Consider the following 72,089-nt stretch of genomic DNA (forward strand, 5'->3'; position numbering starts at 1 on the left):
TTGTGGAAAATTGGAAAGCGTTCGAATACCTCGTGCTATGTCAAGACACAAAGTAGTGACATGAACACCTAGAACTCGTTACCCTTAGCATTCTATGTCTAGAATGACTCTCGTGGATGCCAATGAACACGGATGTTCACAGAGATTTGGAGTAAGGGGTGAGGGTACGTATTAGGAAGCTCTTTTGATCGAACACCTAATCCCTCCCGCCTCGATAGCGGCCTCTACTAATGATTAGGGAAATTATCTATACTTGATATATTGTCGATTATATGCATGCAATGCAACATCCAAGTTTTGATCCTAACATGTGAGAATTAGACTAAGTCGGTGAACAATTAATTTAACAAACAATTGATGTCAAAGTAGGGATTTAGGTTCAATTACATGTGAAAACATACAAGTGATACAATAAAAGAAATATAATAATAAAAATTACAATAATTACATTTGGTCTAGTGATTTATGTCGAAAATACTTCTAAAACGGATAATTTAAGAAAAAGAATAAAGGAATGAATTAACGAACAAATCATTAGGCGATAATACGGTTAATAGTTAATTATACGTAAACTAATTAATCAGGTCAAGGCAGAACGGAAGTTCAGAGACAGAAGTTAACCTGGAACAGGCGCAGCAGGACTGCGCCCTTTAGAAGAAGCGCAGCAGTTGCTGCGTCTGTTCCAAGGGTGAGTTCTGGCCGTGAAGCCGGAACTGCAAATCGTTAACATTAATTGGTGAATTTAAGGATTGATAATGATATTTAACCCGGATGAAAGTGATTTAATTCATTAATTACATATGAATGAGTCATAAAAAAAACATTGATGAAACGAATGCAAACGAATTAATTACACGAATGAAAGATTGATTAATGACATAGGTGAACTAAATAGGTTAAAACATGACAAATTAATGACGAACATGACAATAGACAGATGGAAATATGTCAAAGATCGAATTCCCGAAACTCAATATGAAAGAATCGAATTTCTACAACCCGGATTGACTTTAATGACGAAAACACGCAAATATGAATTATAAGGGATTTAAGGTCGGATTTAATGACTAATTACATGCTAATGAATGATAAACAGCGTACATGTGAGATTATTATGCTATTGTATCAAAGAATTGACGAAAACAAACGAAAACAAATAAAAGCTAACGAATTTACAAAGGACGAAGGAAGAAGAAAGGAAGCAGGATCTGCGGCAGCCTCACAAAGAGGCGCAGCAGAGACTGCGCTCCTTCGAAGAGGCGCAGCAGTTGCTGCGTCCTTTCTCGATGGTTATCTTCTGGTAATCTGTAAAAGGGTTTTAAATGAGGTTTTAGAAATCGGTTTTAATAAGTATTTTCGACATAAATCTTACATTAGTGATACAAAAAGTAAAGAACAATAAATAAAAGAGAGATTTACACCCTCAGACATACATGTTTGACGAAACGAGATGAACTAAGTTTATGATTAGTGATGCTCGACTCGAATGTAACAAAAGTGCCCTCGTAGGAGAAAAATGATTAAGATTAATTAAGTTGATTAGTTGTGGAGTTGGTCAAATTGGTCGGTCATGCAAAACGAGGCTGGTACTCAGAAGGATCCGAGCTTACGTGTCGAATGTTCAAGCACGTAGACACCAAAAAGTAAGAACGTGGTCTAGAATGCAAAAAGAGAAGAGAAGGGCGGACACTCGCGTGAGAAATATGAGGAGCGAAGGCTCTTATTTATACTAATCACGTGAAGGAATAGGGTTTTCGGAGAAACTTTGGAAGTGAATCTCGAAAAGATATAAAAAAGATACGAAAAAATACGCAGAAAAAGACCTTGGAAGAGGCGCAGCAGTCACTGCGTCTCTTGGAAGAGGCGCAGCACCTGCTACGTCTGTTCCCAGGTGGTTTCCTCCTGTGGAAGAAAGATTTCCGTGTTTAATTTATGGAATAACGGATAATCTTATTTTTCCTTAATATTTTGTGTGAATATTACGGGAAATTGTTTACCAAAGATTAAAAGATTGTGAAATATTTATAAAAATATGGAATAGAAATATCCGGAACATTCCAGAACATTCTCACTCGGGATTTAGCGGTTATCAGAAAATGAAGACGGTTTTAGGCCCGGACTTCAAATGTAATCTAATTACTGTCAAAACGACCGTATCGGCGCGTAGATGACAACTAAGAGGTCGACATCAGTGTTTGAGCAATCACTTGGCGATAAACTTACGAACTGTCACAAATCGTTCCGCGTACCAAACATGCGGCCCAATCATCACCGGGTGGCTTGCGGGAGGTGCAGAAATGAGGTATCTACAAATAATAGCACCTATGAATCCCTTCTTCATTAGAGGTAGGTTCGGATCACAGAGGTACACTCTTTTTACGTTGGGTAATAAAAGTTATTACGCGTGAAAATTGGTTGGACTCAACGGGATAAATATGGGTTGAATCGGTCCACCGTGCCCATATTTATTCTGGGGCTAAAAGATAGATTTTAAGAAAATCCGTCAACCAAGAGTTCTAGTAGTAGAATCAGTCAAAATGTTGACTCACCAAATTTATATAAATATGGGTTGAATCGGTCCACCGTGCCCGTGTTTATATAAAATTGGATCTTGGAATCATTTATATAATTCAGTGGGAGATCATTATATAAATGGGAACTTGTTAAAATAGTTTCACAAGTTAAAAAAAAATTTTTAGACGATAAATGTTAATCTTTCCTTTATTTCCTTTGTAGTAATCACGATGACTTCTACTAGTGAAACCGTCACCATAGCTAGAGATTCATGGCTACGTTCTTTTATGGACAAATATGTATTAAAAGCCGACAGTAGTAATTTTAAAGATTGGGAGGAACAACTTCGATTAGCTGCCGCAGGTGATGACAAATTACGCTACCTTGTCGATCCCTCTCCCCCTTCGCCTAGTACTAGGGCCACTGCCTATGTAAGGGAGGCTTTTTCAAATTATCAAAAGGAATCCGCTGCAATTAAAAATGTGTTGATTTTTTCAATGGATCCTGCTTTACAAAGGCAACGTGTCAAGTTTCGCGATGCACATGAAGTATTCTCGAGGCTTTCTACTATGTTTTCTCAAGCCCCGAGGATAATTCAGTATGACACCGCAGTTCGTTTCTTTGAGGCTAAACTCAAATTTGGTCAACCTATAAGTTCACACGTACTTAAAATGATTGAGTACGTGGAAACTTTAGAGGGGTTGGGATGTAAAATCCCCGATGAACTAGTGGTGGACCGAGTGCTCCACTCTCTCTCTCACGTCAGAGGATTTACCCAATTTAGGGTAAATTATAATATGACAAACATGAGAAAGAGTTTACATGAGCTCCATTCTTTGCTTGCGCAAGCAGAGATGGACATGGGATTGAGTGGGAGTACAAGAAAAGATGTGCTTGCGATTAACGTGAAGGGGAAGAAGCAGTTTAAGAGGAACGCAGGTGTTAGAACACATTGGATTGATGATGCCAAGTCCCTTTGTTATTTGATTGTTTGCTCTTAGTTGAAATAATTAGTGATTGAAGCAATCAAATGGACTTTCAACAATGATTCAATATGATCAAGCTAATCAAGGAAGTCAAGACAACGATATTTTCCAAGCCTTAGTCGACATATGTAAGAGTAAGTGTAACATTCTCATTTAAGTCAAGTAATGGCAAAACCATGCAACAGTACGCTGTACTGTGGTTTCTGGTACTATCATACGGAGGAGGAATTTCAACCAAATGTTTTTAAGTGTCAAAACTTTGCAAATTTTAAACCTTAAACATTTGAATTTTCAAAAGCTTGAAAATAATCTGAAATTTTGGAGTCACAAGCCCACTTGTCTAAGCCTCTAGATTTGTGCAAACACTTTTTACTAAAATGGCAAAGAAGACTTGTCAAACTTCTAAAGTAAGAAAAGCTTTTTGCCATTTTGGTAAATTGTCACATGTTGAGTGTAGAAGCTTAAGTTTTCTGATTTCTTAAGCCCCAAGCCTATAGCCTAACACTTACCATCACTCAAAGCTATCATTTTAATATTGGATTAAATCTTTCTAAGTTGTACTTACCTAAGACTAAATCCACTATAAATAGAGTGTCTTAGTCACATTTATTTCTCAAGACTTCCAAAGCATTTATTGTAAAAACCTTGCAAATCATTTGTGCATTTAAAGCTTTGTTCTTCAAGTGTTTGCAAAACATTTTTCTGATTTTAAGTCTTCAAAATTATTTTCGAAAAAGCTGTAAAACCTCCAAGTATCAGTTCGCTGTACTGTGACATAATGAGTTTGTTCCATGATTCTCGTGTTAGATCTTCATTGTAATCTCCATGTTCATTTAAGTGAACCCTTGAGATTCAAGATTCTGTAACACCTTGAGATAGAACCCATAAACTCTTGAAGCGGAGTAGCTTTAAGTTTGAGTGCAACCGGAGTAGGTTGGCGAGTTATTTTCATTGTAAGGGGTTTAGTAAGTTTGAGTAAATTTCTAAACAAGCAATAAAATAACGGTTGGACGTAGGCCTCGGAGTAGAGGCTGAACCAATTTTTAAAATGTCGTTTGTTTGTTCATTTACTTTTACGTTCATCCACTTTGCTATTTCTCGCATGTACCTAATCAAGCTCTGTGTCACAGTCACCTATACTGTTACATAGAACTGCTGTACCTTCTTGTGAACTTACATTCAATTAAGTTTCTCAAGTCTTGTACTTCTTTATTCTTAGCTTAAAGTAACTAATTAACTAAGTTAAGGATAAATTTTTTAAAAGGTACACCTAATTCACCCCCTCCCACTCTTAGGTGTTAATCGTTCTTAACTCTTCAATTGGTATCAGAGCCTCGTGCTCTTGATATTGGTTAAATCCAAAGAGTTGATCCTATAGTTATGGACGATTCAAAACACATTAAGTATCCCATTTTCAAGGGAGAAAACTATGCCTAGTGGAAACATCGCATGGAGCACTATGTCAAAAGTGCGGACTATGAATGTTGGTTAATCATTCAAAAGGGTCCCCTCAAAATCGAAGTGACTAATGCTGATGGCACTAGCTCCTTGAAAAGTGAGGATAAGTATGTTGAGGCCGACTATAAGAAAATCGAGAAAAACTCTAAGGCCATGTCCATTCTTCAATATGGGATCGGTGACCAAGAGATTAATCGTATATCTGGATGTGGTTCGGCCAAAGAGATTTGGGACACCCTAAGCCTTGCTTATGAGGGAACGTCACAAGTCAAGAAATACCGTATTGATCTTCTCATGCAACAATATGAGATGTTCTATATGGAACGAGATGAGTCAATTAATAGTTTGTCTTCACGTTTTTCTAGTATTGTCAATGACCTTAAGAGTTTAGGTAGGAGTTTTCAATCCGAGGATTTAGTCCGTAAAATCCTTCGTAGCCTAACTGAAAAGTGGCAACCGAAGGTTACGGCTATTGAGGAAGCTAAGGACCTTTCATTGCTCACCCTTGATGAACTTATGGGCTCACTTATGGCTCATGAGTTAACTCTCATGAAGCGTTCTAGTGAAAGCTCTAAAGGGAAAGGACTCGCTCTTAATGCTCTCTCAAGTGATGAGGAGGATGAAGATGATGAGTTTGCAATGTTCACTAAAAACGTTGTTGGCATGATCAATGGTCGAAACTCTCACAGGTATAGCAACAACTCTAGTAAACGCCGTTTTCCTAAGAGAAGATCTAACTCCACTATTGGTTGCTTTAAGTGTGGCGACAAAGGTCACCAAATCAAGGAATGCCCAAAGTGGAACGATATCAAATCTAAGGAAAAACGTGACTTTGCAAAACGTGATTACAAAAACAAAGTAATGACTGCTATTTGGGGCATGTCTGATTCTGAAGAGGACGATGTCCTTGAGGATGAATTAGACGGCAAACTTAGCATCTCGTCCAGTTCCTCAAAAATTGCTTCCAAATCATCAAAGAAAGAAGACATCAAGTGTCTTATGGCTCACTCCGCAGATTCAGACTCTGATTCAGACCATGAGGTAATTAAGCTCAAGAAAAAGGTTCGATCTTTCTCTAAAGACAAAGTTTGTCTCCTCCTAGATCAATTTATAGATAAATGTCGTGTCCAAACTAATAAGTTGGAAGCTATGCAAATCGAAATTGAGGACATAGCTGAGGAAAATGTAGTCCTAAAAGAAAGTCTAAATGAGAATGATCAACCTAGTTCCATGTTGAGTCTTGAGAAAGAAATAAAAAAGCTTCGAAAACAAAATTTGTTTCTAGCCAACAAAATTGATGAAACCGGTGCAACAGATCCCTGCACTGTTGCATCCAGTTCTAACAAAGGAAATGTGTCATCATTAACTCAAGAACGTGACCAACTTTTGATTGACTTAGCTACTCGTAACAACGAAAAGGACAATGTTGTTAAAATTGCTGAAATGTTAAATGATGAGTCTAGTCATGTCAAAAGTGCCTTAGAACGAGCTCAAAAATCAAATGATGACCTTCTTGCTCAAATTGAGATGTTAAAAAGAGCTGAACAGACTCATGCCATAGAGGTCTCTACTGTGGCATCTGAGTCGAGAAAAGAAGTAGATACTCTCACGAAATTAGTGTCTTCTTTAACTAAGGAACGTGACACTCTTCTAGCTGACCTCAAATTATGTCAAAGGGATAATAAATAATTGGAACAAATTGGGATGTTACTTAGTCACGAAGCAAGACTTGCAAAACAAGCTTTCGACAATTTAGGTAAATTGAATCTTAATCATCTTGCTAAAATCGAAACATTGACTAAAGAGCTAGATGAGGCTAAGATGTTCTACTTAAAATGGGAAGGAAGTCAGAATGTTTTGGAGTTTCTCTTGAAACAATCACAAGAATATGAAAAATTTGCAAAGAATGCTGGACTTGGTTTCAAATGCAACAAAGAGCACACACTTTGTTGCACTCGAAACCAGGATCCAAGTCAAACTGACTTCCGAAGAAGAAAGTATGCTGGTCTTCCTGAGTACATCATTTGTAACTACTGTGGCAAAACAGGTCATGAGTTTAATGGTTGTGACAAAAGAGTCCGTGACTTAGAAAGAAACACTAAAAATGCTAAACAAGTGTGGATAAAGAAAGAGGAAGTAAAAAAGGTCGTTGTCAAGAAGGAGCCCAAACTTGTTTGGGTTTCTAAACTAAATGTTTGATTTCTTATAGGCATTAGTGAGGGGCAGCAGCAATTGGTACTTAAACAGTGGATGCTCTCGTCACATGACGGGAGATGAAAACCAATTCCTCTCGCTAGAAGCCTACGATGGTGGCATGGGGACTTTTGGCGACAACAAGAAAGGTGAAATCATTGGTATTGGAAAAGTTGGTAAGTCAAAGTCATTATGCATGGACAAAGTGTTGCTTGTTAAAGGTTTGAAACACAATCTCTTAAGCATTTCACAACTATGTGATCGAGGTAATATTGTTGAATTTCTTGCTAGTGAATGTAGAATCATCAATGGAAAAACTAGAGAACTCATACTTGAAGGTAAACGTGTCAAAGATGTCTACATGACTAACTTATATTCATTGTCGGGTCAATCATTATCATGCATGAGTGTTCAAAAGAACGACCCTTGACTTTGGCACAAACGACTTGGTCATGTAAATGCTAAGACACTTAACACCCTCAAGAGACTTGATCTAGTTGACGGCATTCCTAACATTAAGTTTGAATTTAAATCACTTTGCGATGATTGTGTTAAAGGAAAACAAGTTAAATGCTCATTTAAATCCAAAAAGGTTGTTAGCACTTCCTTACCTCTTGAACTCATTCATATTGATTTATGTGGTCCCATGCGAGTTGTGAGTAGAGGTGGAAGTCGTTTTATTTGTGTCATTGTGGATGACTTCACAAGATTTGTTTGGCTTCTTTTCTTAAGTTCTAAGGATCAAACATTTGATGAGTTCTTAATTTGGGTCAAAAAGGTTCAAAACAAATTTGGTTATAAACTTGTCTCATTGAGATCCGACCATGGAACCGAGTTTGAAAACTCGTCATTTGACTCTTATTGTAATGAGAATGGTGTTAGTCATAACTTCTCGGCCGCAAGAACCCCACAACAAAATGGGGTTGTGGAACGAATGAATTGAACTCTTGAAAATATGGCTAGAACCATGCTCATTAGCTCTAAAGTTCCTAAGAATTTTTGGGCCGAAGCCGTAAACACATCTTGTTATATTTACAACCGTGTCATGATTAGAAAAATCATTGAGAAAACTCCCTATGAACTATTACGAGGAAGAAAACCTAACCTTTCACATTTAAAATGCTTTGGTAGTAAATGCTTTGTGCACAATAATGGAAAAGACAACCTTGGCAAATTTGATGCTCGTAGTGATGAAGGAGTTTTTGTTGGTTATTTCGATCATAGTAAAGCCTATAAGGTTTATAACAAAAGGACTATGAAAATGGAAGAAAGCGTTCATGTAATATTTGATGAATCTAGTCTTTTTGTGTCAAACACACAGGTTGATGATGAGGATGATGAATATGATGACGATTTTGAGATTGGTTTGATACGACATGATATGGATCAAGTGGTAGAAGAGGCTGAGCAACAGTTGGAGCCACTGTTGCATGAGGAGGATGTCCAAAACTCAGGGGGAAGTAATCGTCCTCCTACACAAGATGATGCTACCTCATCCAGGGGAAACAAGGATGGTGAAGAACAGCCCAATCTAAACATAAATGAACCACAATCACCTCCTTCAAACAATCTTCATGCAACAGTCCCCCTGATCTTTGCAGTGCATTTAACAAACCGAATCCTCTAACTCACTTATCCCCAAGAAATGGAAACACCAAAGCTCACATCCTTTATCAAACTTAACCAGTGACCTAACCTCTAGAATAAAAACCAGATCATCGCTTCAAAATTTCTGTGCACACAATGCTTTCATCTCAAAAATCGAACCAGACCATGTCACAAAGAGCCTTGATCGATGAATCTTTGGGTGATTGCAATGCAAGAGGAATTGGAGCAATTCGAAAGAAACAAGGTATAACATCTTGTCCCTAGGCCCTCCCAACGTACATTAATTGGTACACGGTGGGTCTTTCGCAATAAGTTAGATGATGTTGGAGAAATCGTAAGGAATAAAGCTAGACTAGTGGTGCAAGGTTTTAACCAACAAGAAGGAATTGATTACGATGAAACCTTTGCACCGATAGCTAGGCTTGAAGCCATACGAATGCTTGTAGCTTTTACGTCTTTTCAAGGTATAAAGCTTTTTCAAATGGATGTCAAAACCGCATTTTTAAATGGATACCTTGATGAAGAAATGTTTGTTGAACAACCTCCGGGCTTTATAAACAACGAGTTTCCTAACCACGTTTTAAAACTAGATAAAGCACTCTATGGTTTAAAACAGGCTCCTAGGGCTTGGTATGATAGGCTTTCAAAGTTTCTATTGGAAAATGGTTTCATACGTGGGTCCGTGGATAAAACATTGTTTATCAAGTCACAAGGAGATGAACTGTTGCTTGTGCAAGTATATGTCGATGACATTATTTTTGGAGCAACTAACAATGTTCTTTATAAGTACTTTTCTGATTTGATGACTTCGGAATTTGAAATGAGTATGATGGGAGAACTTGGATTCTTTCTTGGTCTTCAAATCAAACAATGTGAAAATGGAACGATGATTCACCAACAAAAGTACTTAAAAGAAATGCTAAGTAAGTTTGGGTTGACTAATTCTAATCCTATGCCTACACCAATGGTGTCTAAAGTCAAGCTTGACAAAGACGAAAACGGTAAGAGCATTAGTGAAAAGGTATATCGAGGTATGATTGGTTCCTTACTTTACTTAACCGCTAGTCGACCCGACATACAATTTAGTGTGTGTGCTTGTGCCCGTTTCCAAGCAAATCCTAAAGAATCTCATTTCAAAGCCGTCAAACGGATTTTTAGGTATTTGATTGGAACACAAGGGCTATATCTTTGGTACCCAACTCACTACGAACTTGATCTTGTAGGTTTTTCGGATGCGGACTATGCCGGTGATACATTGGATAGGAAAAGCACTTCGGGCATTGCTACTTTCCTAGGACCGTGTCTCATTTCATGGGCTTCTAAGAAGCAAAACACCGTTGCATTGTCCACGGCCGAAAGTGAATATGTGAGTGCCGCTCTATGTTGTGCACAAATTCTTTGGGTACGTCAACAATTGCATGATTATGGCCTTACTTTCGAGACTACCCCTATTTTTTGTGACAACACTAGTGCAATTAATATATCAAAGAATCCTATACAACACTCACGAACTAAACACATCGACATACGACATCATTTTCTACGTGATCAAGTTGAGAAAGGTCATATTTGTCTAAGCTTTTGTAAAACGGAAAATCAAATTGCGGACATTCTTACAAAACCGTTAAAAAGAGAACAATTCGAAAGACTTCGGTCGGAAATTGGTTTATTAGGTGACATACCGCTAAATTAAATTACTTTTTCCAATGATTGATTAGAGGGAGGATTTACATGTAATTATATTTTAGTTAATATGGTTTAATGCATGCAAATGTCGAACAAAATAAAATTAACAATTGTCTATGTGCACTTGAGTTATTTTTGCATTGAGCTTCCCAAATCACTTTATGTCCCATCATACCTAAAGCCTACACCCTAGCCTCACTCTCTCAACACTCAACCGTCCTCTCACCTTGATTAATCACACCAACCCCTCATTTATTTCCATGTTTCCACTAACACTCCCTATTACCCACTAAACAAAAAACCACCCCTCACCTTTTTTTCGGATTCCCAAAATCGTCAACACCCTTTCCCTTTTCCACTCTCTTAAAATGCCTCCAAAGTTTTCAAAAGAAGTTCTTCAACTCAGAAATACTTTCAATCCAAAATATATTGCCAAGAAGAAAATGGCTCCTAAAACCACTGCCAAACCAAATGAGATCATCTCTGCCACTGCCAAGCCAACCGTTGCACGAAAAAAGACAACCGCCAAAAGGGGCGGCGGTCGTGGCAGAGGTGGTAGAAGTAGGAATCCTCCTATATCTCTACAATTAGATGCTGCGGTGGACTATGACACCGATGAGGAAGACTCCGGTTCTAAGGGAACCAAAAAGGATGAAGACATTCGAAAATCAAGTGATGTTGTCAAAACAAATGAAAAAGGGGATCACTCAAGTGAGATGAAAGAGGGGGAACTTGAAAGAGAGAAATCAAAAGAGGGTAAAGAAAACAAAGAAAAATCAGAGGGAGACAATGAAAAATCAAAAGAAAGTGAGGAAAAATTAGAGGGAGACAATGAAAAATCAAAAGAAAGTGAGGAAAAATTAGAGGGAGACAACGAAAAATCAAAGGAAAGTGAGGAAAAATCAAAAGAAAATGAAGGGGACTCAAAAGAAGAGGAAAAGAAGGAGAATAGTGAAAATGAAAATGATGCTACTGAAAAGAATGATGATGATGTGCTGTTGAAAGATTTGGTGAGTGAAAATTTAGAGAAGGATGAGATGAGTAAAATTGATGCAACTGTGGGTTCCACTGTTGAAGAAGAAATCGGTCCCAATGCTGAAAAAATTAATGAAGTGGTAGTTGATGTTGAGGATCATGGTGATGCCAATGAGATGTTTGATGATGGGTTTGATCCATTATTTTCGAAACCGGCATCAAGAACCCGGTCCAAGCGGAAGATGCTTGAGATCTTCGGTGATGATGATGATGATGTGACACCGGAAGCATCCCCTCCAAAACCCAAAGTCACTCAAAGGAAAAGAGGATCCGGATCAAAAACCAAAGCACCCAAACGGGCTCGTTATCATCGGGATTTGCCAAGTATAGATGAGAATGAGATCATTGAGGAGAAGGTTCCACTCAACATATGCATGGACCTTGTTATTGCTCCTTATGCCGAATCATTCAAGAATGACATCCTCAACCATCTTAGTTCTCTCGATCTTCCGGAGGAGATCTTCAAGATATGCCACGGTATGGTGATTTGTTGCTTCCACAGTGGAAGGCGTTATAAGAAATCTTGGTATGACACCTCTCTTGCTTTTAAATACTTCAAAGAGGCTATGTATGCACAGGGTTGGGTGAATTTGTTGGACAAATATAGTCCCATGTACCTGTCCGAAATCATCCAATTCTATGCAACTGTCAAGGTAGATGTTGAATCTGGAACTCTCTCTGCCTTTATAAATCAGAAACCCTTTGTCCTTACAATCAACCAACTTGCTGCCCATCTGGACATATGTGATGTCGGGCTTACCTCCTTTCCCAAACGTGATTGGGGTGAAGTTGACGAGGTTACCTCTACCCAGGTCATGAAGGTTCTTCGACCTCATGATGACGATGGCCCAACCAACATATATGCCTTTGAATTAACCGCACCTATCCGGTTCATCTTTAACCTTGTTTTTCGTAACCTAGTCCCTTCCAACAATAGCCGTGGGAGATGTTCTCTCCTTGATATGATCCTTATTCATCACATTGTCAAGCACAAACCCATTAACCTTCCTCGCCTTATGTTTCACCGAATTCTTGAGATGTCCACTGAGTTCCAAAGCGGCAACTTTGACAAAAATGCCGTGGTCCCTTATGGTATGTGGCTCTCAATCATCTTTATAAGGGAGGGGTTAGTGTTGAAAGGAAGCCCTGCAATTGAAAAATTGAGTGATGAAATGACACCGGGCCTTCTTTCTCGGATGAGCTTGGAGATTAAGGATGGGAAATTGGAAAGGAAAAATCAGTCGGGTTCTACAGCAGGTTCTACTGTTGAATTGGGTGTGGTGCTCGCAAAGTTGGATGAACTTCTTGGAATTGTCAATCGGTTGGTCAAAGAACAGGGCAAGCTAAGGGATGAGGTGGGTGATCTTCGCACTATGAATGAATATCTACTTGAACGTCTTCAAATCACCAAGTCGAATGCCTCCTAAGCTCATGCCTCCTTAACCCGTCTCTCTTTATGAACTTTGGCTCTTTGCTGTTTTTTAAAGACACTCTCTTGCACTTTCCGATGTTTGTTTTTTATCTTGCTTGAACTATTTGTGTGTGTTTAAATCGTGTTGCTTGACTTTTGGACATGTTTTATCCTCCTTTAACGATGTCAAGAGGGGGAAGTAGTCTAATTATGCTATGTGTGATCTTCTAACTCTTAGGCTAACGTCCACCTTAATTATGTCTTAGCTCTCATGATTAGATGTTTTACTTTGGCCAAGCATGTTGCACCTTTCGACTACCTTGATCATGTTTATTAATTATGTTTATGTTGAATTGACCAAAGACCGACTAACCATGGGCTAAGGGGGAATATCACACATGTTTGGACTTGTCATCATCAAAGGGGGAATTTGTTAGAACACATTGGATTGATGATGCTAAGTCCCTTTGTTATTTGATTGTTTGCTCTTAGTTGAAATAATTAGTGATTGAAGCAATCAAATGGACTTTCAACAATGATTCAAGATGATCAAGCTAATCAAGGAAGTCAAGACAACGATATTTTCCAAGCCTTAGTCGACATATGTAAGAGTAAGTATAACATTCTCATTTAAGTCAAGTAATGGCAAAACCATGCAACAGTACGCTGTACTGTGGTTTCTGGTACTATCATACGGAGGAGGAATTTCAACCAAATGTTTTTAAGTGTCAAAACTTTGCAAACTTTAAACCTTAAACATTTGAATTTTCAAAAGCTTGAAAATAATCTGAAATTTTGGAGTCACAAGCCCACTTGTCTAAGCCTCTAGATTTGTGCAAACACCTTTTACTAAAATGGCAAAGAAGACTTGTCAAACTTCTAAAGTAAGAAAAGCTTTTTGCCATTTTGGTAAATTGTCACATGTTGAGTGTAGAAGCTTAAGTTTTCTGATTTCTTAAGCCCCAAGCCTATAGTCTAACACTTACCATCACTCAAAGCTATCATTTTAATATTGGATTTAATCTTTCTAAGTTGTACTTACCTAAGACTAAATCCACTATAAATAGAGTGTCTTAGTCACATTTATTTCTCAAGACTTCCAAAGCATTTATTGTAAAAACCTTGCAAATCATTTGTGCATTTAAAGCTTTGTTCTTCAAGTGTTTGCAAAACATTTTTCTGATTTTAAGTCTTCAAAATTATTTTCGAAAAAGCTGTAAAACCTCCAAGTATCAGTTCGTTGTATTGTGACATAATGAGTTTGTTCCATGATTCTCGTGTTAGATCTTCATTGTAATCTCCATGTTCATTTAAGTGAACCCTTGAGATTCAAGATTCTGTAACACCTTGAGATAGAACCCATAAACTCTTGAAGCGGAGTAGCTTTAAGTTTGAGTGAAACCGGAGTAGGTTGGCGAGTTATTTTCATTGTAAGGGGTTTAGTAAGTTTGAGTAAATTTCTAAACAAGCAATAAAATAACGGTTGGACGTAGGCCTCGGAGTAGAGGCTGAACCAATTTTTCAAATGTCGTTTGTTTGTTCATTTACTTTTACGTTCTTCCACTTTGCTATTTCTCGCATGTACCTAATCAAGCTCTGTGTCACAGTCACCTATACTGTGACATAGAACTGATGTACCTTCTTGTGAACTTACATTCAATTAAGTTTCTCAAGTCTTGTACTTCTTTATTCTTAGCTTAAAGTAACTAATTAACTAAGTTAAGGATAAAATTTTTAAAAGGTACCCTAATTCACCCCCTCCCCCTCTTAGGTGTTAATCGTTCTTTACTCTTCAGTAGGTAAGAAGCCCGTTCAGGTGGAGGGCAAAGGTAAAGCAATTGCGAATTGCTCTACCAAGCCTAAACCTATAAAGGGTAATCCTCTTAAAGATACTTGTAATTATTGTAATAACAAGGGACATTGGAGACGTAATTGTACAAAGTACCTGGATGACATAAAAGCTAGCATTGTGAAGCCGACATGTAATTTCTCAACCGAATGTTTTATGATAGACATAAATTATGCTTCAAATACAACTTGGGTATTATATACTGGTTGTGGTTCTCACTTGTGTAATCATTTGCAGGGCCTAAAATGCATAAGAAAGCTAAACAAGGGTGATGTCGATCTCCGAATGGGAAACGGGTCTAAAGTAGCTGCCGTCTCAGTAGGAACTTATGTACTTAGTTTAGCTTCGGGGTTGGAGTTGCATCTTAATAATTGTTATTTTGTACCAACGCTATCTAGAAATATAATATCCGTATCTGTGTTAGACACAGAAGGGTTGTATATAGTCAAGCTATTTCAATCAATGGTATTTATATTCTAGACACTTGCAACGATGTTTATCATTTAGATAATAAAAGACTCAAAACAGGTGATCCCGATCAATCTTATTTATGGTATTTTCGATTAGGACACATTAACGAGAAACACATTAAAAGACTAGTGTCGACTGGTATAATTAAACCTTTTGATTTCGAATCATTTGGTACATGCGTATCTTGTCTTTTTGGTAAGATGACTCGTTCACCTTTTCTAGGAAAAGGATCTCGAGCTAGTGAGTTATTGGATTTAATACATACTGATGTATGTGGTCCAATGTCAGTCACTGCTAGAGGTAATTATGACTATTTCATTACTTTTACCGATGTCATGAGTAGATATGGGTATATCTACTTAATGAGGTATAAAAGTGAAGCTTTTGATAAGTTCAAAGAGTTTCAGAATGAAGTAGAAAACCAATTAAATAACAAGATTAAAGTATTACAACCAGATCGTGGTGGGGAGTATTTAAGCCATGACTTTAGAGATCACCTTAAAGACTGTGGTATTGTATCTCAGTTAACTCTTCCTGGCACACCACAATTAAATGGCGTGGCTGAAAGAAGGAATCAAACTTTATTAGATATGGTTCGATCGATGATGAGTCAAACAGAGTTACCTAAGTCATTCTGGGGTTTTGCCATTTTATCTGCTGTACAATCACTTAATAAAAGTCTCACTAAAGCAACTGACAAAACTCCATATGAGATATGGAAAGAAAAAGTCCCGAATCTGCGATACATGAAAGTATGGGGTTGTGATGCTTATGTTAAGAGCAAGTTTGACGATAAGCTTGCACCTCGTTCTGAAAAATGTTTTTTTGTAGGCTACCCTAAGGAAACTTGTGGATATTACTTCTACAATAGTAACGAGAATAAAGTGTTTGTTGCTCATGAAGTTGTATTTCTAGAAAAAGAGTTTATTTCTAGAAGACAGAGTGGGATAAAATTTGAACTTGACGAAGTTCAAGAGCCACAAACTGATGTGACAGTACGGGAAGATGTTCCTTCTACGTTTGAATCAGTTATTGTTCCTTCTGAACCTAGGAGGTCAGAAAGGGTTAGTCGTCAGCCTGATAGATACCTTGGTGTTATCGAGGAAGATGGTGACTATGAGGTTTTACTTTTGGAAAGTGATGAACCCAAGACATACAAAGCAGCTATTACGAGTTCTGACTCCAAGCTATGGCTCGAGGCCACGCAATCCGAAATGGATTCCATGTACGATAATCAGGTATGGGACTTGGTTGACTTACCTAAAGATGTTCGACCTCTTCAGTGTAAATGGATATTCAAGATTAAAATCGGCATGGATGGACATAAGGATGTCTACAAAGCTAGACTGGTTGCAAAAGGTTTCACTCAAGTTCATGGTTTACACTATGATGAAACTTTTACACCAGTTGCTATGCTTAGATCTGTTCAGATAATGTTAGCGATTGCTGCATTTCATGATTATGAGATATGGCAAATGGATGTCAAAACCGCTTTCCTGAACGGGTTTCTGGAAGAGGAAGTGTTCATGACACAACCTGAGGGTTTTGTGGATCCAAAAAATCCTAACAAAGTATGCAAACTTAAGAGATCCATTTATGGTCTTAAGCAAGCGTCAAGGAGTTGGAATCATCGTTTTGATCATGTTATTAAACAGAATGGTTTTTCTCGAAGTGTTGAGGAACCATGTTTATACATGAAGTTTAGTGGGAGTAGAGTTTTTTTCTTACTTCTTTATGTGGACGACATATTACTCATTGGGAATGATGTTGATATGCTTGCTTATGTTAAGAAGTGGTTGGGAAATCACTTCCAAATGAATGATTTGGGAGAAGCTCAGCGCATATTGGGTATCCGGATCTATAGGGATAGATCCAAAAGGATATTAGCATTGAGTCAAGAAGCCTATATCGATAAGATTCTTGACCGATTCAATATGAAAAACTCCAAGAGAGGTTTTCTACCAATGGGCAGTGGGATCACTTTGAGTAAGTCACAGTGGCCTACTGAGCCTAAGGATATTGAACGCATGAAAGTGATTCCCTATGCTTCCGCTGTTGGATCGATCATGTATGCTATGATGTTTTCTCGTCCTGACGTCTCGTATGCTTTGAGTATGACGAGTCGTTTTCAGAAAACTCCAGGTGAGAGTCACTGGATAGCCGTCAAGAATATTATAAAGTACTTGAGAAGGACTAAAGATTCATTCTTAGTGTTCGGAGGAGAATCTGAATTACGTATAAGAGGTTATACAGATGCCAGTTTCCAAACCGATAGGGATGATTTGAAATCCCAGGCTGGTTTTGTCTTTTTGTTGAATGGAGGGGCAGTTTGCTGGAGAAGTTTCAAGGAGTCCGTGACTGCTGATTCTACAACGGAAGCTGAGTACATTGCAGCCTCTGAAGCTGCAAAGGAAGCTGTTTGGATTAGGCAATTTTTAGAGGGACTGAAGGTAGTTCCTACCACCGAGGATCCTATCACTTTGCATTGTGATAACAGTGGGGCAAATTTTCAAGCAAAAGAGCCCAAGTCTAGTAACAAATCTAGACATGTACTTAGGAAATTTCATGTAATTAGAGATTTAATCGAAAGGAAAGAAATTACAGTTTGTAAGGTTGGGACAACTGACAACATCGCCGATCCTTTAACCAAGCCTTTGTCTCAAGCTAAACATGATAGTCATGTAGTTTCGATGGGGTTGAGACGAATGCCAGAACTGTTGTAAATTATATGATATGTAATAATCAAAATATTGTATTTATTATTTCATATAAGATAAGTTGCATTTATCGTTATATTCAGTTTTATGTTTGAATTTATATACTTTGTTTTCTCCAAATAGGTTGTAAAGACAATGTCGAACCCTATTAAGTGAATTCGATTAACATTGTATTTTGTCCCTAGCTACTTAATGACGTGGCGTCTCGGAGTGACTAGATTGAAAGGCGATAGATGACAGGTTCGACTGTCATATGGTCATAGTGATGACTGGTCGATTACATAGGCATATTGTGAGAGAATTTGTTGGACAATGACCATTTATAGAGTCCTTTTGTTGCTAGGTCGTGGCAAGGATTTCTATTTATTCCTTTGAGTCAATTCTTTAGACCGGTGACTATTTGTCTGAGTTGTTACGGTTTTCCGATGGCTTTGGTTTTTGTTCTAGGTCGCACCGTAAAAGGAGGCCGATGAGCATTTACTGGGTCATTGTGATCTGTATCGAATGAAGAAAATAAGTCAACGGGATTGTCCTTTTAAGTCATATTTTATCTCAAGGCCACTCGAGGAGAGATGGCTGTGAATGCGTGGCCACGCTCGGATGCGATCTATAGTAGATTATCCGGTCAGACAGTCATTCTCCTGATCGAGGAAAGCACTTTATGATATGATCATGTGTAAGAACGACCTAAAAGACATCTTGCATTGAGTGGGAGATATTATTGGACAAGAGAATTGGTAACGCACACTTGTGTCAGACAAGTAGGAGATTGTTGGAGTAGTGTCCTCCACAATGAGTGCGTTTACATATTAAATCTCGCAAAAGGAATATCAGGGATTTATTTATTTATTTGTCAGCTGGTCATCGTTAATCGGTAATGATTGGCTGACTAGAGTTTGACATTCCTGTCGTGTGACGGCGGTGATCAGCTGGTCCCTTTAGGTCACACCTATAGGATGACGCCCAAATAGAATAAATTAATTATTTGTATGAGATACAAGATAATTAATTCCTTGTATTATTTGACTTTTAGTTAGTCACATAAATGTATTATTTGATGACGGGTTACGAACTCGGGACAAGGAGATTTATTATTTAGTTATGTGATGTTTAAATAATAAATGATTAGAATTTATTAATTAATAGTTAATTAATTAATTTTATATGATATGTGTATATGTTTTGAGGTGAAATTAATTAGCTAATTAATTTTACAAGAGGTTGTAAAATTAGCTAAGTGGGATAATATTGACACATTGAATGTTGATAAAATAGTCTTATGACCACTTAATAGTTAAGTAGTCATTGGTAGTTATTTTGTATTATTTAAGTGTTAAATAATAAAATTAATATTTAATTATTTAAGATAATTAAATATAAGACTTATAAGCATTTGTGGGGCAAATGTCAAAAATCGAAATGGACCCAAAATGGTCCATATGGACTGATTTTTTAGGCCATTACAAGTGTTCATTTGGTGGCATTTTCCACTCATAATTGCCCCCCCCCCAAATTGCCTATAAATACCACCAAACTCCACCATTTTTTGTTGTTGGAAAAATTGGAAGAAAAATTGGTCTTTTCTTGTTGTTTTGGAAGGCTCACTTGGAGTTTTTAAAGACCATTTTTCTTCTTATTTTGTTCATCTTAAAACATTTAAAACACATATAAAATAAACTAATAATATTATCAAAGTAATAATATAATTAGTACATCAAAAATACAAATAAACAAGGTTACTACTACATTTACCTAGTTAGTATTTTAGTAGTATTTTGGGTTAATCTTGTGTGCCACCTTAGGAAATTACCTACTTTGGTAATTAAGGTGTTGGAGGATCATCTTTATTGCATTAACTCAAGAACAACTTCAAGGAAGGAGTCCTTGAGTTGTGCCCATTTTGCCCTATAACAATGTAAGGAATTTTTGTCTTAAGATGATTTTATACCATCTATTTAATACTTTTCTTTGCATGCATGTAGATTTAGACCACAAAAATTAACTTGTAATTTTGATATCATAGGATGAGTATTAATTTGGTTTAAATAAATAACATTGACATCAAGGAAGTACGAAAGATTACCAAGGTCTTTTAGAGAGAACCTTCTTGATAAGGACTTGATAAAAGATGTAACACTGGAGGTACAAGAACCTGTCACAATGATATCGTCAACATACCCAAGGACAAACAAATTGTAAGTGCCATTATATATGAATAGAGAAACATCAGAAACGGAATTTGTAAACCCCAACACTAAGGAGATAGGACCGAAGCTCGGTGTACCAAGCCCTCGGGGCTTGTTTGAGACCATAAATGGCCTTGCGAAGGCAACATACATGTGTTGGTTTGGTGGGATCCACAAAGCCCGGAGGTTGAGCCATGTAGACCATATCGGTTAGTGTGCCTTGAAGAAAGGCATCATTAATATCAAGTTGGCGGAGGGGCCATTTGTTGCTCATGGCAAGACTAAGAAGCAGACGGACTGTGGCAGGTTTAATAATAGGACTAAAGTTTTCCGTATAGTCGATGCCAGACCTTTGATGAAATCCTTTCGTAATTAGATCGACTTTTTGCTTATGGATGGTTCCATCGGGGTTGTATTGGGTGCGAAAGACCCATTTACAACCCATGATATTATGGGAGGGATTAGAACCGACGAGTTCCTAGGTTCCATTTTCTTGAAGGGCTGAGAATTGGGTCTCCATGGCAGCACGCCAGACGGGATCAACAAGGGCTTGTTTAATTGTTTTGGGTTCGGTGGTTTGAAGCTGGGCATTAAGGTTGAGTTTGTAGATTGGTTTAAAGATGTTTTGGGAAGCATGAGTACCATGGGTGGAGAAGATAGTGAGGTGTAGTGGAGGGGGCAGGCGTGGTGACGGTTGCAGGACTACGTGGGGTGACATGAGGTGTGTCGGGATTGGGGCTCAAGTTTGTTGTGTTGGAGAGCAGAGGAATGGTAATCTGACACCATTCATCAGAGGTAGGAAGAGGTGAGTTGGTTGAGGAGGTGCTAGTGGCGAAAGGATACATTTTGTCCACAAAGCGAACGTGACGTGAGCTATACACACATTTGGTGTCGGGGTCTAGGCAGAGGTAGGAGTGTTGGAAAGGCAAGTAACTAATGAAGCCACAAGCGATGGACCGAGCTTCAAGTTTGTGACGTGGGTATGGGCGTAGCCACGGGTAACATATGCTACCAAAATTGTGAAAGTTTGTGTATTTGGGACGACGTTGGAAAAGACGAGAGTGGGGATTCATTTTGTAAGGTGGATGTGGGCATACGATTGATTAAGTAGACGACTGTTTGAAAGGCATAAGACCAATACGCGAGAGGCATAGAGGCGTGGGCAAGGAGAGCAAGGCCGGTGTCTACAATATGTCGATGTCGTTTTTCCGCAAATCCATTGTGCTCGGAGGTGTGTGGCGGCGATGTTAGATGCTGAATTTCAAATTTCGCAAAGTCAGGTTTGATTTTTTCAAATTCTTCGCCATTGTCAAAGTAAAACATTTAAATAGGGCGCGAGAATTGTTTCTCAACGAGTGATTTAAATGTTAAAAAGGTAAAGTGTGTGTCGAACTTCTTTTCAAGAGGAAATAACCACGTGAATTTAGTATAATGATCCGAAAAAAATCACATAATATTTGAATTGATTAACCGAGAAGATAGGTGAGGACCATAAGTCACTGAAAATTATTTCAAGTGGAAATTGAGATTGAAGAGACGACACATCAGACGACAATTTGTGACTCTTATAGGTACGGCAAGCATTGCAAGTATTATTCAAAAGAATTGTCTTAACATCAAAACTGGAAACAATGGTTAAAACGAAAATTGCAGGTGGCCAAAACGGTGATGAAGGTCAGCATCTAAAAGAGAGGTCGTGTGACCTTGAGGCGAGGACGACATCGGCTAGTAGTACACTCCATCCTTTGCTGTTCCCTTGTAAAGAATTGCACCGGTGTTAAGGTCCTTGACAAAGAAAGAATAAGAGGTAAAGTTAATGGACACATTATTATCGATACAAAATTTAGACACGAAAATTATATTTTAATGCATTAAAGGAACATGAAAAACATTGGTTAATTTGAAGGAAGAGGAGAGTAAAGTAGAAACAGTGTTGAGAATAGGAAGACTGGAGCCATTGCCTATGACTATTTCATCAGTACCGTCGTATGAGTGGTGCAACGGGAGATTATCAAGATCCGAGGTGACGTGGTGCGATGCACCACTGTCCAAGAGCCATGGGGAGTGTTGGATCATATAGTTATATGTTTTGTTTTGATAATGACAAGTGTGATTTATCATATATATACTCTTGCGCGTAATCATTTGTTAGATTTAATAAAGGTTACCATAGCAAACAATGTTATAGCACCCATGGCTATAACATTGAAGATTTGTGAAGCATCATTGTAATGTTATAGCTGCTTGAGCTATAACATTAAATATTCCTAAAGCATCATTGTGACTACTTCATTCACAAGTATGATGATCACTCAAGCCAAAGACATGATCAAGTCTATAAGAAGCTCCAGATGAAGAGTTTATGATCAAGATGAAGAGATGATCCTACCACTGAAGATCTCCAGGAAGATTAGCTAGTATAGGACATCATCTAATGAAGGTATCTTTGGAAGTAATATTGGAAAGGTAAAGTTAAGCTATTTCACCTATAACTTTATTTACCAAACTTAATGTTCTAGTCATTTATGTTAGGCTTTTTTGATAACTTATACCTTAAATAATTCACTTTTTCAAATCTTATACCAAAAATAATTTTAATTAAAATCTTATACCTAAAATGACTTTTTTCTTCCAAACTTGATACAAAATCTCAAAAATAGCCTTGAATTGACGATCTTGTCCTTACTGATTAAACATCATCATCATCCTTCCCCCAGCAATTAACCCACACATCCACGATTACCACTACTAAAATCCATCAAATTAGTAAGGGCAAAATTGCCAATTTAAAAAAAATAGACATAAAGAAAGCTTTTGATCGCAATGGAGCTTTGTTGCTGACATGTTACAAGAGATTGGGTTTCCTCAGCAGTTCATCAACTGGGTTCTTGGTTGTATCACTGGTACTTGGTATTCTTTGAAGCTTAATGGTGGTCTCTTTGGTTTTTTCTCTGGTAAAGGTTGGATTAGATAAGGGGACCCTCTTTCCCCATATCTCTTTGTACTCAGCATGGAGATCTTGAATGTCCAGATCTTTAAGACTTCTTTGCCAGGAGCCTTTGGTCTTTTTCCACCCTAAATGTAGCAAATTCAACTTTACTCATCTAATCTTTGAAGATGACTTGATGATGTTTGTTCGAAGGGATGTTCCTTCTGTGATAGCAGTTCAACATGCTTTGACTAAATTTGCTTCAGTTTCTGGTCTCAGTGCTAATGTGGAGAAGACTAATACTCCCTCTAACTTTTATTATATGACGTTTTACTAAAAAGCACACTTATTAAGGAAATTACTAACTAATTATAATGACATTAATTAAGGGGTGTGTTATGCTTTAGAAATACTACAAAAAGTCCCACTGCCTCTTCGACATCTTCATCTCCATCAAGAAATAATTTTTTTGTAAATCTTTCTTTGCTTTGGAATTGAAAACGTCATGTGAAGACTTTGAATTTAATAGCAAATTAACTGAGAAGTCCAAAACGTCATCTAATAGAAAAATTTTATGAAAGGCTTAAACGTCATATAATAAAAGTTGGAGGGAGTATATATTTTGGGGGAGTTGCTTAGGAGGCCAGATCTGCAATTTTGGATGCTACTGGTTTTTCTGAAGGAGGTTTTCCTTTTCGATATCTGGGATTGCCCCTTGGATCTTCTAGATATTCAGTCAGTATGTTTGATTCTTTGGTCATTAAAATTCAGAATAAGTTGCAGCATTGGTCAACTAAGTCCCTTACTTATGCTGGTAAGGCTCAGTTGCTTTATGCTGTCATTTTTTGTCTAGAGAATTTTTGGTGTTCTAGTATGTTGCTTACTCAAAAGGTACTCAAACAGATAAACCAGTTAAGTAGGAACTTTTTCTGGGGAATAAAGGAAGGGGAGAGGAAACTGCAATTCAAAAGCTGGAAACACATTTGTGCTCCTTGGAGTAGAGGGGGATTTAATATTAAGAATGTGCAAACTTGGAATATAGCCTTGATGATTCACTGGATTTGGAAGTTCTCTACTGATTCTACAGGATTGTGGGTTAGGTGGCACAAAGAGTATGTCTTGAAAAATGAGACAATCTGGTCTCTTGCTTCTAAAGATCAGTTTTCTTCTAGTCTTAAGGGAGTTTTGGCTGCTAGGAATGTTCTGCTTGCCAAAGCAGGTTCACACTAGGTAGCAATTGAACTGTTTGATTCCTGGGTGAAAGGTGGTAAGCTTCAAACTAGTAATATCTATGAGTATTTGCTTGAGGCTCCAGTTCCAAGACACAGGGTTATAGCCATTCTTGCTGCTCAAGGGAAGTTGGCAACAGTTGATAACTTGCAGCCATGGGGCTTCCATTTGGTGAATAGATGCAGTCTTTGTAAGCAAGCTTTGGAAAGTCACCAACATTTATTCTTCAGATGCTTGTTTTCTCAGGCTGTCTGAGTAGCTTTGCAGCATTGACAACATTTTTCAGTCAGGAGCTTTGATTTGATCGAGAGAATACAATAGAGTTATGCTTCTAGCAGTCAGGTTGGTTGGGCTGCTACCTGGTTTAGAATGACTCTAGCTGCATCCATTTATAGCATATGGATAGAAACGAATGGGAGACTCTTTAGGAACCAGGAGCATACTGTTCAGGCTGGGGTAAATCGTGTTAAATACCTTGTATTGGTGAGACTGTATATGAATCCTCGTTTTTCTGCGTTTGTAGATAGGCTTTGTTCATAGGTTGCTCTTGGTTGGAGCATGGAGTACTTGAGTCTTAGACTTGAGTTGTTTGCTAGAGTGATTTTATTGAAAAATTGTAATTTCTTTTCTCTTTGGAAATGAAATGATAAACTTTTGCAAAAAAAAAAAATCGCCAATTTAGGGATTTTTTTAAAGATTTGGTATCAAGTTTGGAAGAAAATGTTATTTTAGATATAACAATTTAAAGAAAGTTATCTTAGGTATAAGATTTAAAAGAGCGAGTTAATCAAGGTATAAGTTATCAAAAATACCTTTGTGTTATAACATTAGGATGCATTTTGAAGGCACGATTTTAAGATTTTAAAATTAATTTTCGAAAGCTCAAAATTATCTATATATTTTCGAAAATACATGTATGTCTGATTGAGGAATGATGTGGGATAAGATTGAATAATTTACATATATCCTATTGGTTAGTAAAATGACTTATGAGTCGTCATGCTACCTAGGGTTTGTTAAGTTGTTCAAACATAAACCGTAAATCCACACACCTTATTTCGACTAGGGTTTTCGAGTGAGATGGGCTTATGAGCCGTTTCTCTTAATCGACTATACTCCTTGTGCAAGTAATATATTAGATTAAATCTAGAATAGATTGTCTTAAGATATTTTTGTTGGAATATGTGTCCTCAATAATAGTGCGATCACATGATTTAATATCACAATTAAATCTCATATTAAGAATACGAGAGGGATGTTAAATTAAATAGTCAACTGATCAACATTAATTGGTAATGATTGGCTTACTAGAGTTTGACATTACTGTCGTGGGACGGTGGTGGTCAGTTGATCCCTTAAGGTCACACCTAAAGGATGATGCCCTTATCAGTAAAATTAATTAATTGTATGTTGATACAAGTTGATTAATTCCTTAAATATGAATAATTTATATTTATGAGAGGAAATATGTATCTTATTGAAATCTGATTAAATAAGATTCAATTTAGTGAATTAATATGTTAATTTACTAAATTATGTTGAGATTTTATAAATATTTCGAGGTAGAGGTAATTAGTTATTTACATTTACAAGAGGTTGTAAATTTAACTACTAGCTATTATGGGACCCATTATTTGTTGATATAATGGTAAAATATTACTCAATAAGTTCAGTGAATATATATTTATTAATTTGTCACATAATTGTTGTATGATCAAATTAATATTTAATTATGTAAGATAATTAATCATAAGACTTATAAGCATTTGTGGGACAAATATTATAAGACAAAAATGGACTCATATAAGCATAAGTGTACCGTCCAAATGGGTGCATGCTTGAGTCTATTGGTTTTGTCATTTTGTTATTGGAAAGATACTCCAACAACTTATGACAATGCTTTATACACAAAACCTACTACCCTATACCATATAGATGTGATTTTGAGAAGACCAAAAGTGCTCTAAAGAGAGCATTTTGGCCGGACCATGTAAGCAAGAGTGAGAGAACATTTTGTTCATATTACTCACTTATTCTCTCAAAAGATGCTTACTCTTCATCACATGCAAAACCTCCATTATTCATAGTTTTCTTTCTATTAAAACATGAGAAGTTTTGATTCAAATTGTTCAAAGAAATTACTAATATTATTAGTGTAATATATGAGTATTAGTAATCAATTTTAAGGTAGACTACTAAATAAATATCTAGTTAATATTATTTAGTAGTGATAAGGGCTAATCTTGGGTGCAATTAAGAGGAGAATCTCTACATTGAGATTTTTGGAGGATCATCCAACATATTAAGCTCAAGAACAAATAAGGAAGGTGACCTTATTTGTGCCCATTAATTTCGAACCAATATACAATGTAAGGGACATTGTTTTTCTTATAAATCTCTTATTTTGTTATGCATGCACTAGATCTAAAGAACAAATAATTAAGAATTTAATTAGTTCACTATTAGAGGAGTCTAATAAGAAGTAAATAAACCTAACAAGTGGTATAAGAGCATAGGATGTTGCATGCATAATCGGTTATTGTTTTTCCGAGTTAAAATGTTAACATATAAAACAAAAAATTTATGATTTATAAGAGTAAGTCACGAAATAATAATGCATGTTATATATTCTGGTCCTAAAATGTTTTTTAGGTCATTTTTATGATTTATGGAAATTTATTGCTCATTTTAATGATTTTTAGTGAATTTATTACATTTTTATGAGTAAAATGAACTTTTATTCACTAAAATAAGTTAACCTTCACTACTGGCCGTGATATTTGAGTATGACCTCACATGAATATTTTATGTATTGCATGTAAAATATCATATTAATGTGATTAATATTTCATAATTTATGAATTTTTAGTGTAAAAATGGCATAAATGGAGGTTAAATGACTAAAAATGGTTAAACTTACTCTCTAACCTTTAAAATTTTATATGACCTCACATGAATATTTTAAAAGTTGTGTTTAAAATTTAGTATTAATTTGATTAATATTGCAAGATTTATGATTTTTATGAGATAAAAATGGATTAAAAGAGGTAAAATGGTTAAAAATAGTTAAACTTCGAACCAGGCCATGAAACTTTAATATGTTGTCATATGCATGATTTACACAGTGTTTGTAAATTTTGAGATGAAATGATCTCATTTAGCATGATTTATGAATTTTTAGTGTAAAAATGGCATAAATAGTGACTATTTTTTGATACTTTAGATGTTTTATGAGATAAAACCGATAAATTGCAACTATATTTTCTCGAAATTAATTCAAAAATTTTAACCATGATTTTTGACATTATGAGTGTCATGTAATTATTCCAGAATGTTCAAAAATTTAAAATTCAAATTTTAAAATTATTGTAATTTAATTTGGATTTATTTCATAAATATTATGATTTTAAGGTAAAAAAATGAGCATAAAAATTAAATCAAGTTGAATTATTGTCAAAAATTGAGTGATGACTAATTTTTGAGTCCTAAGAGTATTAGGATAATTAACTTGAGCTTAGATGTAATTTAAGTGTTAATTTGTGATTTTAAGAAGTTATCATCATTCATCACGCATTTCCATAAAACCGGGTTATATATACAATATAAGTTAAATAGAGCGATTTGGCATATAATTTGGCATGATAGACACATATTATAATGCTGCATATTTCAATTGTTGAATGTTTTTATTTATATAATTTTGAATTATGTAATTTTGTCTTAGTATGGCCTTACTTTTAATCGATATTACCCGTAATGAAAGGGAATATTGATTCAATTGTAATTTAATGTGATCTCGTATCACTTTTATTTTTACTAATTTTTCATATTACAAATGTATAATAGGAATAGTTTTGTATTTTTATTATTATTTGTAATCATGGAGTTTCTTCAAGACGGTGCCATTCGGAAAGGCGTTCCGACGAAGACTGTGTTCTTGGGTGGCGTGCCACTTGAAGATTCAAGGGACCAAAGGAGTTGGTTTCCGAATATGTAATAGATTATTTGATTTTCTATTTTAGGAAGGCCATACTAGGAATTTATTATTATTACTTTGTGTGGATGTAGCCACCTGCACGCCCCAGCCGATCTGTGGGACATACATCGGTCTTTTGAAAGCCACGCTCGGCGGCGTAAAAAAATGCTTTCGACCGGATTGTGTTAGATCGGTCGGTTTCATCTCGGCAAGGGTCTCGAAACGATTAGAGATGTTCGGAGTCGCCACCAAGCATTTATGGGATGCCCAGAATCCGTTCGAAATCCACTTTATACCTAGGTCAATCAAGGCAAAAAGCGGTGCTTGACATAGGTACTAAAGATAAGGACTCGTCCCCCTTTTGGCATTCTATGCCTAAAATGACTCTCGTACGCCCTGGATAAGGCCATCCACTATCCAAAGGTTCTGAGTAAAGGGTGAGGCTACGTACTGGGAAGCCCTTTAATCGAACACCCAATCCCGCCCGCGTTAGCGGCCTCTACTGATCGATCGTGGTTGTTTAAGTGCAAGAGTTGATAAAACGGTAAATGCATGAATGCGCATCCAAAAGTTTAACCTAACATGTGAGAATTTCCTAAGTCGGTTAGTTTATCCATGTACCAAGAAATTGGTGTCAAAGTTGGATTTAAAATGATTTGCATGTGAGACGGAAATTAAACATCCATTTACCAAATTCGGATTACGATGCTTAACACGATTCCATTGTTTTGAAAAACGGTGTCAAATGACAAAGTGTAAAAACACGTAAACTTGTCAATCTGATCCGTCATGTATTCGGATTAACCGTAATCGGGATCGTCCTAGCCAAATGCTAAAACGAAACAAAATAGTGCCAGGCAGCCCCATTGGGGCGCGAGCCTATTGGCGAAGGAAGGGCTCTGCCCATGTTTTAAAATAAGAAAGCAGACGGCCTCTTGGGGCGGGAGTCAGACGACGACCCAAGGGACGTCTCCTGGTTGTTAAAAAGGTTGTTTAAAACCGTTTTTTGTGATTAATAATTTGCAAGTATTATTTGCACGACTCGGAATAATTACTATTATGTTAGTAATATTCGTTGTCGGATTTGCAAGTTTGAAAAGTATAGTTTACAAATAAAAATGTAAAATGTTTGATTTGAACTAAATATGTGTTTAGCTATTTTTACCCAAGTCGATTAATTAGGGTCAATGTAGTCTTACTCGTTGGTCGGTTGTATGTAAATAAATAAATAGAAAAATAAAGTGCGTAATGTAAATTAACACGTGAGATTTGGTGACGCGGAAAACCCAACGTGGGAACAACCGCGGGAGGGATGGTACCCTGCCAAGTATTGCACTATATGAATAGGAGGATGATTACAATTATGGCTCAAAGCTAATCCTGCTGGCCCTAGGTGTCCGGCCTGCAAGATCTAGGACGAACGTATATTATATGTCGAGATGTGATCTTGGATGTTGATTTATGAATGCCGGTGTTGAATGCCCTTCTTGATTTGCTTCCCTGGCTATTTATAGGGTAAGAACCCTAGATATGTCCTACCTCGAATATGGAAAGGGAATATAATTTCCATAAGGACTCTTTCCAAAACCCGGACTCCCTTGCCAATTCTCCCTGATCTCCCTAACTTCTCCCTGACACTTCTTTCCTTAATGCGGACGCCTCCTATGATGGGCTCCTAATCTTCCTTGAGCCCGTTTCCCCTTTCTCCAACCGCGGGCTTCCTTCCTCCTCATCACTTCTTTCATAGCCTTTACTTTATTAAGTGGGCCTTCTTTATTGTGCTATTTTGAGCCCAAACAGTTTGCCCCAAATTTCTTGTGAAGTACGCTTTCAAGTATCGAGCAAGGAATTTTACGTAACCAAATGCCAAAAAAAAACCTACGCCGTCTTTTTTACTCCTTCCCATGCAATCCATCACTTCAGCCGCCCTTCGCCTCTTTTCTCGCACATAACTCCCTCTCTCCTCTTTATAACTCCAACGTCCATCTTCCACTCTCATTAATCCCAAATCATTTCAAAAAATCTTCTCTCTCCTAAACCCTCAACCTTCCTTTTCCTTCGTTCCTCGCAGGCTTCACTGTTCCTCTTCCTCCCTTTCCTTCATCAGGTAATCCTTCCTAATTCCTTCTTTAATTTTCATTTTCTCTCTCTACCATGGGTAAAACTTGACAATCTTCGTCAACCTCCACACCCTCCGACCGTAATCTTGACCCAACCTTCCCTTCTAGGGGACTTTTTAAGCATCCCCACGACTGCGACTCTGCTCTAACTCCGACCGACATTCCCACGATCAAGAATCTGCTTGGTCTTGGTGATGGGGTGGATATCGCCATCCCTGAACTGGGACAAAAAGCTGACGCCCTCCATCCAGGGTGGGTGAGCTTCTACCTGTACCCGTTTAGATATGACCTCCGTTTTCCTTTCCCTAAACTCATTCAAGACTTCATCTTCACCAACAACTTTGCCATGGCACAAATTTCTGCTGCCATTTGGAGAGTTCTTCTCTATTCTCTGGCCGCTGGTCAGAGCACCGGTAAATATGTCACTCTGGGTGATCTAGCCCACATGTACAGCATCAGATCCCTAGGCAGGGGTCAGTTCTCATTCCGGGGTCATGGAGAGGCTCTCTTCGAACATGCGTCAAAATCCCATGATGAGAAATGGTTTGAGGACTTCTTCTACGTGAGGAAGGACTCCATCCAGCCTCCTGCTGACTATATTTTCGAGAAATGGGTTCTGACTTCGAGTAAGTAGCCTTCCTGTCACCTGTTTTATTTTATCTTGCTGCTTACTAGCTTACTTCATTGTCTTCGTGCAGGCCCCTATGACCTTATCCGTATTGGTGCCAAGATCCCTGCCCGCAGCAAATTGTTCAGCATCTCTGAATCCGAAAGAAAGTTCCCAGATCTGCTTCCTGGTTTTTCACCTGCTTCCTCCTCCAATCCTCCTCAGTCAGCTCACAGTATGTCTTCTGGTAAGACTTCTACAACCACTTTCATTTGCATGCTGTTTCTGCTGACGTTTTAAGCATTCTGTCGTCTGAGGCTATATGTGCTTGCAGGTTCCAAAGTTGATCAGTTGGAAATCATCCTCCAAAGTGCCAAAAGAAAGAGACCTTCTTCTAGTCCTGATGTGGCCTCTGCCCCCAAGAGGAGTGCTCCTGCTGCTTCCTTCCAGACTCCTCCCACAGTTTCCAGCTCTGCTGCACGTGAACCCTTGGAGGTCAACCCGTTATCTCGCCATCCGCCTACTCCTCCTGCCAGTCCTCGTGCTTCGTCTAGTGGGGGCATCATTTCTCATTTCCCAGAAGGCTTTGGGAATGTGGACAAGGTACCGTATTGGCCGGAGATTGATCAGTTGCTCTTCCCTCCTGTTGAGGAGACATTCTCAGAGTTCTCCCCAGAGGAGATGGCTGAGAATGACGTGCATAACGCCTTCATGGTAAATATTCTTCGTCCTCTACCCGTTTGTCTTCTCTTGTTTAGATTCCATCTCTCGACTTTCTTGCTGACTTCTCATTTTTCCTGCCCCAGACCCTTCAGTCTGCGCTCTACAACAGGAAGATGATCAACATAGTGCAGACCACCAGCCGTGCTACCAGCGCCAAGAACCAGGAGCTGAAGGAGACTGTTGCTGATCTGGCGCAGCAACGGATTGATCTGAAGGAGCGTGTGGTGGAGCTGAAGACGGAGCTTGCTGTCACCAAGGAGAAGCTGAAAGAGGGGGATGATCAGCTGGCGCGTACTCAGGTGGTATGCAATACTTTCTCTGACTCCCTCAAGCGCTGTGATGAGAAGATCAGTGAGCTGATCTCCCTGGCCGCCAACGTTGTTGCCTATGCTACCTGGCGGGGAAAGATCAGCGGGATGCGTGCTGCCCTCGAAGAGGCTCCTACCCAGCAGGCTATAGAGGAAGAGGAGAAACAGTGGAGATGCTCTACCCCACCCAACCCTGATCCGGGTGTCTTTGATGCCTGAAGTTGGGGAGGTGAATTCTCCTGCACTTGCTGAGGAAGCTGCTGGGGATGGAGCTAGGACGTCCCAGGATGCTGCTGACGGAGCTCAGGGAGCTATGGCGGCTGAGGATGCACAGACTGGTGCGGTACCTGAAACGAGGGGTCTGCAGGCAAAGGAAGTGCCAGAGGTGGAGGTCATTAATGTGACCGTTAATTAAGTTTTTTGTGTTTTGATGAACTTTTGGTAGTCTGGCCCACAGGTGGCAGACATTGTAATTTTTTAAAACTCTTTCTGTGGTTGCTCCGCCAAGATGGCGGTTAAACTTTGGGCCATACTTTTGGCCATATTTTGAAAATGCCCCTTGCCATAGTTTGACAAGGCTTTAGCTTACATATCGTGCGCTTTGTTATTTACTTTCCCTATTTTTAGGAAATTTGCTGTGTCAGCCTGTTTGGCTGATTTAGGCGAGTCCTGTCATCCTGTGAAGGCTGACGTTCTGACTCAGCTAGATGCCGTGTCAGCCTGGTGGCTGATTTAGGCGTATGCCTCAATGTAGGGAGAAGTGGCCGTGTCAACCTAGGAGGCTGATTTAGACCAGCCTGGCCAGCCTGAAAAGGCTGATCCAGACTAAGCTAGCTGCCGTGCCAGCCTGATGGCTGATTTAGGCGTATGCCGCAGTTTTTGGACTACTTAACCTTGTTCATGACGCAAGGTGTGTTCATCTCGTTTATAGCCGACAGGGGCGTCATTGAGGCAAGTTTATCGTCATTCTAGGACCGATGGAGACGCTGCAGGATTATGGTAGCGCAGATATTCCTACGTTCCATGTTCGTGTGCATGCATGCTGGGGCCCTGATTAATTGCGATTAGTGCGAGTGATGTGACCATAATTAGCGCATATTTAGCCCCCGAATTAGCCTTGTTCCCATGCTTTTTAGTGCATATTTGGGTCATTTATTGTCTTTAGTTCTTTGTTTTGCATATTCTTTGAGATTTTGATCCCTTGGTAGGAAAGGAGTGCAAATCTTGCATTTTCATGGCAAAACGAGACTAAATTGATTGAATTCAATGACCAAGAATCAAGGAGAGACAAGATTAGAAGGCCTTTGTACATATTATAGTAGATGAGAAATGTTGACGAAAGGATCCTTGCGTCCCCGAGGAAATCCCCAAGGATTTTATGAAGAAAAGGGAAGAAAAGAAGAAGGAACAAAGCTGAACAGCAATCCGTGCGGATTGCCATGAATCCGCCCGTCCTCCACAGCACAATCCGTGCGTCTTCTGCCAAAGACGCCCGGGTAAGCAGCCACCAGAATCCGGCCGTCTTCTCCCAAAGACGCCCGTCTTCCCCTGCTACAATCCGCCCGTCCCGACACCAATACGCCCGGATTCATCCCCAGCACAATTTCGTCTTTCTCAAGCTTGAAAGAAAGAAGCCATTCCTTCGAAAAATACCGGCGTCTCCCTGCTCAATCTAAAAAGTGTAATTACTAGTTTAGCCCTTAGTTAACCCTAATGCATCCACCTAATTTCCACTATAAATACCCCATTAGTCTAATTAGAAGAGCATGTTCTTCTTATCAATTATTAGAGTATTTAATATCAATCAAATCTCTCTTTAGTATTGTAATAAACAATTAATCAAGTTTTAATACAAGTTTTATTTCCTTAATCTTTCCTTTGTTCATCCTTTATTTTGGGTAATTGAAGATTATTTGGGTTATTATTGGGAGATTGACAACCTCTCAATCAAGCATCAAATACTTCTTTTATTCTTTGTTTTATTATTGGAATCATTAGTAGGTATAATTCTCTTAATCCCTTTTTAATTATTGTTAATTACTTTCATTTGTTCATCATGTTTCATTTTGTTGGTATGATTGACAACCTTGCTTGCATGATCAACATGATAATGAGTGAGTAGTGACCTAGCTAGGGTTAATGGGTAATTAGGGGAAACTAACATGGGGGATGATTCATGCTTAAATTAATATGCTTTCATGGTTTATTTGCTTGCTTGTTTTGATCTCAACTCATGCACATGTTATGTTTGATGAAATGTGAGCCTATGAATCCTTGCATTTTTTACCCATCACCTATCTTTTCAATGAGACTTGTAAGACATAAACCAACTTGAGTTTCATTAGACCATGCATGTTGTTGAGTAGGGAAGATTAAGTCGACTTGTAGGTGTTGTACAATCTAATCGATTCGGCTCCGGGACCCAACTTTCCTAGGATTGTAAGATACAACCCAACTCAATCCATCACAACAATAATTGCTTGCTTATAATTTGAGAACATGTTTGTATGACCAATTCCCATGATTCCCCTACCCCATGATACCCTAGTGCTTTTTATCAATTGTTTACAACCCTTTCATTTCATCTTGCTTATTTACTTACATTGCTATTTAGTTAGTGACCTTCTACATCAACCCAAATTGTGACACCCCTAAGACACCACTAGTTTCAATAGAAATCTCATCTCAATTCCCGTCCCTTGGGATCCGACCTTTACTTGCCTCTTTACTAATTGTAGAGTTGTTTGTGAAGCTATAAATTGTGTTTTGATTTGGACGTGACCCAACGACAACATCTATTCAATTGTGAACACGAAACGGACCGAACCAAAAAATGGCGCCGTTGCCGGGGACGGTGTTAACTTGATTTAGATTTTCTTATATTGTTATTAGTTCTGTCTTTCTTTGCCTTGGGGAAGTAAAACTCCTCAAGGTTTGTTCTAATTGTTTTCGAGTTGTTTGATATTTTGCATGTCTAGAAGGTCACAAGGTGATTTGTTACCTTTTGATCGTGAAATTGAAAAAACTTTGACAAACAATAGAAGATTTGCTAGGAGGAATTTGAGAGGTATTAGTGAGGTTGTGGATATTCAACCAACTATTGAGTTCATCAACCCTTTTGCAAGAGAAGGTGAGGAGAACCCAACACAAAATACCATACAAAATCAACCCACAATGCCTAAGTTTTCATCACATTCCGTACCCACCAAGGAGAACCTACCCAATGGTACTCCCACACCACAACATTTGACCGGAAATTTTATTGCTAAATCCGCCTTTATCCAATTAGTCGAAAGGAGCCAATTTGGGGGGATGCCTAGTGAAGACCCTCATTCTCATATGGAAATCTTTTGTGACTATTGTGATGCGATTTCTCAAACCGGTGTAACTCAAGAACAAATTCGATGGGTCTTATTTCCTTTTTCTCTAATGGGCACCGCGAAACAATGGTTGAAGGGCCTTGATAAGGCCACTCTCGGAATAGATTCTTGGAAGAAATTGGCTCTAGCTTTCTACAAAAAATTCTACCCACCAGAAAAGACTAACATTCTAAGAGCTCAAATTACGGGTTTTAAGCAAAGGGATGAAGAATCTTTGTATGAAGCTTGGGAGCGGTTCAAGGGAATTTGTCGCTCATGTCCTCATCATGGACTTAGCGAGTGGTTCTTGGTACAACAATTTTGGAACGGTCTATATGAAGATTCAAGGAACATTCTCAACATGGGATCAAATGGAATGTTCACCGAAGTTGATGACAATCAAACATAGAACAAGATTTAGGAAATGGCGGTCCATAACTCACAATATAGTAGACCTCGCAAGGTTACTAGAGGAGGAAGGCATGAAGTGAACTCCGTTACTCAATTGGGTGCTCAACTTAGTGCTCACATTGACACAATCAATTTGAAGTTTGAAAAAGCTATGGCTAGACTTGAAGAAGCCTCAAAATCACCAAAGCATCATGTTAATGCCATGACGGCATCGTCATCAATCCTAAGTGGGATATGTGAGAATTGTGGAACTTTGGGACATGACCAAAGTGAATGTAGGGGAACAAATGAACAAGTGAATGCTTTCCATGCATACAAGAGTGGTACCCCTTATTCCAACTATTACAATGAAAACACCAAATTCCATCCAAATCTCTCATACAAAAGCCAAAATGTTCAAAACCCTCAAACAACATACACCCTACCTCCCATGAGAAACCAAAATCAAAGACCCTTTTACAACCAAAACCAAGGTTACCAAAATAAAAATCCATACAATCACCAAAATGACCAAGGTTTTGATGTTCAAAAAGCGGTCCTCCAAATGCAAAAGAATCAACAAGAGTTTTTCACTCAAATGCACAAAGATAGTCAAGCAAAGGAAACAACCATTAACAACATTCTATCTCACACCAAAATGTTGGAAACCCAATTGACTCAACTAGCATCTTCAAGCTCACAAAGACAAAAGGGGCAATTACCACCTCAAAGTAATCCCCCAAGACATAAAACGGTTAGTGCCATTCACTTGAGAAGTGGTACAAGGTATGAAGCACCGAAGAAGCAAGTTGAGGACGAAGTTGTGGAAGCTAGTGATAAGGAAGAAATTGTGCAAAACTCCAAAGATGGAGAATCATCAAAAGAAGAGATTTCAAAGAAAAATGAAGACAAGGTCAAGGAGAAGGAGCCCATTGTGATTAGACTTCCTTTTCCAAGTCGTCAAGCCAAGCCCAAATTTGATGACCAACTTGGAAAGTTTATGGAAATTGTGAAGAATTTGGAAGTCTCAATTCCTTTCACGGAATTAATCAATCACGTGCCGGCCTATGCGAAATACATGAAAGACATCCTCACAAAGAAGAAGTCGATCCGGAAGCTTGAGACTATCGCCTTCACTAAGGTGAGTAGTGCAATACTTCAAGGGAGTTCACCTCCAAAACTCAAGGATCCGGGAAGCTTCTCAATATTGTGTACCATTGGCGACACCACGATCAACAAAGCCTTGTGTGATCTAGGGGCTAGTGTGAGTGTTATGCCGTACTCGGTGAGTAAAAGGTTGGGGATGGGAGAGCTTAAATGCACCAATATCACACTCCAAATGGCCGATAGGTCGACGAAGACACCATTAGGGATATGGGAAGATGTTCCCGTACGAATTGGGAAGTTTTTCATCCCGGTGGACTTTGTCATTGTTGATATGGAGGAAGATTCCAACATTCCAATCATTCTTGACCCTTCTTACACACCGCGGGTGCGGTGATTGATGTGGAACATGGTGAGCTCACTCTAGAAGTGGGAGATGAGAGTATAACTTTTAATCTTGACAAGACTATGAGAGCTCCCCGTTTACATGAACCGTGTTTTATGATCGATCATTATAGTCGAAAGGATGAAAGGAAGAAGTCGGAACTCCAATTGAAGAAGAAAATTGAAGATGCTCCATTCAAAGAGCAAGTGAATTGTGACAAAGAGAGCTTGCAAAGCTCACCAAAGTCAAGCAATGAAGAAGATGGCCTTATTGGCCAAGAAAAAGAAATGGGAAAGTTGTATCCACCAAATCAAGAGATTTTCAATGATAAACTTAATGAAGTTTGTGGTCTTTGGGGCGACGAATTTGAAGGGATTTTTAATCCGTACAATGGTAATGCCATCGATCAAGACCGACAACAAGGGCCAAGGTCTATTGAAGACCTCTATCATGATAATGAACAAGCGTTTGATTACTTTTTCAAGGTGTTGAGCAACATCAACAACACCTTGAACATGCCCCCTTGACATCTCATCAAGAATGAGAGTTTGGTGGAGTCCTCCCTAAACCACCATTTGTAAATATTTCTAACTCCCTAACTCGCATTTCAACTCTTATATTACATTTTTGTTATTTTTGGATTTTTATACTTTGATCAAGATAATTATCATGTTTGAGAGAAGTGAGGGAGGGACTAATAATTTCAATTAATGTGTAGTGCTTTAGCTTAGTGTGGGGATGGCAATTGCCTAGGCTATCCATGCCTTAGTAGTGCCCCCACAATGAAGAACACGAGATATGAAGAACAATGGAAAAATGGCAAGGGATATGCAAAGTAAACGGATGGAACTGAATCCGGGTACAAAGGGGTCGAATCCGCCCGTCTTCAGGCAATCCGGGCATTTTGGGTAGAAGACGCACGTCCCTCTGAGCTGAACTTTTGAAATATTTTTGACTGTAAGAGAATCCGAGCGTCCTGCATTCAAATCCGCCCGTCTTCAAAAATCCGCCCGTCCTGAAGGAAGGACGCCCGTCTTCTTAGCTGAGGAAAACAAGAAAAATCCCTGTAAAGGAATCCGTCCGTCTTCACTGAAAGACGCCCGTCCCGTGTTTGCAAATACGAGCGTCTTCTTTGAAAGACGCCCGTCTTTAGGCGAGGATTTCCCAACCCAGAACAGGCCAAATCCGAGCGTCCCGAGCAGAAACCGCCCGTCTTACCCCTGCAGTTCAAATTTTTCGGGTTTTATAAACCCCCTCCCACCTTCATTTCTTCATTCCTTCATTCATAACACTACTCATAACTCCAAAACCCTCATCCTCTCCATCACAAAAACAAGAGTCCTCAACAACATTCACCAAAATCAAATCAAAACATCCTTTTAAAAACAAATCAATCACTCCTCTTTCAACAAAAATCAAAACCAAGCACAAAATCTTCAACCTTTGAGTCGATTTTTGAATTCATAAAGGCAAAGCCTTTCATCTTTAAATCGATTTGGGTACACTAGAAATTGAAGATTTTTCACTCCTTTCTTGGTTTATTCATCAATGGCAAGGACTAAGGGAGCAACAAAGGCAACAAAGGCAAAGGCACCAAAGGCAAAGACACTCTCATCAAGACAAAAGAGTCTTCAAGCAAAGAAAGCATTGGCTATGGTGGTAGCTAACCCAAACTTGCGAGTGCAACAACAACAACCTCCTATGGAAGCAACAACATCTTCTACTCCGGAAATTGCTCAACTTTCGAATTATCCGGAGGTAATTTTCATTTCCAAAACCCATAGGGACACTTTTGCCAAGTTTGCTAGAAAATCATTTCTATCCACCAAGTTTATTTGTGAAGATACCATAGATAAGTTGGGTGTCCTTGAGCAAACTAGAGCCTTCTTTAAAGCCATGGGGTTGGAGAATTTGTTTGAATCAAAAGAATTGACATACCCCTCCCTTACCTTAGAATTTTTAAGTTCTTTGAAAGTTAACAAAGTTGAGACTATGGAGACCATCGATTTTCGTCTAGCTAATGTTAGTAGGCGCATCTCCTTTGAGGAAATGGGTAAAGCTTTGGGTCTTAGTGATTCACTGAGCTATTTTAAGAATGTTGGCAAGTATGACCCCGACCCTCTTTGGGAGGCGATTTCCGGAAGGAAATTTGAGGACTTTCATGCTAGTCGCGCTCTATTAGTCCACCATCCGGGCATTAGAGTATGGCACAAGGTCATAGAGAACACCATCATTGTAAGAAGAGACACCAACCATTTCACCAAACTCGATTTTGTTCTTCTTGAGTCGGCTTTGAACATTGGAAGAGAATTCACCAAGCCTTTTAACTCTCTAAGGTTTTTGGTGGATAGATGGTTAAACATTGATTGTGGGAAGAAAGACACTACCGTTATTGTGAATGGAGGCCTAGTCACTATCCTAGCTAAATACTTTGATCCATACTTCAACAAAGATAACAAGTATGAGGCGAAAGAGGGTGGTCATCTAGTTGATATTAACACTATGATACACAAGTACAAGTGGGTTACCCATAACCCTCTTGACACCAAGTATGGATGGCTCACTAGTGAGGCTAGATCTTTCACTTTGCCTTCAAAGATTTGTCGATTGAGTGTCCACCGGACCAACTATCTACTTCCCCTTTCAAAAGAGGCCGAGTACATTATCCAACAACAAAAGGGTGAACTTGAAATGCCCTCCTCTTCCATTGTCACACCACCCTACCCTTTCGGGTACCAAGAGTTCAAGCCGGAAGGTGTTGAAGCAAGAAATGATTATTTGACTCTTCTCATGCAAGAAATGCACAAGCAAGCCTTTGAGGATCGGAAAAATGCTTACTTAGCCCAATATCCACCCCTCCTACACTTAGCTAGGCAAGGACTACTTGACCCTTCATGTCCTTTGCCTAGTTGGGCGGATAGGGAAATCCTCTTTCCGAGTGCATCTAGGGTTGTTCCGGGTGATAATGAGGTTGTCGGTAATGAAGAGGTTGATGATAACATTGATGAAGAAGCTAATGAAGAAGGAGAAGAGGATGATGAGCAAGGTGAAGAAGAAAGTGAAGAAGAAAGTGGCGATGACACCACTTCTAATGAGGAAAATGATGATAGTGATGATATGATGGAAGATTAGCAAGCTTTAGAGGCTCCTACCCTCTTGAGGTTTGTCTATTTCTCTCTTTGTTTTATTTATTAATCTTTATCATTGTTGGAGTAGTCCTAGCACCATAGAGGACTCACACCTCGGCCCCATTGAGGTGTTCTCATTTTATTGTTCCCACCTTTCAAAATCCAAAATGACAAAATTAGTTTCATGCATTGCATAGTGTGTGCATGAACTACACCCATCCTTAGGACATTAGCAATAATGTCTAGATCAGTTTGGGGAAGTTAATGCATACACAACGGGAGGTAATCTAAATTATCCTCTCCGTCATAAACAAAAACCATGCATCATGTAGTGTAGATTAGTGTAGCTTGCATTTAGTGTAGAAATCATGCATCATGTTTGCATAATTTCCCATCATTTTGGCCATTGAGGATAATGCCCATATTAGTGTGGGGATGGGGAATTCTAACTTAACTTTCATTCAAAAATCCAAAAAAATTGAAAAATTTCGAAAAACCATAAAAATTTGAAAATTGAAAAACCCAAAAACATGTTTATTTCTTTTGTAGTGTAGTCATGTATATATTATTGTATATATTGTGTTTGTTCTATCCTTGTTCACATTGATTGACTACGCCACATCCGAGACATGAGGATCATGAAGACCGCATGGTATGATCTTTCCAATCTCCTTTTTCCTCTTTATGTTAATGACTATGTGGCTTTATTTTGATTGATGCGGTATAACAATATGAACTTAGGACTTGCATTTAGTTTATATGTCATATTAGTTGATAGAATCACTTGCATTAAGATGTATATAATAGTTGCATCATGGCATATAGTTGCATTTAGATAAAATATTTTGAAAAGTGCCTAATTGAGAACTTTGACAAGAGCAACTAAGCCATTACAAATACTTTTTCAACTTAAGACTTTGCCTACTAGAATGGTTGTAAAACACCCTAGATTGTGTCATACTAGTGTCTTTTGACCCATAACCCAAAGCCTAGTCAAGAGTTTGCATGTGAGTCACCTATCCAACCCCGTGATGCGATGTGGACTTGGTTAACTTGTCTAGGTGACCTTGATTGACCTTGTGGTAAGGCAACCCAAAAATACTTTCTATCAATAAGTTTGAAGTGATCATTTCGAAAATTTTGTCATGTGGAAGTAATTTATTGCTAAGGAAACCTCAAATGTTATGAAATGTTGAAATGTTGAGAAATTTAGTTGTTTTAATGGAGGCGTACCACTTCGATGTGCTTTGGAGAGGGATCCATTGAATTGGGCCCCCACACGGTTGTGAATTCGACCGCCCAGAGACAGAGTGACTATCACCCCGAAAAGCTATTGTCTAGAGGTTAACCGGTTGCCTAATAAGCGATTGGCGAAAGCAAAGGACACTAGCCCGGAAGGGACAAACCCCATCTTAAATTTTTGAAATGTGAAAGTCGAATGAGGTCAATTTTTGAATACTAGTCATATCCACCTTTGTTTATAACGATTTGGGCAATTCATTCCCAAAAAGCCTTTTTGTCAAGCCACTTTGTCGAGCTTGGGACGATCCATGACCTTTACTTTTGTAGAGAATTCGAGACTTGTCATGTCATATGCTACTAGCATCATAGGGATCATCATTCCACCACCATCCGATCGCTCTTGACGAAAGCATTTGGAAATTGAGGACGAAAGTAGTCTAGTTTAACACCATTTGGAGGTGATTTAGTGCCATCCTCTTAGCCTTAGTAATTTGTTGAACTAGTATTTGTGAAGGATTATATGCTCTTAAATTTGTTCTCTCTTTGTTGCCTCCGCCACTTGATGAGGAAGTGTCTATTCCTTTTGTAGATGCATCCATTATTTGACTTTGTGTGCTTAATGTTTGGATGTGTTGCCATTTTGGCAAGACCCACCTTGCCTTGCAAGAAGGCATCCTACCTCATGGTTGTCTTGTTGTGAGTTGAAGGGGCGAGTGAGACCCGCTAATTATCTCATATCGACTATGTTATTAGGTTAGTTTAAATAATGGTCCTAGTCTTTGTCACCTCTTTACTCGGGACGAACAAATGTTCGGTTTGGGGATATTTGATGTGACCATAATTAGCGCATATTTAGCCCCCGAATTAGCCTTGTTCCCATGCTTTTTAGTGCATATTTGGGTCATTTATTGTCTTTAGTTCTTTGTTTTGCATATTCTTTGAGATTTTGATCCCTTGGTAGGAAAGGAGTGCAAATCTTGCATTGTCATGGCAAAACGAGACTAAATTGATTGAATTCAATGACCAAGCATCAAGGAGAGACAAGATTAGAAGGCCTTTGTACATATTATAGTAGATGAGCAATGTTGACGAAAGGATCCTTGCATCCCCGAGGAAATCCCCAAGGATTTTATGAAGAAAAAGGAAGAAAAGAAGAAGGAACAAAGCTGAACAGCAATCCGTGCGGATTGCCATGGATCCGCCCATCCTCCACAGCACAATCCGTGCGTCTTCTGCCAAAGACACCCGGGTAAGCAGCCACCAGAATCCGGCCGTCTTCTCCCAAAGATGCCCGTCTTCCCCTGCTACAATCCACCCGTCCCGACACCAATACGCCCGGATTCCTCCCCAGCAAAATTTCGTCTTCCTCAAGCTTGAAAGAAAGAAGCCCTTCCTTCGAAAGATACCGGCATCTCCCTGCTTAATCTAAAAAGTGTAATTACTAGTTTAGCCCTTAGTTAACCCTAATGCATCCACCTAATTTCCACTGTAAATACCCCATTAATCTAATTAGAAGAGCATGTTCTTCTTATCAATTATTAGAGTAGTTAATATCAATCAAATCTCTCTTTAGTATTGTAATCAACAATTAATCAAGTTTTAATACAAGTTTTATTTCCTTAATCTCTCCTTTGTTCATCTTTTATTTTGGGTAATTGAAGATTATTTGGGTTATTATTGGGAGATTGACAACCTCTCAATCAAGCATCAAGTACTTCTTTTATTCTTTGCTTTATTATTGGAATCATTAGTAGGTATAATTCTCTTAATCCCTTTTTAATTATTGTTAATTACTTTCATTTGTTCATCATGTTTCATTTTATTGGTATGATTGATAACCTTGCTAGCATGATCAACATGATAATGAGTGAGTAGTGACCTAGCTAGGGTTAATGGGTAATTAGGGGAAACTAACATGGGGGATGATTCATGCTTAAATTAATATGCTTTCATGGTTTATTTGCTTGCTTGTTTTGATCTCAACTCATGTTATATTTGATGAAATGTTATGTTTGATGAAATGTGAGCCTATGAATCCTTGCATTTTTTACCCATCACCTATCTTTTCAATGAGACTTGTAAGATATAAACCAACTTGAGTCTCGTTAGACCATGCATGTTGTTGAGTAGGGAAGATTAAGTCGACTTGTAGGTGTTGTACAATCTAATCGATTCGGCTCCGGGACCCAAACTTTCCTAGGATTGTAAGATATAACCCAACTCAATCCATCACAACAATAATTGCTTGCTTATAATTTGAGAACATGTTTGTATGATCAATTCCCATGATTCCCCTATGACCCCATGATATCCTAGTGCTTTTTATCAATTGTTTACAACCCTTTCATTTCATCTTGCTTATTTACTTACATTGCTATTTAGTTAGTGACCTTCTACATCAACCCAAATTGTGACACCCCTAAGACACCACTAGTTTCAATAGAAATCTCATCTCTGTTGGGAAATGTGTCCTCAACAATAGTGCGATCACATGATTTAAATATCATTATTAAATCTCATTTTAAGAATACATGTGGGATGTAATATTTTACAAGTCAACTGGTCCACACATATCGGTTATGATTGGCTGACTAGAGTTTGACATTACTGTCGTGCGACGGTGGTGATCAGTTGATCCCCTTAGGTCATACCTATAGGGAAATACTCTTAATTGATTATTTAATTAATTGTATACCGATACGAGTTAATTAAATTGCTTAAAATTGACGGATAATTTTGTGAGTATAATTTACGTATCTCATTGTAAATATGATTAAATGAGACACGGTCTAAGTAATCGAATTGTTTTATTACTTAGATGAAATTATTGTTTACAGAAACAATTGAAATGGATGAATAAATTATTATAAATACAGAATGTTGTAGTTTATAATTTGGAAACATTTTTGGTACAAGTAATTACGAATTACTAGTCGATTTTGTAAATGACATATTTTATGAGTATGTTGATTTTTAATATGTTAAAAATACATTACAAATTCACATGTCAAGTAACATGTCACATATGTCACACTTGACAAATGACAAATAAAATGGACCTTCCATTTTATCTTGTATAAACCGAAAATTAGGAGTATTAGTGGAATAATTATGTTGATTATTTTAATAAGAGAAAACATAATTATTAAAGTCTAATCTCTAGCCATGCCCACCTATGCTTTTGAGAAGAGCAAAAACAAAAAGTATTGGGCATCCTACCCAAGCCAATTTTCGGCCAACCATACAAGAAAAGAAAAAGAGCTTTTTCTTTTCAATTCATTCATTCATCATTTTGACATATAACATTTTTTAGTGTAAGAAAGTGGAGAATCTCTACAATATATGAATTTTCTAGAGAAATAAAATCTCACATATACTCCCTCTTGACCGAGTGATTCAAGAGCCAAAAATACAATTTATTTTGTATCAATTTTATAGCAAAAACTAATATTATTACTAGATCTAAATAATATTGGTTATTAAGATGTATTCCTTGGGTATATGCTTTTGGGAGGGATTCTACATTTGAATCCTTGTTCTTCCATTTGGAGAGCTCAAGAACAAAAGAGAAGGAGATCTCTTTTGTGCCCATTTGAACCGAAATTTCAATGTAAGGATATGATTTCTTCCCTATTTTATTATATTGTTTCCATGCATAAAATCCACATTTAATTTTATGACAAATTAATTTCGACATATAAGAGTATGTTAGTATGTATATGAATCTACATTTCCTTCAATTGGTATCAGAGCCACGGTTGTTTGCATGCAAATCGGTTAAAAGTTTTTCCGAGTTATAAGAATAACAAATAAAACTTGTAAAATTTGTGTTATTATGAGATATCACGAAATCAATCCATGCATGTTAATATTTCTGGTCCTAAAATGTTTTAGGATATTTTGGTTAATTTTTCGGATTTTTATTGTTCATATTTTACAATAATGGCATTTAAATATGATTTTATGAGTAAAAATGTCATTTTTGGTCTAAAATTAGCTATACTTCGAATTTTTCATTGATTTTTGGATATGTTGTCACATATATTATTTTGAGATAACCTGTAAAGTTTCATAATTTTTGGACTTGTTATGCTCGAAAAATGAATTTCTCATTATTAAATTCGGATTTAAGTGAAAAAATAGGTTAATATGAGTTAAATTTTGAATCTGGTCATAGAAAATTAATATGTTGTCACATGAAATTTTACAAGATGTGTGTAAAATAATTGGCTATAAAGAAGTCTTTTTGCATGATTTATGAATTTTTGAAGAAAAATAGCATAAATAGTGACATTATTAGTGGAAATTTATAAAACATAATCTATGACTTAGCAAAAACGTCTAATTTGCATTTTATTATCTTTTTCAGATCTAAAATTGAAAAGTTAGTGAAAATAATTTTTCCATCTTTTTATGATTATTTTATTAAAATCGATAAACCGCAACATTGTTTTTCCGGTAAATTTTCGAAATTTTTAACCTAAGATTTTGAACATTATGAGTGTCATGGAATTTTTCCAGAATGTTCATGAGTTTAAATTTCAAATTTCAAATTTATTTGAAATTTTGTGATTTATTTGAAGTTTAATAGCTTATTTTGTAATTTTTAGTCCATTTATGAACAATTTTATAAACTATGGGTTAATTATGGTCAAATTATTAGTGAAGACTATATTTTGAGTCCTAAGTGGTTAGGGTAATTAACTTATGCATAAATATGAGTTTATGTATTTTTGTGATTATAAAATGTTGAAATCACGCAAATCCGTAAAAACCGAGTAATATACGATATTGGCTAATTAAAAGGCGATTTAGCATAAAATTGAGCATGTTCATACATATTATAATGCTGCATTTTCTTTATGATTGTCATAATTTTAATTTATGTAATTTTGAATTATGTAATTTTACTTAGTATGGCCTTAGATTTAATTGGTATTTCCCGAAATGTATGGGAATATCGATTCGGTTGTAATTTTATTGTGATCTCGTATCACCGTTTTGTAATTTAATAGATTTATTTTATTTTAGTTACAAATGTATAATAGGAAATTATGTAATTTTATTCATTCCGGAGTTCCCAAAGATGGATTTCTTCAAGAATGGCGATACATAAAGACGGTGTTACCTTGAGATGCGTGCCACAACCGAAGTTCAAGGGACCAATGGAGTTGGTTTCCGAATATGTAATAGTTAAATAGTTTTTTCTATTTTAGGAAAGGCCATACTAGGATTTATTTATTTTTATGCTTGCATTTTATTTTATGTCACATGCATTGCTAAATCGCCATAATTAAACATGCATTGTCATTTTATCGAGTTTATCGACCGTGTCAATTAAAATTATCGTAGTTCACCGCATTAGTTCACTTAAAACGTGATAGATAATAAATTGACATGACCTCTCGCTAAAACAATTAATTGAGACATAGCCTTACCAAATAGTAGAAACCATGAAAACCTATTTCGCGAGGGAGTGCGCTCGGCCCCACCGGGGTACAAACCTTGTTACGTAGGGGAAGTGGGTGATGAATGTTAATCCACCGAATTCATGTTGATAAGGGATGTATCGGCCACACCGTGCCCAAGTTAATATGGGTTTGGATCATGGACACATTTATTCGAAATTTGGATTGAACTCAACAAAAGTATTTGATAAGGGATGTATCGGCCCCACCGTGCCTAAGTCAATATGAATTTGGGTCTTGGAATCATTTATCATAGTTGGGTAGAGGTCACTATGTAAATGCTATACTTGTTTTTCAAGTATTAATAAAACGATAAATGTTAAGTTTTCCACTATTCCGTTTTTATATTGTTCTATTTCTTTACCACAATTCATATACGATATCATTTCGATTTTGACTCAAATCTCCATTAAAACATCGTAACTAAAGACAAATATGAATTTGCTTCTAAAACCTCATATGAACCATTGCTAAGGATCTCTTGTAAAGAGTATAGATTGAAGTTATTCATTATCAAACAGGTTTTTGATTCTTGACTAACACATCTACTTACAATGGATTATTTTTCATGTACTTAAATGAATTAAGTACCTTGAAGCGATAAATTGTTTTGGTAATTAGTTTTGTCAAGAATTCGTAATTGACCAAAATAACGCAACCACTTCAATGAAAGTTTTAAGACTAAAACGAACAAATGAAGAGTAATCTTCATGAATTCAATTTTGCTTCTCAAAGCAAAGACTCATTGAAATAAGTGGGAGCATTCTCTTAAACCGTTAAGATGAGGACGAGGTTCAAGAAGTAAAGATAATAATGGAATTGATACAAGGTAATGTTGAAAATAAAGTCATTGAGGAATGACGATACTAAACCTATCAATCCCGACCAATAAAGTTTCCATTGTCTTAAATGTTGGACACAAGAAAGGAAACTGCCCCAAATTATTGAAGAATCAACAAGTTAGTTGTGGGACATCTAATGGGACCTTCTTCTTTAAATGTTTATTTGATTAAACATAAATTTTGCTAGTACCACTTCGTCAATATTAGAAACCAGTGGAGGTTTTCATCATTGTACTTGATACATAGGATGATTAGAAGATGACGACTAGCAACAATAATGTCGAGAGATAGAGTAATTGTGTACTCAATCTAGTTTTTGGATTTAAAGTTGTACTTAATTGTGACTATTAAGTGCATAAACTCTAAATAAGAATATAAACTTGTTAAGATACAAAAAGGGTTTTCACTTTTGTGACCCTATACACCACGATTTGATGTATGGCTAGCCCATTATCAAGGTGATTATATTCTAAAACAAACTAGAATGATATATCATGTGGATGATGCAAGACTCAAATTGGTAACCCAAGATTAAACCTTAAATTTTGGAATGATAAACGTAAAGAGTTATCGAGTACTCTTGAAACCATTAGATTGCTAATGGTATATGCGTATCTTGTATTCAAAGCAAGATGTCTCGTGCCTTTTGGTTGAAAAGGAGATCGAGGTTGTAAATCATTGATCCAAAATAGGTTGATCATTCTCTTTTACCAACGATTTAAGTTGACGCTAAAGTGTTAACTTAATAAGGTAAATAGAAAAATCTTTAAAGAAGTTTAAAGAGTTAAAGAAATCACGATTTAGTCGTGATGGGAATATCAAAGTGAAGACTTTGATATAAGCCAATGGAAATGTGATCTAATATCACAAGTTAATCTCTCTTAGCACGCATTATGAAATAATGTGTGATTGGATAAGAAATCAAACACTATTCGATATGGTTTGAACTTCAATCAAGTTACTTTGAGTTACTTGATCCTTTTGGGGATTTTATCATTTTGTCTAAAATTATTTTTCCACTAAATCGAATCATATGAGATATGAAATGGTAAGGGTACCATGGTTGTAAGTTTTTCACAAGAAACAAATGCTCATTTTTCCCTTGCAATTATCACGAGCACGACGGGTTTGCGGCTCATGAATCTGTCTTTCTAAAATACAAGTTTATTTCTAGAAGACAGAGTGGGAGAAATTTTTCAAGAGCCACAAAGAATGCCACAAAGAATATTATGTCGCAAGAAACTGGTCTTTCTTGGCTACATGAGACGTTTTGTGTAAGACGTTGTTTCTTCAAAACCTAGGAGGTTAAATTCGTCACTTGTTAAAAATGATGAATTCATGCTACTTTTAAGAAAGTAAAGAGCTTATAACTTACAAAAGAAATTGTTTGATTCAAGTTGATTACTTCTAGAAAGTAATGAACATATGACTTACATAAGAGTGTTTAAAGTCACAACTCAATACAAGGCTTAGAGCCATGAAAATCCGAAACAAAAAGGCCTGATTAGTGACAAAGGGTTTTGCACTAATAAAGAGATATTTCAAAGCAAGATTGGTTGCAAAGGGTTTTGCACTAATTAAAATGCTTAAGTCTATTTGGATCTTCTTAAGGATTGTGTTTCATTATGAGGTTATGAAATACGTAGCAAGTGAATCTAAAACCCGCTTCTTCAAAAGAAGGAATGTATTCAATACATGTCTTAAGTTTTGTAGATTCTTGCAATCCTAAGATTATGTGAAACTTAAGAGAGAATCTTAAGTAGGACATCAATGAGTTGGAATCAATGATTTGATCAGGTTATAAAACGTTTCTCGATAAGTCGAGAAGTTGTGTTTATACATGGAGTTTAGTGAGAGTTACGGAAGTTTTAATTAGTCCGATATGTGGATGACATATTGATCATTGAGAATGATTTAAGACTTTTGGAGTATTATAATACATCTTGAATATCCGGATTTATGAAGATAAATCCACATGATATTAGCGTCAGTAAGAAGTCTTATGTTGATAAGATTCATGACTAGTTCAATTAAATTGAACATATTTGATTGATTCCATTTGCTTCCGCTGCCGGATCAGTTAAAAAGAAATGATGTATAACACTTCATATGCTTTGAGTATGATGAATTGTTTTCAAAATCGAATTTAAGTAATCTTTACTAAGCAAGCTATAAAGATTACCCTTAAGTGCTTGCAGAAGCATTAAGGAAGTAAAGAAAAGTGTTTATGATGCAATTTTGTGTAAGGGTGTTACACAAGTGACAATTGACAATTGAGATTGCGCATGGTTTCCGACAAAACCATAATCAAAACACATTAGGATGGTTAAGATACCATTGTGGCAATGTTAATTAAGAAGTAGATTTTCTAGAATCGTTCTAGGCAATAAAGAACAATGAGAGATATTTATAACGGAAATTGAGTACACTTGCAATCATGAGATGTGCAAGAAGGATGAGTCCCGCACACTATGAAAACAGTGGGAGCTATTCTAAGGCTAGAGGGACTATGTCTTGATTGGATCTTGACACGTACTCAAAAAGTTTTGTAATGCAAGTGTATACATTTCAAAGGAAAACGAGTATGTAGTAAGGTTGAGTAAGGTACAAGAAATTGATAAAACCTACTAACCAAAGCCTTCTCAAAGGCTAAACATGATGAGTCATGTCATTTCAATTGAATTGAAATGAACAACTACGTACAAGATCAAATTAGATTATAGAACATGAATAGTAATCAGGCATTGACTATTCATATATGATAATCGCATTTGTCGTTCGAGTTTTACTTTAAAACTCTTTTATTATACTTTGTTACATCCAAACGGGTTGTGGAGACAATTGAACCCCGTTAAAGTGAACACGGATTAGCATTGTATTCGCCCATAGTCACTTGTATGAGGTAACGTCTCGAAGTGACTAGAGTGTGATGCGATTGATGGCAAGTTCAAGTGCCATACAGTCATGTGAGATGACTAGTCGATCACATAGGCAGACTGTTAGGAACACTTTGTCGGGCCTTATGACCGCTTATAGAGTTCTGGCAATTTATATATAGCCTGGTCGTGGCGAGAGCTGCTATAGTATTCTAATGAGTTGATTCTTTTGACTAAAGACTGTTCACCTAAGATGGCACAGTTTCAGATTAACTTTGATTTGTGTTACTACGACCTTCGTAAATGGGGTCAAATGGGCATATTTTGGGTTATGATGGCTATGGCTAGTCGAAGGGAATGAGTGCGATAGGAATTGTCCACCCCCTTGTCAGGGTTATAACAATATCTCAGGGCCACTCGAGGAGTAATGAACTGGAAATGCGTGGCCACGCTCGGAAGGTATCTATGATAGATAAATCCGGTCAAACAGTTATTCTCCAGATCGAGGAAACCACTCTCGATATGATCACTTGCAAGTACGACCTGAAAGACACCTTGCATTGAGTGGGAGATAGTAATAGGACAAGAGAATTGGTGATGCACACTTGTCGAGGACAAGTGGGAGATTGTTGGGAAATGTGTCCTCAACAATAGTGCGATCACATGATTTAAATATCATTATAAAATCTCATTTTAAGAATACATGTGGGATGTAATATTTTACAAGTCAACTGGTCCACACATATCGGTAATGATTGGCTGACTAGAGTTTGACATTACTGTCGTGCGACGGTGGTGATCAGTTGATCCCCTTAGGTCATACCTATAGGGAAATACTCTTAATTGATTATTTAATTAATCGTATACCGATACGAGTTAATTAAATTGCTTAAAATTGACGGATAATTTTGTGAGTATAATTTACGTATCTCATTGTAAATATGATTAAATGAGACACGGTCTAAGTAATCGAATTGTTTTATTACTTAGATGAAATTATTGTTTCTGAGAAACAATTGAAATGGAATGAATAAATTATTATAAATACAGAATGTTGTAGTTTATAATTTGGAAACATTTTTGGTACAAGTAATTACGAATTACTAGTCGATTTTGTAAATGACATATTTTATGAGTATGTTGATTTTTAATATGTTAAAAATACATTACAAATTCACATGTCAAGTAACATGTCACATATGTCACACTTGACAAATGACAAATAAAATGGACCTTCCATTTTATCTTGTATAAACCGAAAATTAGGAGTATTAGTGGAATAATTATGTTGATTATTTTAATAAGAGAAAACATAATTATTAAAGTCTAATCTCTAGCCATGCCCACCTATGCTTTTGAGAAGAGCAAAAACAAAAAGTATTGGGCATCCTACCCAAGCCAATTTTCGGCCAACCATACAAGAAAAGAAAAAGAGCTTTTTCTTTTCAATTCATTCATTCATCATTTTGACATATAACATTTTCTAGTGTAAGAAAGTGGAGAATCTTTACAATATATGAATTTTCTAGAGAAATAAAATCTCACATATACTCCCTCTTGACCGAGTGATTCAAGAGCCAAAAATACAATTTATTTTGTATTAATTTTATAGCAAAAACTAATATTATTACTAGATCTAAATAATATTGGTTATTAAGATGTATTCCTTGGGTATATGCTTTTGGGAGGGATTCTACATTTGAATCCTTGTTCTTCCATTTGGAGAGCTCAAGAACAAAAGAGAAGGAGATCTCTTTTGTGCCCATTTGAACCGAAATTTCAATGTAAGGATATGATTTCTTCTCTATTTTATTATATTGTTTGCATGCATAAAATCCACATTTAATTTTATGAAAAATTAATTTCGACATATAAGAGTATGTTAGTATGTATATGAATCTACATTTCCTTCAATCTCAATTCCCGTCCCTTGGGATCCGACCTTTACTTGCCTCTTTACTAATTGTAGAGTTGTTTGTGAAGCTATAAATTGTGTTTTGATTCGAACGTGACCCAATGACAACATCTATTCAATTGTGAACACGAAACGGACCGAACCAGCGAGCTACGTCCAGGGGGTGGTATCAGGGGTAGCTGGGTAAGCGTATTCAGCTGTTAACCAGGCTCCCTTTCGTATGTTCCACAGTCCGCCTGGTGAGGGTGCTCCTTGTGGAGAAAATAGGTTAGGCATGTTGGAGTGCCATGTGCCTTGTCACCCCGCGTTGGCGTTGTGATCTGCTAGACATCCTTTCAAAGTACCATAGATACCAGAATTCAAAGTGGTGTACTTAGAGAAGCCTGAAAATAAGAGAATCTATTAAAATGATGTGAAATATCTGTCGCCATCTCATGGGGTACCAGAGCAATTGTGGTCCCAGGACGCTGCCAGACCACACCATCTAATAGTAGTTTAAAATCTTAAAATAACTAGAGATACCAGAAATAAAAGTGATATTGGCAGTATGCCTACTACCGGATTTTAATTTTAATTTTTAAAAGACGGTTTGGCTTTTCATAGTACATCATTCTGAAAGCTAGAGTCTAATTATTATTGATGCGTGTCTTTTATATGATGTTTTGCATCCCATTTTACACGCATTTCAGAGCTCATTCATGTAGTTTATGCTACATTTCTCCCTATTTCCGTCTACTTCCGTATTTTTGTACATTATTGCAGAAATGTGAAGAATCCAGCGGAAATCGAGCTAAATCCGTCCCCGAGTATCCAGCATTGCATTTGACGTGAAGTATCCACTTAAGGAACGAGCTTGGTGCGTGTTTCAAGGCCTAAAGATAGCAAAAGCATGGGTGCGTACGAGTTTAACAAGCAAAGAAGCACTTCACATTATTGCAGCCTGCTTCAGATGGCAATATCTCGAGTTCTAGAGCAGATAATCGAGTGATTCTAATTGGAGGTGAAAGCTCATCCTCTTAGCTTTCCAACGCCGCGTAGAACGCCTGATTTGACCAAGTAACGAAGAAATGGCAGCTGTTTTAAGATCGGTGCGCGCTGCTGCAGAATCGACAGAATGCAGTGCAGACAAAGACTCTTGGTCGATCGATCGACCTACATGGTCGATCGACCAGAGCACGACATACATAAGCTCCTGTACAGCGCAAGTTGGTCGATCGACTGATGCTTATGGTCGATCGACTGAACAACGGGTCTGACGCAAAATAAAAGATCGAGGAACTTGAAGCCCAAAGCTATATTAGGTTTAGGGATTTAGTTACGTTAGTTTGCTATATAACGTAACTTTGACTAAGAACTTTAATCATCGAGTTTTTTCATTAGGTTCTTTATCAGTTTAGTTTATCAAATAATTAGGGTTTGGGAAACTATTTCGCATTGGATTTTCGTTGTGCTTTCAAACATTCCGTTACAATTCTTCTGCGATCTTGGTATTCTTCTTATTCCAGTTTATTACTTTATTTGCATTCATAGATTTAGAATTGTTAGTTAGTCTCCCGAACCCAATTTATCATTATTGTTAATTGTTTGTTCATTCGTTTTAAGCATGAATTCTTCTACCTATTTCGTTAATTTCATTGTCGTTATCATCGTTAGTATGAGTAGCTAATTTATTCGTGCTAGGATGTAGGGGAATTATAGTGTAGGCGGCAGAATAATGAACACGGCCTGATTCGCATGTCAGTCGATCGACTGACATACTTGATCGATCGACTGACCTCGTGGGGTTTTATTTTCGTTTTAATTGTTTTAATTCTTTATTCGACGAATCGAGTGCACACGACTAGTTGAATGTTTAGGATATGACTGACCCATTAGATCGAGAGATAGGGACAGTTTTTAGATCACCAATTAAAATGACTAAACTATGCTGAGATCGAAAGATAGGTAAAGTTTAGATTATAAGTCACTTTTCAGGACGAAAGTCGTATTAGTGATATTAAGGGACTTATAGCGAGGTCGAAAGATGCTATTTGTTAAGAGTGGACCGAGAGGACCTCTTTAGTTCCCGCCTCATGTGTTTTGATTTAGACCTGTTTAGTATGCTGCCGCCGAAACTATAGTGAACCGATTATCCTTGCACCCCTTTTTATATCTGTCTTTTTCACGTATTTAGTTTATTGTTTTTCTTTGCTATTAGCTGTAGACCAAATCAAATCAACCCCCACACTTGTTACCATAGACTAAATTAGACAATTAGAAATTACATTCGCCTCCTTGTGGTTCGACCCTATTACCACTAGCCTAGGTTAGTTTTAATAGGAAATTATAAATCTTATTTTTGGTACTCACAACGACGGGTATCAAATTTGGCGCCGTTGCCGGGGAGGCAATTGTTCTAATTTTTGGTTGTCTTTATTTTAGTCTGTTTTTCGCCTCAAGGGAAGACTGAGTACCTTGAGGCAGTTCTTATCTTCTCCTTTAGTGTTGTTTATTTGCAGTACTTCAGGAGAGTCCACTCATGTTCCATTCTTGGGAGCAACAGGTGGAGATTTGTGGGAGATGTGGCGCTGAGGGGCATGCTTCTGTTATATGCCGAGCAGATATGGACCAAGTCTTTGCTTACTGGCATTATAAACAAGATCATTATGCGCCGCCACATCCGTGCTATCAGCAAGGCTTCCAAGAGCCTTCATATTCTTTTGCACCACCTCAGCAAGACCCTCTTCCTTCTGAAGAGAGTGCGGAATTGAAGTCTACGATGGAGATGCTTAAACTCCAAATGCAAGAAATGGCTGAACAGAGAGAAGCTTCTTTCAAAAGACTTGAGCTTCTCTTGGCTCAAGTAGCTGCCGAGCAAAATGATGATATGTATGACTCGGAGGATGATGATTTGGAGGATGATGAAGCGTCAATTGAAGACTTCAATCTTTGTGCCACATGAAGAATTCGATCAAGCGATTTGTGTGGTCGAACGATTGACATTGCGAGAAAGGAGAGCGGTCGATCGATCGGAACCGTGGTCGATCGACCGATTATCTTTGGAGGAGGAAACTACTCGATCGAGTAGTGATGTTGTTCGATCAACCCCTGCAGCCTTGGGAATTGTTAAATCGTCACCAACGCCTATTCCGGATGACGACGAGAAGGTAAATGAAGACCACTCCTATCCGATTAGAGGTAATTCCACTCCTTTAGTCGATTATGTATACCTTCCTACTCCTTCTGTTGAACCATTTGCTGCTGTAGGATTGACGCCTCCGTCCCAGTTTGGGAACAAGTTGGAGGAACATCGCTTTGTTTCTCTTTCTATAGGTCTTGGCAAGTTCAAAGACCCCGGAGGTGAGTTGGGTGTTCCTAGCTTGAAGTCAGCTTTGCCGGATATATGATCCAGGAGGAGGTCCTGATGAGGGTATGCCGTCTAAGAAGAAGCTGTGCGCTGAGGTGAAAAATTGGGATCCGGATGCTGCGAAACGTTGTTGTTCTTCCGTTGCCATGTTGTGGAGGCCGGGAGTAGATTTGACAGTTTCTGAAGCCACTGCGTTCAGTCAGAAGCCTAGTAGTGGGCCATTCCGTGGCCGTTCTTGATCAACTATTAGTTGATCAATTGCTTCCTCATAAAACATTGTTTTTGTTGCTTTTTGTTAGACTTCCTTTTTAGTATTTTGTGTGCGCGAGACTTCGCATTTTATTTTGCTTGCTTTGGATTTTTAATACTTTAGACTTTACTTCGGGTTTTGCGCGATTTTGGGCGCGTATTATTGTGCATTTGCAGGTTTTTAGACCTCGGTAGCTCTAGTTATTGAGCTAATACGAAGAAATAAGAATTTGCAGCAGTGTTTTCAGTTGATCGACTGGCCTATATGGTCGATCGGCGATTTGCGTGTTTACTGAGAGCTATGTTCACGCCCACTTGGTCGATCGACTGATCTTCTTGATCGATCGACCACTGCTGCTGCTGTATTTGTCCACGACCACTGCTGCTGCTGTATTTGTCCACGACCTCTCCCCTGCTGTGTTTGGTCGATATGCGGACTTAAGGGAGTTTTCTACTCCATTTTATCTTCCGTAAAATTTATATATTTCTTCTGTTCTCTCATTTATGCACAACTTTACCGCTTCAAAATTGTTTTCTCAAGTCTTATGCGTGGTATTTTCTGTCCTTTCAGGCACTTCTTGGTAGCACTGCTGGCTACTGAAACCTCCTAGCTCACGCTGGTTTGGGGAGGTTTCCTTTGCTACGCTCAAAGTCTTGTGAGTTCCCGATTTCCATTTCATGTCATATTTATTTATTTCTCGCAAATTCCCATTTCTCTTTTCTTCATTATATGATTTTGCACAATGGGGACATTGTGTGATTTGGTTTGGGAAAGGGTTTTGCGTCGCATATCATTTGCTTGCATTCACGTTTACTTTTTGTTTTGCAGTGTTTATTTCATTTCACACACACACACACATATATATATATATATATATATATATCAAAAAATTCAAAAAAAAAAAATCGAAAAAATTTCAAAACTTTCCATAAAATGCACGTTTATTTTAGCATATAGGTCGAGTCGGAACGGTAGTATTTCCATGATGACACTGCATTTGCATCTGTTTCGCTTGAGCCTTGCTTGATTAACATGTTGTTAGTAGAATCGTATATGCATATCCACGAGTTTTCGTTAAATTATTTGTTGAGCTTGAGACTTGACTTTGAAAATTGGCAAGCTACATCATATTTCTGAGTTTTAGAGCCTATAACTGGTGACATTAATGACCGGTTTATTTAGGAATGTGAGTAGTACTCCTTATGAGACATGTTTCCTTAATTTGCATAAATATGAACTTGATCTACTTAATACCTGTATGCATTCGGTTTGTGGTTTGTCGACACATGTGGTAGAGGTTTCCCTTTATTCATTTTGCCCATAAGCTCCACACTGCCAAAAATATCCTTTTTGTCCCGATTACTACATCCTACACATAGTCTGCCTTTGTCAAGCTAGTAGCCTAGTTTTTGGGATTGTGACTCGTTTTTGGTAGCATATGCTCATGTTTGAGATATTGATGGAAAGATGAAAAGGAGGAAAGAAAGAAACGAAAAGAAGAAAAAAAAAGAAATGAAAAAAAAAATGATTCGAAAAAGAAAAAAAGAGTTCTGTACTGTCTAAGCAGTCGATTGACTGCCCCTATAGGTCGATCGACTGAGGTTTGAGAGAAAGAAAAAAAAAATCAATTCGCACGATTCAGTCTTTATTATTTGGCGATTTTTGCTCCCATAATTCATTTATATTTTATGGGGTGTTTATTGATTTAGTATTTTGGAGATTGTGAGTTTTGTGCTTGCTATGGCACCGTTTCATTTGTTTTTGAGCAAGAAGAAGGATGTTGCCATGTGGTTCCGTTTTGGTACTAGCTTGATCACTTGTACCTCCACTTTTCCATAAATGCTTTGCCTCTTCTTACCCATACCTCACATATCCAAATATATACCTCGGCATGTGTCATGGTCATTTGTTGGTTGGAATGCATATGTACGGTTATAGAGATCATTTTCATATTTTTTATTCTTTGGCATGTCTTTATAGGTCGTAGTTAGGTGAGAGTCTCTACAAAATTAATTCTTTCTATCTTACATATATTCACCTGTGTTTTTGAGTGATTTGAGCGACCCGTGAGAGTCCGATTTGATAAGTCTCTACTTGTTGACGGTTCAAAGATAGTTTTCTAACGGCTCCATAACTCGTTTGCATGATTCATTTGCTAATTGATTGTTGGTTATGCATTAAATTGGTTTAGGCTTTACATGTTGCAATTCGCTCTGAGTTTGAACTTGTTCCATTTAGATCGAGTCTAGTTCTTGCTTGGGGACAAGCAAGGGTTTGGTTTGGGGAAGTTTGATGCGTGTCTTTTATATGATGTTTTGCATACCATTTTACACGCATTTCAGAGCTCATTCATGTAGTTTATGCTACATTTCTCCCTATTTCCGTCTACTTCCGTATTTTTGTACATTATTGCAGAAATGTGAAGAATCCAGCGGAAATCGAGCTAAATCCGTCCCCGAGTATCCAGCATTGCATTTGACGTGAAGTATCCACTTAAGGAACGAGCTTGGTGCGCGTTTCAAGGCCTAAAGATAGCAAAAGCATGGGTGCGTACGAGTTTAACAAGCAAAGAAGCACTTCACATTATTGCAGCCTGCTTCAGATGGCAATATCTCGAGTTCTAGAGCAGATAATCGAGTGATTCTAATTGGATGTGAAAGCTCATCCTCTTAGCTTTCCAACGCCGCGTAGAACGCCTGATTTGACCAAGTAACGAAGAAATGGCAGCTGTTTTAAGATCGGTGCGTGCTGCAGGAATCGACAGAATGCAATTCTGTACAGCACTCTTGGTCGATCGACTGACCTACATGGTCGATCGACCAGAGCACGACATACGAAGCTCTGTCAGACAGCGCAAGTTGGTCGATCGACCGATGCTTATGGTCGATCGATCAACAACGGTCCGACGCAAAATAAAAGATCGAGGAACTTGAAGCCCAAAGCTATATTAGGTTTAGGGATTTAGTTACGTTAGTTTGCTATATAACGTAACCTGACTAAGAACTTTAATCATCGAGTTTTTTCATTAGGTTCTTTATCAGTTTAGTTTATCAAATAATTAGGGTTTGGGAAACTATTTCGCATTGGATTTTCGTTGTGCTTTCAAACATTCCGTTACAATTCTTCTGCGATCTTGGTATTCTTCTTATTCCAGTTTATTACTTTATTTGCATTCATAGATTTAGAATTGTTAGTTAGTCTCCCGAACCCAATTTATCATTATTGTTAATTGTTTGTTCATTCGTTTTAAGCATGAATTCTTCTACCTATTTCGTTAATTTCATTGTCGTTATCATCGTTAGTATGAGTAGCTACTTTATTCGTGCTAGGATGTAGGGGAATTATAGTGTAGGCGGCAGAATAATGAACACGGCCTGATTCGCATGTCAGTCGATCGACTGACATACTTGATCGATCGACTGACCTCGTGGGGTTTTATTTTCGTTTTAATTGTTTTAATTCTTTATTCGACGAATCGAGTGCACACGACTAGTTGAATGTTTAGGATATGACTGACCCATTAGATCGAGAGATAGGGACAGTTTTTAGATCACCAATTAAAATGACTAAACTATGCTGAGATCGAAAGATAGGTAAAGTTTAGATTATAAGTCACTTTTCAGGACGAAAGTCGTATTAGTGATATTAAGGGACTTATAGCGAGGTCGAAAGATGCTATTTGTTAAGAGTGGACCGAGAGGACCTCTTTAGTTCCCGCCTCATGTGTTTTGATTTAGACCTGTTTAGTATGCTGCCGCCGAAACTATAGTGAACCGATCATCCTTGCACCCCTTTTTATATCTGTCTTTTTCACGTATTTAGTTTATTGTTTTTCTTTGCTATTAGCTGTAGACCAAATCAAATCAACCCCCACACTTGTTACCATAGACTAAATTAGACAATTAGAAATTACATTCGCCTCCTTGTGGTTCGACCCTATTACCACTAGCCTAGGTTAGTTTTAATAGGAAATTATAAATCTTATTTTTGGTACTCACAACGACGGGTATCAATTATTAAAAGTAATATCTCTTCAGGTGAAGTATGTTCCATGGGCGTTGTATGATTTGATCGTCCATAGTCATCAGTCTGTATGCGCCATGGACAACAACTCCTTCTACCTGGTATGGTCCTTCCCATTTGTAGGCGAATTTGCCTGCTTTTCAATTCTTGGTGTTTTGAAACACCTCTTGGAGAACCAGGTCTCCTACCTCCAGGAGCCTGACCTTCACATTCTTGTTATAACTCCCGGCCACTGATTGTTTGTAGGCGCCGGACGGATTTTTTTGCGCTTGCTCGCGGCTCAATCAGTGTGTCCAAGCTTCGGTCATCTCTGCATTGTTTAGTTCCCCTTTCATATTTTCATACCTATGAGTGGGAACTAGAAATTTGATGGAATGATCGCCTGCGCCAAACACCGATCAAGGGTGTTTGGCTGTTATCTATCTTTGGTGTCGTTCGTCTCGACCATAACACTAGTGGGAATTCATCCGCCCACTTTCCTCCTAACTCCCGTAACCTCCTTCTTAGATTGTCCATGATGATTTTGTTCTTTGGATTGACTTGCCCGTTGGACTTTGGAGTCCTAGGTGCCGACTTTTTTAAGGTGATGTTCCACCTGGCACAGTATCCCTCGGTATCGTTTGAGATGAATTGTGAGCCATTGTCACATATGATTTACGATGAGATACCAAATCGCAAATGATGTTTCGTTTTTATGAACGAAATGACCATTTGTCTTTTACCTCCATGAATGCTTCTCTCTCTATCCACTTGGAGAAGTAATCTGTCATTGCTAGCATCCGGTTCTATTTCTGTGGCCCGTGGTAGAGGGCCTACTATGTCCATGCCCCATGCCATGAATGGCCAGGGAGAAATAATAGGGTGCGGGGGCTCTGTGGCCGATGGATCATTGGTGTCGAGCGCGCAAAGCGTCACATTTTCGTGTGTATTCTGCTGCATCTGCCTTCATTGTAGGCCAATAGTATCCCTGTCTGAGGGCTTTATTTGCCAGACTCTTGCCCCCTTCATGGTTTCCACATTCGCCACTGTGGAGACCATGCAACACAGTCTGTGCTTCTTCCTTGCCCAGGCACCGTAGGTAGGGGCCTGCTAGCGATTTTCCGAACAATGTGTCATCAATAAGTATGAATCGGAGGCCTTCACTCGAAAGCTCTCACTTCCTTCTTGTCATCTCGGTAGCTTGTTATAGCGCGGCCGGTCTAGGTAAGGTGTGCGCCGATCGTCACTGATCGGCTATTTGGTCAGTGTCTGCCTGGCGGGAGCTCTCACCTTCCTCTCAGAATCGCTCGGATTTCTTTCTCGCTCTGTGGATCCTCCAGTTCACCTCTGTCTATTTCGTCTGCGCTTTACGAATAGACGGTTCCAGCATGTGTGCTATTGGAATGCTGGATAGCTCTGTTGGTTTAAATGTTGCCCCCAAAGTTGCTAAGGCGTCTGCCTCCACGTTCTGATCTCTGGGGATCTATTTAAGCTTGCAAGTTTCGAATTTCTGTTTTAACTCCTTTGCTACTTTTAGGTATGCAATCATCTTCGAATCTCTGGCTATAAACTTATCATTCACGTGGTTGACTATTAATAGAGAGTCACTGGATATGAGCATGTGCCTGACCCCTAACTCCAAAGCTAGCTTCATTCCTAATATCAAGGCCTCATACTCTGTTTCATTGTTGGTTGCCTTAAATTCACATCTTACTGCTTGTGCTATCAGGTCTCCCTGTGGTGACTGCAGGATTAATCCTACGCCTGCCCCCCTTTGGTTGGAGGCTCCGTCAATATGCATCTGCCAGACTTCTGCCTCCTTGTTTCTTCTAAGGTGAGGATCTCTGTATCTGCTAGATTCTGGATGGCCGGACTGAGGTCTGATACGAAGTCGGCCAATGCTTGTGATTTGATTGCTGTTCTGGGGTCATATTGGATGTCGTACCCACTGAGGTGTACAGACCATTTCGACATTATGCCTGACAGTTCAGGCTTCCTCATGATAGCTTTTAGCGGGTAGTTGGTCACGACATATATGATGTGGGATTCAAAATAGGGCCGCAGTTTGCGAGATGCTACTACCAATGCTAGTACTAACTTTTCAAGGGATGTGTACCTGGTCTCTGCCGGCAGCAGAGACTTGCTCACGTAGTATACTGGCTTCTGCTCCCTTTCTTGCTCTCTCGACCAAGACAAAGACTCTTCGCTACCCTCGTGACGGCTAGGTATAAGAATAGTGGTTCTCCCGGCTCCGGCTTTGGTAGCAGCGGGGTCAGCTTGAGGTAATGCTTGACTCTCGAAGGCTTGCTCGTGCTCGAGGTCCATTCAAACTTCTGGCTTTTCCTTAGCACGTCGTAAAACAGCCTGCATTTATCTGAAGATCTTGAAATGAACCTGTTCAGGGCTGCTACCTTCCCGGCTAGTCTTTGAACATCTTTAGGCTTCTCAGGTGACTCCAGCTGCAAGACGGCTTTGATCTGCTCAATGCTGGCCTCTATCCCTCTTTGAGTTACGATATAGCCCCAGAATTTGCCAGAAGATACTCCGAAGGTGCATTTAGATGGGTTTAGCTTCATCTTGTATTCCCTGAGGGTGCTGAATGTTTCGCGGATGCCGCATGTGATCTTTGGCCTTCTCTCGATTTCACCACCATGTCATCAATATACACCTCCATAGTTCTTCCTATCTGTTCTTTGAACATTCTCGTTAACTTGACCTTTGATATGTGGAGCCTGCATTTTTTAGGCCGAATGGCATGACGTTGTAGCAATATATTCCTCTTTCAGACATAAATGCCGTCTTCTCTTGATCTGCAGGATCCATCTTGATCTGATTGTATCCACTCCTTGCGTCCAGGAATGTTAACATCTCATGTCCAGCTGATGCGTCCACCATTGCATCAATATGAGGCAGCGGGAATGGATCTTTAGGGTATGCTTTGTTGAGATCGGTGAAGTCCACACATACTCTCCACTTCCCATTCTTCTTAGGCACCACCACTACGTTAGACAGCCATTCTGGATACTTTACTTCTCTTATTTTCTTCGCTGCCAGCAGGCTATCTACTTCCTGGTTGATTTCCTTATTTCTCTCCGCTGCAAACTTCCTTCTTCTCTGTTGGACGGGCTTACACTTTGGGTCCACACTAAGCTTATGTGTTATGATGGACGGATCTATTCATGTCATGTCATCGTGTGACCATGCAAAACAATCCATGTTATCCTATAAGAACTTGACTAGCTGCTGTCTTAAACTTCCTGTACATCCTGCTCCAATGAGCACGGTTCGTTCTGGGTGCAACTTATCCAGGTTGATTTTATCCAGCTCTTCTGCTGGAGGTTCGATGTATTCGTCCTGGATAGGCTGCTTCTGTAATTGCTATGCGGGGGGGCTGGCAGTGCACTTGAGTGCCTTCTTATAGCAGCTTCTAGCTTCCTCCTGATCTCCTCTTACTGTCTCTACTACCCATGGTGTGGGGAACTTTATGCACTGGTGGTTTGTTGAGGGGACTGCTTTCATCTGGTGCAACCATGGTCTCCCTAAGATGACGTTGTAAGTAGAGGGGCCATCTATAACCAGGTACCTGACTTGCTTGTTGACTCCCCCCACATAGGTTGGGATGACTATCTCCCCTAGCGAGCTGGCTGTTTCTCCACTGAAGCCTACAAGCGGAATATTCTTCTTCTGCAAATCCTTCTCGCTGAATCCCATATTTTCTAAAGTTTTCAGCATGATCAAGTTGACTGAGCTTCCTGTATCTACCAAGACCTTTCTAACTGTGCAATTGACCATTGATAAGGTGATAATCAGTGCGTCATGATGTTCTTGTTCATCGTATGTATCTCCTTCATCAAAGCTGACCGCTGGCAGGTCACTGTGAGAAGTGCTACATGAATTGGCTGGCCTATCTCCTTTGGTCTCCGTAGCACGTCTCTTAGCTGCTGAATACGTCAGCCCGCTTACGTCTGAGCCGCCTGTTATCACGTTTATAATTTTGGTGCATGTGGGTGGGTCTGCCGGTTTGGCGGAGCCTACCTTATCTTGCTGCTTGCCCCCACGTGGTAATAGGTGGCTCAGCTTTCCCTGTTCGTACAGGCGCTTGATCTCTCTTCGTAATATGTAGCAATCCTCAGTGTTGTGCCCAATATCCGGTGGAATTCACACTTCTTCTTCTTCCTCCTTCCTCCATGCTTGCTCTCCTCTGCGGTGGGTTGGGCCACCTAACTCCATCTCCCATCTCCCGAGTGCCTTCAAGATTCCTCCGATTCGTAGTGAATCCGTATTTCGCAAGAGTGGGGAGTAGCGATTTTCTTCGATTTCGTTGACTCCCCTCCCGTATGGTCTATACCTCTCATCCTTCTTCTTTGGTGGTTTGCTTTCTTCCCGATTTCTCCACGGCCGAGGTCTTTCGAGATACTAGGCGCGCTTAGCAAGCTGGCTCTGGCTAAGACGTCTTCCTCCAACCTGATTGCGGCGGCTGCCTTCTCCTGTACTGCCTCGAAACTATGGCATGGATGCATGGTTAACTGCATGTATAGGTCAGAGTCATGGTGGAGGCCTCTTCAAGGCCTCTCTCTTTGTTGAGACATCGCATTCTCGTCATCGCTACCTTCTCATTGTTGAACCTAATATTGTATTCTCCAATGCTCTCTCCTGCCCCCTGGACGATTCTGTATAGGTCTCCTGCGTGCTTCTACGGTTTTCTGCTGCTTGCGAACAGTTGAGTAAATGCATTCACCAATTCAAACAAATGTAGATATCGACTGTTGGGCGAGGCTCACAAACCATCAAGCACCGGTCTGTTAGGGTGGACCCGAACCCTTTGCACATGCAAGCCTCCTTGACTTGCCCTATGGTCATTACCGTCATCATTTTTCGTTTTTATCCGGGGTGATATGATCAAAGGGATCTCTTTGTGCCGTCGAAGAGAGGCATATTTGGATTTGTGAATCCCTTTGGCATAGTTGTGATGCATATGGTGTCCACGAATGGTGAGTCGGCGTGAATCGTCTCAGAGTCGCTTTCTCGAGTGGGGGTGGTAGCCCTGGGACCGCTCAAAGCATCTCCTTTAGTTCCAAATCTGCGATTAGTTATCTTGGTTGAATGCTGGGGTCGGCTGTCGTCGTTGTTTGCATATTTCCTCCCGATCCGAGCTCTTGAAGGTTACGATAGGCTCCGTGACCAAGGGGGTTGTAGTAACGATTGTCCCCGCCGCGTTCGCTGCTTGGTTTGACTCGGATCTCGCTGGTGTCCGCTTTCGATTGTTGCGGGTGGCTGACGGGGAGGCCACCTGTTTGTGTCCCTATGCGGTTGGCCGATCGCGCCTATCTAGTGTGAGGTATCCTAACCCTCGTGGGGTTATTCTTCCATCCGACGGTCTTTGTAGCCAAATCTAACCTTGTTATTAGTTCAAATTTGGTATCTCGCCGCCTAATGCTCCCCGTGTCGATCTACCAAAGGAGATCTTCCTTCACTGTCCCACTTCTTGGAGTGAAGATCTTTGTTTTAGGATATCAATGTGCCCGATTTTCTCTGTCTCTCCTTCTTGCTTCAGCATCTGCTCTCCTTTGGTCTTCTCTCATGTTTTCCATTGCTTTCTGAAGATTTTCCACGCCAGTGAGTAAGATTTGTGTGGGACTAGGTGGCGGAGTGATGCCTGAACTTGCTGTTCCCTTATCTGACCTGGCCTGGGTCACGACAGCAGGAGTCCTGGGAGGTAGAGAGGCTTTTGTTGTCGGTATGATTCTTGAGGTATGTCCAGGGAGCTGCGTGGCCACTTTGTTGATGTTGGATTTTGGGTAGACGGTGGTGGTGGCGATGGTTGCCTGCTCCCTGACACGGCTTCAGATGCTTGCTTTTCCATTGTATATCTAGAATATCAACGATTGACGACCACAATGCCCCACGGTGGGCGCCAAACTGTTTAGGTATTTTTACCCAAGTCGATTAATTAGGGTCAATGTAGTCTTACTCGTTGGTCGGTTGTATGTAAATAAATAAATAGAAAAATAAAGTGCGTAATGTAAATTAACACGTGAGATTTGGTGACGCGGAAAACCCAACGTGGGAACAACCGCGGTAGGGATGGTACCCTGCCAAGTATTGCACTATATGAATAGGAGGATGATTACAATTATGGCTCAAAGCTAATCCTGCTGGCCCTAGGTGTCCGGCCTGCAAGATCTAGGACGAACGTATATTATATGTCGAGATGTGATCTTGGATGTTGATTTATGAATGCCGGTGTTGAATGCCCTTCTTGATTTGCTTCCCTGGCTATTTATAGGGTAAGAACCCTAGTGTGGACAGCGGGCCGCCCACGGGGGCGCTTGGTGAGAAACGGGGACAAGCGTTTGCATTTTGTATGGAGTCGCCACCAATTTTTATGGGAAATTGGAACCGTTCGAGTACCTCGTGTCATGTCAAGACACAAAGTAGTGACATGAACACTAAGCAATCGTTACCCTTAGCATTCTATGTCTAGAATAACTCTCGTGGATGCCAATGAACACGGGTGCTCACGGAGATCTGGAGTAAGGGGTGAGGGTACGTATTAGGAAGCTCTTTTGATCGAACACCTAATCCCGCCCGCCTCGATAGCGGCCTCTACTAATGATTAGGGAAGTTATTCATACTTGATATATCGTCGGCTATAATGCATGCAATGCAACATCCATAGATTAATCCTAACATGTGAAGATTAGACTAAGTCGGTAGACAAGTAATTAGGCATACAATTGGGTCGAAGTTAGATTTAAGGTTGATTACATGTGAAAGCATACAAGGAATAAAAGAAATACAATAATTATAAATTGCAATAATGAAAATTACAATAATTACAACGGAATAGGCGATTTATGTCGTAAACACCTTTAAAACGGATAATTTGAGAAAAACGAATAAAAGAATGAATAAAACAAACGAACACGAATTAGCGTGATATTATAGTTAAATAATTACGAAAGCTAATTAAACTAGGTCAAGGCAGAAACGGAGTTCAGGGACAGAGCTCAACATGGAACAGGCGCAGCAGAACTGCGCCCTCTGGAAGAGGCGCAGCAGATGCTGCGTCTGTTCCAAGGGTGAGTTCTGGCTGTGAAGCCGGAACTGCAAATCGTTAATATTAATTGTTAATTTTGATGAATCGATTGATGATATTACTCGGATAAAAGTGATTTAATGGATTATTTACATATGAAGGGGTTATAAAAGTAGTAAAATATGAATGAGACGGATGCTAATGAATTAATTACATGAAGGGACGATGTTAATGAATGAGATCAATAAACAACTAAACAAACTAATTAATTGATTAGACTAAACATGATGAATATGACGAATTAACAGTGAATAGGGATGCAAATATACCAAAGATAAATTCCAGAAACTCAATACTGACGAAATTGAATCTCTAAAACTCGGATTGAATATTAATGACGAAAACCCGCTAATATTGATTACTTGAGATTTAAGTCGGATTTATGACAATTAAAACACGAACATGATGATGATTAAATATACATATGATTATTAAACTATCATGCGAACGAATTAACGAAATACATACAGAAACAAATAAGAAAGACGAATTACAGAGGACGAGGAAGAAGAAAAGAAGCAGGAACTGCGGCAGCCTCACGAAGAGGCGTAGCAGGAACTGCGCTCCTTCGAAGAGGCGCAGCAGTTGCTGCGTCTTTTCTCGACGTCTCGTCTCCGGAAATCTAAAAACAGGTTTTAAAGCATATTTTTAGAAATCGGTTTTAATTAGATGTTTTCGACATAAACCTTACAATTGATACGATAAAGTAAATACAATAAATAAAGAGAATTATACACCCTCAGACTTACATGTTGACGGAACGAGATGAACTAAGTATCGACTAGTGAATGCTCGACGCGAATGCAAAGAGAGTGCCCTCGTAAGAGGAAAACGATTGATTAATTAAGTTGATTGAGTGTAGTTGGTCAAATTGGTCGGTCATGCAACGGAGAGGCTGGTACCCGGAAAGATCCGAGCTTACGTGGTCGGAAGTCCAAGCACGTAGGCGCTAATTAGTAAGAACGAAGTCTAGAATGCAAAGGGAGAAGAGAAGGGCGGACACTCGCGTGAGAAATATGAGGAGCGAAGGCTCCTATTTATACTAATCACGTGAAGGAATAGGGTTTCGGAGACTCTTTGGAAGTGAATCTCGGAAAGATATAAAAAAGATACGTAAATCATGCAAAGAAGGGCCTGGGAAGAGGCGCAGCAGCCACTGCGTCCCTTGGAAGAGCGCGCAGACTGCCTTTGCGTCTATTCCCAGGAGGTTTTCCTCTGTGAAGAAAGATTTCCGCATTTGAGTTATGGTAGGACGGAAATAATTCGATTATCTTGTGAATATTACGGGATATTATTTGCCAAAAGATAAAATTTGTGTAATATGGAATAGAAATATCTGGAACATTCGAACATTCGACTCGGGATTTAACGGTTATCGAGAAAATGGAGACGGTTTTTGACCGGACTCGAATGTACTCTAATTATCGCCAAAACGACCGTATCCGGACGTAGATGACAACTAAGAGGTTGACATTAATATTTGAGCAATCACTTGACGATAAACTTATGAACTGTCACAAATCGTTCCGCGAATCAAACATGCGGCCCAATCATCACCGGGTGATTTGCGGGAGGTGCATAAACGAGGTGTCTACAGAGCCCCCACTTTGACTGAGGCTTGGACAAGGCGAAAGTCAAAGTATAGCCATCAGGTCAATCGAAGATTACAACCTGACGACTATGGCGACGCGAGGCGGCTCAAGGGGTCTGAGCCAAGGACCTATCGTCGGGAACATTTTAGAGTCTGTCGACTATCGGGGAGGGTCGTTTAAAGTCCATTAGACTACGTAAGGAAGCTCGCTTGACCATAAGAAGAAACCATACCCGAGACTTCTTCTCGAGATGCTTTCGGAAATGCGTAGGAGCTAAGGTTGAGCGTGGGAGCTAAGGGTAAGACCTAAAGGGTATATAAGGATTGTGCTAGGGTATGGGGCCCTAGAGGAAAGCATTGACGGGAAGGAGGCCCAACAATAAGATCAACTTAAGGGTGGCTAAGGTTTGGGTATAGAAACTTACGGAGAACGACACCTGTCGAACTCCGCATGGGAAACACAAAATATGGTGAAAGCGCGGGGACGTCGGTAGAAAGCTGGCTGGGGAATCCGCTTGCGTCGGTCTCAAGCGAACTCTGCAAAACTTGAGGTTGAAGCGCTTGCGTCGGTCTCAAGCGAACTCTTGTTGGGAATATATTGACGACTAGGAACATCTTGATCGTCGTGACAGAAATCTGAGTGAGCGATGCGCAAAATACTATTGCTTGGCGGATAAAATAATTTTGAGCAATATCGCAAAATACTGCTGCGCGGATAAAATGATTTGAGCAATACCGCAAAATACTGCTGCGCGGACAAAATGCGGACCGGAACGAAAGAAAATCATCGAAACGGGCCAAAAGAATATAATAGCGTTGAAGAAGAGGCGCACCAAAGATGGGCCCACAAATAACGAACCCATAACGAATTTTTGAAAATTCGTATGGAGGGAACGTGAGGAAGAGGCGCAGCAAGAGCTGCGTCTCTTGGAAAGAGGCGCGCCTCTTTGTGTCCTTTCCCAATTTGGCTATTTCGCGTAAAAACGCGAAATCGAAGGGTTTTATTCATTATTTGAAACACATTTTCTTCAATTTCTCTCTCAAATCTTCACCATTTCCGTCGAGGTTTGATTCAAAAGCTTGCTTGAAATATGACTAATCGAGGTATGTGTCTTAATCTTGCATTAATCATCTACATTTGTCGAATTTTAAGCCGCGAGATTTAGGGTTTTCGACCCTTTTGATCGAAAATTTGGGGCTTTTCCCCCAAATGGATTTGCTTTGCCAAATTGATGCTAGAAATGGATAGTAGGCAATTTTAGGAACATAACCATGTATTTGCTTTGAATTTTCATCGAGTTTTGAGCCCTTGAGCGAATTTTGAGACGGTTTTTCTGGTGAAGCTGAAGTAAATTGCTTGAAAATAGCCTTAGGATTACCCATTGGCGGTGAAATTTAATATTTGGGACCCTTGGATGATGGGTAAACTTTTACGCCATCTCGAAATTTTAGTTTGTGACAGACTTTTTCGGGACACCTTTCTAGAGCATAATCGCCGTTATAACGAAATTCCGAATTTTCGACTCGAACCCGGAACTAGGCTTTGACTTGGACTTGACTTTGACCCAATTTATCACATGAGCGATTGGATTGGCGGAAATATGGCCAAAGATGGCGAGAAAGGGCGATTTCGGGGCTTTGGAGGCTCGAAAACTCCTTAACAAAGGCTTGTCGTCATGTGACGCGGCCTAAATTTACTTTAATGTGCAGGTGATGAGGCTTCTACTTCTGGGAGGACTCCCATGGAGATAGACGTCGTTACGGTTGAGGAGGCTTTAGAGCAGGCCCTCACCGCTGCGGTGATGGCTACTAGAGACGAGGCTCACGAGGAGGAGGCCGTCGAGGAGGAGGAGGAGGAGGAGGCCCGAGACAGGCCAACGTCGGCGAGGAGGTCGTCACCGAGGGGAGCTCCCACGTGGGTGAGACCAGGAGAGTAGGCACCTTGTGTGTGGGTTTGTAGAGGGTCACCTCTCCTACAGGACGGTGAAGAGCTTGGTAAATAAGAATTCACTACTCATTACCTATTCTCTTTCGTTCTTTTTGTCCAAACTTCTTGCAAATTTCCATTCAAAACTAAAGATAGCTTTGTTTCAAATCATAATAGGAGGCCGGGAACATCAGGTCGTTCTCGGGTTACACGACAGCGATGGAGCACTACGAGCGGCTGTCAGCGGAGGAGAGGGCCATGATCGAGCGCGGAGCATTCGGTCCTCTGGTTCAGGTCTGGAGGGACATCGTGAAGAGGAAGTTGCGGGCCAACCTTAGCCTGGTCCGTGCTTTCTTGGATCGATTCTGGGGTACGACTTCCACGTTTCACCTGCCTTTTGGTGAGGTGGGAGTTACTCGGAGGATTACGGCATGATTTACGGTCCGCCATGTGGGATCGAGGAGATGGTGTGGCGGAGAGCGCTATGAGAGCGGATTCGGCCGAGGCGAGGAGGTTGATCGGCTGGAGCTTGCCGCCGAAGGTTGTTGCAGTGCCGGGCTTGGTACCCAGTACCTACGTCCGAGACTACTTTGCGGGGAAGACCCCGGCGTTGGTGACGATCGATGGGAGGGAGACTGCTCTTCCTCCTTGTACATCTGAGCAGAGAGCTCGTCTGTGGCTTTGGTGGTTCCTGTCTTCGATTTACCTCGGAGACAAGGGCGAGAGGCTATCGACGAAGCTTCTTCCCTTTCTTTCGACTGAGTTCCCTAGGGCGTTGGGACGGGTCTGCTGGTTTGCGGTCCTCATCCGCTTCATGAGGGCCATGGTTCGTCGAAGTTGATGGAGAAGGGGACTTCTCCTGGCGCTATCGGACACGGACTCTTGTTGGAGGTATGAACCTTCCTTTAGCCCAAAGCAAATTCTTTTCTTTGTTGAATCACGAAAGATCGTCATTGATTATTTTGTTTTATAGGCATGGGTGTACTCTTACTTCCCGAGTCTCGCGCCCAAGAGGACGAGAGCGGCTGGAGAAGGCCTATCCGTGGTGAGGGATTGGGTGATGTGTCGGACGAAGAGCAAGCGCTCTTCTCACAATGTGTACCGGCGGGATGTGAACGCTCTTGGCAAGCGTGAGTATCCCACTCGTATTTATATTTC

General features: G+C 39.0%; 1 protein-coding gene and 1 non-coding gene across 2 annotated transcripts; one reads left to right on the forward strand and one right to left on the reverse strand.

Annotated features, from left to right (window-relative positions):
- Positions 1-22,956: 22,956 nt before the first annotated feature.
- Positions 22,957-24,528, forward strand: LOC141641589 (uncharacterized). Its single transcript, XM_074450246.1, has 4 exons — positions 22,957-23,074; positions 23,232-23,329; positions 23,815-24,262; positions 24,308-24,528. Exons 1-4 carry the CDS (start codon positions 22,957-22,959, stop codon positions 24,526-24,528), a joined length of 885 nt encoding a protein of 294 aa, XP_074306347.1.
- An 11,025-nt stretch (positions 24,529-35,553) lies between these two features.
- On the reverse strand, positions 35,554-35,660 carry LOC141645464 (small nucleolar RNA R71). The gene has a single exon (XR_012544946.1). It is a non-coding gene; the product is annotated as a small nucleolar RNA R71 (small nucleolar RNA).
- Between the last annotated feature and the right edge of the window lie 36,429 nt (positions 35,661-72,089).

This window comes from Silene latifolia, chromosome 2, assembly GCF_048544455.1.
Source record: "Silene latifolia isolate original U9 population chromosome 2, ASM4854445v1, whole genome shotgun sequence".
Classification (NCBI taxonomy): domain Eukaryota; kingdom Viridiplantae; phylum Streptophyta; class Magnoliopsida; order Caryophyllales; family Caryophyllaceae; genus Silene; species Silene latifolia.

Bases quoted from the DNA above. Each gene is read 5' to 3' on its own strand.
- LOC141641589 (XM_074450246.1), top strand. From the start codon at position 22,957: ATGTTACAAGAGATTGGGTTTCCTCAGCAGTTCATCAACTGGGTTCTT. The intron at 23,075-23,231 runs GTTGGATTAGAT...TAATCTTTGAAG, and splicing joins TGGTTTTTTCTCTGGTAAAG to ATGACTTGATGATGTTTGTT. The intron at 23,330-23,814 runs GTGGAGAAGACT...ATTAAAATTCAG, and splicing joins TTTCTGGTCTCAGTGCTAAT to AATAAGTTGCAGCATTGGTC.